Source organism: Rana temporaria, chromosome 13 (assembly GCF_905171775.1).
Source record: "Rana temporaria chromosome 13, aRanTem1.1, whole genome shotgun sequence".
Classification (NCBI taxonomy): Eukaryota; Metazoa; Chordata; class Amphibia; order Anura; family Ranidae; genus Rana; species Rana temporaria.
Window position 1 is genome coordinate 98,334,261 of NC_053501.1, and position 72,089 is coordinate 98,406,349.

The window sequence follows — 72,089 nt, forward strand, 5'->3', positions numbered from 1 at the left end:
CTGAACAAAGATATATTGAGACCCCGTCCGTAAGTAGTCAAAGAGAGTGGCTCGACAAACAGAAGGCCTATAAGATGGCCACCATGAGAAAGGCAGAGAACCATCGAATATTCCAGAAACAAGCCCAATTTGGGGAGGGGGAGAAGGTGGGGCGAGTTTTGTCTTTGCTGACTCGGGCCAATTCCCCCTCTTCAAATATCTCGGCAATTAGGGCCTCAACAGGCGATATCTCCACTGATAGTAGTGAGATAAGACAAATATTTCATGGCTTTTATAAATCCCTCTATAAGTCTAGGGGAGGAGATTCAGTAATGGAGGCCTTCTTTCAGGGAATTCCAGTTCCAACTCTCCCAGAAGTGGACAGGGAAAAACTGGAATCCCCACTTACATTGGAAGAACTACAGTCGGCAGTAGCGGGGATGCCCAGCCATAAATCACCTGGCCCGGACGGGCTCCCAATAGAGATCTACAAACGCTTTAGTGAAATCTTACTACCAGAACTGCTTCAGATTTTAAAAAGTGCTTTCTTGGAGGGGCAGCTCCCTTCCTCTATGATGGAGGCAACGATTGTTGTAATCCATAAGGAGGAAAAAGATAAACTAGACCCTACCTCTTATCGTCCAATATCATTGCTTTGTACAGACGCAAAAATTCTTGCTAAAGTACTGGCAAACTGACTAAAAGGGTGTATTGAGAGCCTTATCCACTCTGATCAATCGGGGTTCATTCCAAACAGGTCAACCAGCATAAACATCAGAAGGGCCTTCCTAAACATACAGATCCCCACTGACAACGAGGGCCCCAGAGCACTGTTGGCCTTAGATGCAGCTAAGGCCTTCGATAGCATTGAGTGGCCATACCTATGGAAGGTATTAGAAAGCTTTGGATTTGGCCCCTTGTTTATCAAGTGGGTTCAACTCTTATATAGCGAACCACGAGCAAAAATCAAAATTAACGGTGGAGTCTCAGACACATTTAAGCTCGAGAGAGGGACGAGACAGGGTTGCCCCCTTTCACCGCTCCTGTTCGCACTTGCCATGGAACCTCTTGCTATCAAAACTAGACTAAATAAAGACATACAGGGGTTTAGAAGGGGTTCAGAGGAAGACAAGATATCGCTCTTCGCGGACGATGTCCTGTTCTTTATAGGGAATGTGGATAGCTCGTTGACCACAGTGGTCCAAATGGTCGGGGAGTTTGGAAAGTTTTCAGGACTAGTGGTTAATTGGGATAAGTCGGCCCTACTCCCGATAGATCCGTTGGGGGACCAGACAATAGCCGAAATGCCCCAGCTGAAAATTACAACAAAATTGAAATACTTGGGGGTCTGGATCACTAGCGAGGTCAAGGAGTACACCAGTAACAACATTGCTCCACTATTGTTAAAATTGAAACTAAAAAAAGATATCTGGAGCCGCCTCCCCCTCTCGGTAGCCGGCAGATGCAATTTGATAAAAATGATCTGGCTTCCCCAGTTATTATATGCCCTTCACAACTCTCCAGTCTGGGTGAACCAAATATGGTTTAAACGAATTGAGACACTGTTTAGGGAGTTGTTGTGGAAGGGAGGTCAGGCCAGAATCAGACTTCAGACTATGCAACTGCCGGTGAAGGAGGGGGGGATGGCGGTCCCACACCCGAGAACATATTTCTTGGCATGCCAACTACAGCACATAGTGGGGTGTGGCTCTCAAAACCTGGGTAATAACAGTTTTAAATTAATGCTATCAAGGGCTCCACATACGATCCTAATAGAAGCCCTAGAGGCAAACTCATTTCACTATCAATGCCCAACTGTAAAGCTAATTAATAAAGTATGGCAGACTACGAAAGCTTTGTTGGGATATACTGGGGTAACTGAGTTTGCCCCCCTCTGGCATAATAAGAACCTAACAGAACTTAGGGACATAGAAATTCCTAAAATTTGGGAGACCCAGGGGATAACACGGCTATTACACATGTATGAGGGAAACCTTATTAAAACTTTCTCGGAATTGAGAGATGAATTTAACATACCAAATAAGACATTCTTTAATTATTTACAGGTTAGGCATGCTCTCCAGACTCAGTTTAAGACCTATCCGATGGTTAGGACTCATACCCCTGCACTTCTCAAAATGATCCAGACTAACATTACAAAAGTTAAAGAAGAAACAATATCAAGCAAGTGGACATTGATGGTCAGACTTTAAGGCCAAGGAAGTATAGTTTTGTAAAAATATATAATTTAATAGCGTATAAATAAATTGAACAGGATATACATAAAATAAATAAGTTCAAGAAAAATTATCACAAATTCATCAACAGTAAATGACCACTGTACATTCCTCCGAAGTCGCCAACGCACGTTTCGCCGTGGGGCTTCTTCAGGGCGAAGATGAGGAATATATAGTTAGCAGAGAGATAGAAACTTATATGGCTGGTGGTCCCTCGATGGGTGCGTCCACGGGGCATATAAGATGGAAATATACCAAGTCGGAAGGTAAGCTTTAGGCACAAGTTTCCATATATCGAAAATCTTAGGTGAGTCGAAAGAGTCAAGACTGCAAGTCCAAAAGGTGGAAGATATGTACCACAGGAAGAGTTAATACTCGGACTATTTTTATGAAGTCCTGAGCACACTGGGACAACAGATGGCAGTATAACAGCAATGTGGAGGGGCTTACATAGAGAAACCCTTTCTGTAGCAGCCTTTGTATGGGGCTTTTGTACAGGCCCTATAACTGATTGCAGCAGCAATGCGTCTGTGTCCCAGGGTGTACACACGGTGTCACCGTGTGTACACCCTGGGACACAGACGCATTGCTGCTGCAATCAGTTATAGGGCCTGTACAAAAGCCCCATACAAAGGCTGCTACAGAAAGGGTTTCTCTATGTAAGCCCCTCCACATTGCTGTTATACTGCCATCTGTTGTCCCAGTGTGCTCAGGACTTCATAAAAATAGTCCGAGTATTAACTCTTCCTGTGGTACATATCTTCCACCTTTTGGACTTGCAGTCTTGACTCTTTCGACTCACCTAAGATTTTCGATATATGGAAACTTGTGCCTAAAGCTTACCTTCCGACTTGGTATATTTCCATCTTATATGCCCCGTGGACGCACCCATCGAGGGACCACCAGCCATATAAGTTTCTATCTCTCTGCTAACTATATATTCCTCATCTTCGCCCTGAAGAAGCCCCACGGCGAAACGTGCGTTGGCGACTTCGGAGGAATGTACAGTGGTCATTTACTGTTGATGAATTTGTGATAATTTTTCTTGAACTTATTTATTTTATGTATATCCTGTTCAATTTATTTATACGCTATTAAATTATATATTTTTACAAAACTATACTTCCTTGGCCTTAAAGTCTGACCATCAATGTCCACTTGCTTGATATTGTTTCTTCTTTAATATTATTACAGATGTGGCCCATGTGAGTGCTATCCTTGTGTTTCCAACTTAATTTTCTCTTTTCTCTCCCTACGCCCTTTTCTCTCCTCCTCTCCCCTTCTTTTCTTCTTTCTTATTTCTCTTTTCTTCCCCCCCCTTTTTTTCTCTTCTCTCAACTTTTTCCCCAGGTTCTTTAACCAACCCCTCTCCTCCTTCAATCATTATAACATTACAAAAGGTCAAATCTCTGTACTATACGACAAATTGGGGGCCAAATCCATAAGTCAAATCGGGGTGGTTAAGAGCCGAGAAAAGTGGGAAAGAGACATTGGGCTATTGACCCCGGAGAAGTGGAATGAAATCTTATATAGAGGAACATTGGTGTCAATTGCCCCAGCTCAGAGATTGTCCCACTTATTTCTACTCCACCGGGTCTATAATACCCCTAAAAAAATGTTTGCACTAGGTTGGAAGCAAAGCGATGAATGCCCCAGGTGTAGGGCAACAGGGGACCTTATACATATGTTCTGGAGATGCCCCAAGCTCTTTAGATATTGGACAGCAGTGATAATCAGGATCAATAAAATCTTCAAGACCTCTTTAGAGCCGGAGGCTAGAACTTGCCTGCTGGGTGATATGGAAGACCATAGAATCCCCGCAGGAGCCATGGAAAGTGTGCTTAGGTGCCTATTCCAAGCTCGGAAGCTAATAGCACAGAGATGGCAAGCGCATGTACCTCCAACAGTTGAGAATTGGGTTGAAACAATCAATGCTCTGATTTGGTGCGAGAGGGTAGCCTTTATTAAACAAGGAAACTACAACAGATTTAGAAGAGTGTGGGAGCCTTGGCTGATAAAAATGGGAGTCCCCTTCGAGAGATAGCCTATGTATAGAGTCTGTAAATACCACTATCTCAGAGGCTGGTAAAGTTCTTTAACGACAAAGAGAAATTAAGGACATCTCTGCACTCTCTGCCTTCCGATCGACTGGATTCTCTTTTATATGTCTCTGGGATTCCACTTCTTCTTCTTGCCCTCTCTCCTTCAACCAACTAAGAACTAATTAGGATGAAGATACCTACTCCTATCTCTCTATAACATTGGCGGGGGGGGGGGGGAGGGGGGAGAAGAGAGGGAGGGGTGGGGGTAAATCAATGAATTTGAATTTAAATAATGCATGTTTGTTTATTTGAACTAATGTAACTAGATCAAGCAATTTTATACTACAGATATGTAAGCATATAAACCTGTATTTACGTATATATTTTTTTGAAAACAATAAAGAGAAATTAAGATAAAAAAAAAAAGTTAAACGCTCCACTGTATAATACGACAATAAATTATTTTGCCATCTTATTTGATAAAGATAATTTCATATAGAAAAAAGTCCACACAAGAAATCCGTGAAAAAAATATAAAAAATATAAATTGAACCAAAATAGTGATTCTTATGTAAAACAGTTCATAAGGAAATCCAAAAACAAAATTCTTCTATAAGTGATCATGCAAATAGTGTACAGATTATAATGCAGCCTTCACCATCCACTAGATTTCACCCGAAGTGCTTTTGATATAGATTGCGCTTACCACAATATATGGACCACTTTACTGAAAAAGTTGGTCTAATACGCTGAGCAGGTTTTAAGTGCCTGCACACTGTGCGTCTGAATCTGGAACTATCCTTCAGTAATGGCGTCCGTTAGATCCACCCACAGAAAAAAAAAGGGGGGTCTCATAGTGTAAAAATGTTTAATAAAAGCATAATTAAAAAACAGGCTGATTGGCCTCTTACTTGAGCAGGTGCCTACCCAGTACTGGGACTGCTAGCGTGTCACCCCTAGGGTAGTGGACGTATGGACGTTGCTCTGCTATGCTGGCACCAAGCAGTCGAGTGTCCTGGATCCTATATGCAATCGCATGTACCGGGATCAGCTGTTTGCGGGGTAGTCAGAACTGAGCCGCCGACATATGTTTCGTGGGAATCCACGTCATCAGGGGGGCATGTCTGACTGCAGAGAGTTCTGGTATATGTAGGAGAGGTGGGAGGAGACAATGAGAAGTGCCAATGGGCGTGGAATCGTAACGCCCGCAGTCGCAGTGCCGAGCAGCATTACAATTAACAAAGGCCATTCATTCACCATATACATACTAGTTTGTTTACTAGAATCTAACATGAGTGTATGGTACCAACTCTCCTGATACAGTTATAAAACATATCCGGGCTGATGGAATATATCATTGTCCGGGTATATCTGTGTGATGGTTACATTCCTCCTATATCACCTGTTGGCATCTAGGCAACATAATTGTATTGAAACAGCCATAGAAAAGTTTTATATAAAAATTGGCTTAAACCAAATAGATGTATATAAAATGGTTTTAAAGTTTAATTTAGTTTAAGAAATATATTATAATAGAGCTAATCTCTATGTGAGGATATTATGGTTCTCCTCACGTATCACTAATTTACTATCGGATATATCAGTTTGGATGTCACACCACTTCCTCAAACTCAACCTATCCAAAACGGAACTTATAATTTTTCCTCCCCCACGTGCCTCTTCCCCTGATCTCTCTGTCAAAATTAATGGTACAACTATCTGCCCATCCCCACATGTCAAGGTCCTAGGAGTAGTCCTGGACTCTGAACTCTCCTATAAGCCTCACGTTCAATCACTGTCCAAATCTTGCCGCCTCAACCTTCGCAACATCTCCAAAATACGCCCATTTTTAACCAATGACACCACAAAACTCTTAATTCACTCCCTGGTCATCTCTCGCCTCGATTACTGCAACTCCCTCCTCATTGGCTTACCGCTGCATACTCTATCCCCCCTTCAGTCTATCATGAATGCTGCTGCCAGACTAATCCACCTTACCAACCGCTCTGTCTCTGCTACTCCTCTCTGTCAATCCCTCCACTGGCTTCCGCTCATCCAACGAATTAAATTCAAAATACTAACAATTACCTACAAAGCCATCCACAACTCTGCCCCCAGCTACATCACTGACCTAGTTTCTAAATACCAACCTGTACGTTCTCTTCGTTCTTCTCAAGACCTCCTACTCTCTAGCTCTCTCATCACCTGCTCCCATGCTCGTCTCCAGGACTTTTCTAGAGCCTCTCCATGCCTATGGAACTCCTTACCCCAATCTATCCATCTATCTCCTTCTCTATCAGCTTTTAGAGGATCCCTGAAAACCCTTCTCTTCAGAGAAGCCTACCCTTCTCACACATAACTGTTTTTTCATTTGAGTCCATCTGATCATCCCCCACAGCTAACTACCCTTTGTTCCACTTGACCCTCCCTTCTAGATTGTAAGCTCTAACGAGCAGGGCCCTCTGATCCCTCCTGTATTGATTGTATTGTGACTGTACTGTCTTCCCTGATGTAAAGCGCTGCGCAAACTGTTGGCGCTATATAAATCCTGTATAATAATAATAATAATAAAGTTCAGCAAAAGGAATGGTGTGTAAACCATATTATGTGCTGCCATCTACTGGATAAAAATGTACATTACTTGAATTTAAAAGAACATGTAAGGAGACCTATTGGGTAATGTAAGGAATATACAACACTAGGCAGATGATAGTATACCCACAGGGTGAAATCTAGTGGATGGTGAAGGCTGCATTATCATCTGGACACTATTTGCATGATCTCTTATAGAAGAATTTTGTTTTTGGATTTCCTTATGAACTGTTTTACATAAGAATTACTATTTTGGTTCAATTTATATTTTTTATATTTTTTCACGGATTTCTTGTGTGGACTTTTTTCTATATGAAATTATCTTTATCAAAAAAGGTGGCAAAATAATTTATTGTCGTATTATACAGTGGAGCGTTTAACTTTAGTATTTATACTTTGATGTTTAGATTCACATAGCACGTGTATCTCTCATATCAGCATTTTTGTGTATTCACGCCAGGTGATTGACACAATAGCGCCCTCATGTGGTGAGAGGGCTGATGCCCAGAACTTTGTACTGCTTTTCACACACACCTAGACTGATTGCATAGTGTTGTTGGGACCAGTAGTTCCACAGAACAGTTCAGTTCAATAGAGTCACCTGTGCATAGGCCTCAAGCCTGATTTGACTATTTGGTGACTGCCGCTGGAGGTGCGTTTCTAGGAAGGAGTGCACTGATACTTTTCACAATTTAAGCTACTGTTCTATGTTGTTCTACATTGCTTTATTGATCAGAGAACCCTTTGGATTACAATCTTTGTCTCACAATAGCTAGCAGAAAACAGAAGAAAGAAGACCAGAGACTATACTGTATTCTTACCGCAAGGCCTTGCGGTGCTGTTACCACTTACTAGAGACTGTAGGGGGAATATTGAGTTAATTATGCTGTGATATATCATTCTTGCCGAATATTCTGTGCTGCATAGTGGGTTTCATAGTGTCTACATGGTGTGCTGGAAGTGGAAAGGTGCCCAGTGCTGAGGTTGTTGCCTGAGCATTAGTCCTACTTGGAGACACTCCTGCTGAAGCAATACAGGTGGCTCTCAGGCGATTGCCACCTACAATCTCTTGTCTCATTATTGTTAACATGGAACCACAATTGGTAAACGATAAAACCTGTTCTAGTAAATTTATCTTTTGTTTTAACACAATTTGTTGTGAGGCTTGTTAATTCTCTAAACAGGTGTAGCAGTGTATGCCCGGGTAACAACACAGGTAAAGTGAATATAATCTGTGTCTATTCACCTGTCTTTTATTATTGAGCTTCACACCAGCACTGCACCACAGCTGTGTCGAGGGGAGTGAGACCAAATTATTGGGGGTGTTAGAGCAGAGTACAGGCCCAATCAATTACCAGCGGCTCCTTCGGGGGTGAGCGCTACACATCCAAAAAGATGTGGGTGTAGCAGCCTGTTTGTTTGCATCAAAAGTCTCCCCTGCCATTTTGTCATAAGAATTCATGGCCACGGTGACTCCTCCCACCTCCTTCCTTCACTTTATACAATACACAAACTGTTAACTGATGCCAGGATCTTATCAATCCATTGATCAGTCACATAGACCTCTCCATTACCCAATCTACAATTTAAGTCTGGAAATCCTATTAAAACTCTCAACTTTGCAACCTTAAACAATCCAGAGAACTAACTGATACTGGTCCTAAATAGCTCAGTTGATGGGATGGGCCAATAACCATCTCTGCTAGACTGGTTAGCAGTTATAACTCTGGAACTTCACAGCATGTTTCATAACTCATTAAATAATAATTTCTTACTTTAATGTGTTTCTAAATGCAAGGATATATATATATATATATATATATACACACACACAATATATCCAAACAAGTTCTTAGCGCTTATTTAAAAACTTAGGCAGCATTTCCCAAGATCTATGAATTTATTGTGATATCTCTTTATAGGCTCTGGTAATCCTTAGGCCCCGTACACACGACCGAACATGTTTGCTGAAACTGGTCCGCGGACCAGTTTCAGCAGACATGTTCGGTCGTCTGTACAGCAGAGCGGACAGGATTCCAGCGTACATTTGCCCGCCAGACCGTTTTCGAGCGGGCAAATGTTTCTAAACTTGCTTAGAAACATGCCCGCTGGAATCCTGTCCGTCGGACATGTTCAGTCGTCTGTACAGACTTACCGTACATGTCCAAGCGGCCGCCATCCCTCGCATGCATCGAATGACTTTGACGCATGCGTGGAAGCATTGAACTGCCAGGGCAGCGCACGTCGCCGCGGCGATGGCACGGCCTCGTCGCCGCGTATCGTGTACGCACGGATTTCTGTATGATGGTGTGTACAGCCATCATACAGAAATCTCCGGGCGGGCATGTCCGCTGAAAACGGTCCGGCGGACCGTTTTCATCGTACATGTTTGCCCGTCTGTACGAGGCCTTAAGTTTACCTGTATGATGAGACAGGTAATAATAGATGTTTCCTAGTACCATGTATACATTCACAGATTTTACTTTAGCTAGTAGCTATTACAGGCATGTAATCGCGTTACATGTGACATGGCTATTATGATGGTAAGGTAACTGAGTTCATCTATTTTTTTATTTTTTTTAATGGCTTTGTGACTTCCCCATGTTATTATGTAACACTGTTAATATCTAGTTGCATTTTGTATGCAATAGAATTGTTTTTTTCACAGTTGACATTTAATTACATGTTTTTCAAGAAGGCTATGAATAACATCTCTAAGCTACAGGGCAAGAGAATAATTTTTTTTTTTAATGGAAATGGGAGTTAAAGAAAAGAACGACATGTAAATCTTTAATTACAGCGGAACTTCACTCTTTCAATCAGCATTGACTATTTTAAATTCTTATGCTGCCACCATTAATAAACAGAGAGGAAAGTATATTGTATGTATTTGTTTGGAACTTTATTTATTTTGAATTATTTTTTACATTTTTCATTTGCTTCCTGGATTCCAGGCCTAGGAAAATGGTGTCTTTAGAAGGGGAGGAGGGGTTTTCTCAGCTAAGCAGGCCCTCCTGCCTGCATGCCTGAGATAATGGCAGATAGATTCCAGAAAGAAAATGCTACATCAATGATGTTCCCTTACTCAAGATGACCATGGCCAGAAATGCTAGGGGGCTAGATGGGTGCTTTTCAAAGTGATTTCTAAGCAAAATAAAGCATGTATACATGGATGGATGGGTGAGTTTGCTTAGTGTCTTATTGGTGAATCCATTGGAGCATTCTGTACCTAAGGAACTCCATGGTCAGAATATAACCCAGGCCCAGAAAGCCTTAGTAAGCTCTCTGCCCAACATGGTCCATGCTGATTTAAAGTTGCCACTTCATGACGTACTATCCCTAGGTCCATGGTGGCTGTCATAAGGTTCCCAGTCATCCCCCTTACATCCTCATCTAGAAGAGGTGGTCTATGCATGAGTGGACTCATCCTGACAAAGTGTGTGTTCCACCAAAGAGGTTTGCATAGCTATACCCTATGAAGAAAAAATCCATTAAGAAATGAAGTATGCCTTCAGTGAATTCAACAATCTCGTATCTTAATAAGAGTCCTACCTGTACTGTGGATGATGTCCCAGTCTTTAAGGATCTAGCTGATAAAAAAATGGAAACGTTGTTTAAGGCATCTTTTGCTGTGGTATTGGATGCTATGCAGCCGCAAGTAACACTAATTGGCATCTACCAAAGCTTTAAGGGGGAATGTAGTGACTTTCTAGGAGAGCGTGATCTGAAAGAAGGTTTAGCCGACTTCATTTGGGGTCTTTGTTTTTTAAGGCAAACTTGAGAAAGAGAGAGACGTGCCCTTGAAACATGTTGTTGTGGCAGCCTGCCGAGCATGGCAGACCATTTTCAGATTATCTCGCCCTAGAAACAGGCATGGGATGTTGTTGTGTGCAGCCCTGTTTTCCCAGGTCTGCTGGTAACATTGAGGAGTAAAGACTTTCCAGGCATACCAACTGTGCTGTATTTTTGCCAAGACTGTGAAAGGTGAACTCCCCACTGGAGTTTTGTGAATGTAATTCTAATTTTGAATACTTTTTCTTTTTGTTTTCTTTGTTTTGCTGTGGGTGCTTTAACGATTCTATACAGCAAATTTCATGCTTAGGACTTTTGGCTAAAGTGCTGGTTTGCAGAATTCCACTCTAATGCCACGTACACACGATCGGATTTTCCGTCGGAAAAACCTTGGATGTTTTTTCAGAAGGAATTCCGCTCAAGCTTGGCTCGCATACACACGGTTCTCTGAATTTTCGACAGTCAAGAACGCGGTGACGTACAACACTACGACAAGCCGAGAAAATGAAGTTCAATGCTTCCGAGCATGCGTCGAATTGTTTCCGAGCATGCGTCGGATTTTGCGCGTCGGAATTGCTACAGACAAACGGAATTTGCGGTAGGAATTTTATCCGTTAGAAAATTTGAGAGCCAGCTCTCAATCTTTTGTTGGCGGAAATTCTGACAGCAAAAATCCGATGGAGCATACACACTGTCGGAATTTCAGACCAAAATTTCACACTGGACTTTTCTTGTCGGAAATTTCTGATCGTGTGTACCGGGGTATTAGAAGCTGTTGGCAGGCAGGTTTTTCCTTTCATAGGGAATATTTGTTTGGGCCAGGTTTGGTTTCGTATACATTATCCAAAAGATATCAGGAGGGAAGAGTTATCATTTACCTCTGTGTAAGAAGGGTAAGCATGCATCACAAGGGGCACCTATGCCTTCTACTTCTCCAGGAGACAGTCTTTTTGTCACTCACAGACTTTGTCCTCTGGGGGGAAAACTCTGGTTACATAAGAATTCCTGACTCCTGGGCCTCTAAGGCCGCGTACACACGGTTGGTCCATCCGATGAAGCTGACTGATGGTCTGATGTGCCTACACACCATCAGTTAAAAAAACGATCGAGTCCAACGTGGTGACGTAAAACACAACAACGTGCAGAGAAAAATGAAGTTCAATGCTTCCAAGCATGTGTCGACTTGATTCTGAGCATGCGCGGGTTTTTAACCAATGCTTTTGCATACTAACCATCGGTTTTGACCTATCGGTTAGGCGTCCATCGGTTCAATTTTAAAGCAAGTTCTAAAATTTTTGACCGAAGGATAACTGACCGATGGGACCCACACATGATCGGTTTGGACCGATGAAAAGGTCCTTCAGTCCGTTTTCATCGGTTTGGACTGACCGTGTGTACGCGGCCTAAAACAACAAAGTTGGATGACAAGTCTCTCTCGCAATGAAGGGTTGCCCCCACTTGTTTGGGCAATGGAGCATTTTCAGACATGTGTGGAAGTGTGGCAGGGGAAGAAACAAACATATGTGTCAATTGTATGCTTGCTCAGGTTTATAGAATAGAATTCTGAGAATTTCCCCTTCGCATTTTATGCTTTTAAATGTTTATATGCATGTACAAAGATTGTTGCAATTAGAATTAGAAAGGGAATGTATAGTATGTAAATCACTTCTTATATTAATGGTGCAATCAGATTTTAATATAATAGTGTCAGATTTCATATTAGAAGAATTATTGCTAGTTTACTATGGGTTTTTGTGTTTTGCAAAATATCAATGGTTGTGGCCCGTAGTGCTGAATAATAAAAAGGAAAATATTGCGCTTGTTAAGGTGAAAAAAAAAAAAAGAGCAGCGATCAAAAAGTGTTATACCACACAAACAACAATGCAAAAAAGGGAAGAGATCGCGCTAAATAAATGATGAGTGAACATAAATAGTGACAAAAGTTCAAATAAGTGGTCAGTCCCGCCACAAAGGCAAGTTAAATCAAATCTCCCAGGTGATGAACTCAATCCACAAAAGAAAGTGCTTGACAGAAAAGATCCTCCACCAACGATATAAAAGCCTCTTACCAGATGGAATTGATCTCCAGATTATAAGAGATCAGATGGCGCATGGTAAGAGACATGGATGGATACTATCCCATAAACAGCAACAGCGATGGAATCTTGGTAACTGTGTCTTTACAGGTATATGCTCTCGATATGTCATCCGGGGGTATATAAAGACAGAAAGGACTCACATAGCGTAAAACTGTCTTGTTTAATGGTAAATAAAAGCGAAAATGCACTTACATAGCACAGCAGGTAAGAAGCATGTAAAAGTAAGCCGACCAGCTCGATACACAGCCTGTATCCGGGTAGAAGATGCGCGGTGACGTCAGAACGCCGCCTCCTTACGTTTCGTCACGACAGGACTTGGTCACGGGATACAGGCGGCGCTCTGAATCACCGTGTAAGTACAGCGGACGTCGGATGCAGCCTCGATGTGGTGAAACATTCGAACGTCCATCGGACATCTTGACTAAGGGAAAACCTGATCTAAGTCAAAGGGAAAACCAACGCCAAGTAAGGGCAACCAAAACGGAAGAACCGGATTGGAGGAAAAAATAAACAAACATGAAAAAAGGTTTATATGAGCTGACTCTGAGTAAATGACAGTGCCTGCAATAATGTAGGTGATATTAATAGCACCACGGGGGTCGAAGAACCTGCTATGGTCTAAGACGTATAAAAACACATTCCAACAGTATTTAAGCACCGTGACAGCATGCACAGATGCTTTTAAAAAATAATAATAAACAAAACCAACAGGTTATTTGCAAAAATAAATAAAAAATTGCACAGGCAACCATAGTGAAGAGAATTAGTCCAATCGCATGAACCAAAACCCTCCACAGGCACCTAGCTGCTTACATTTGTACATGAACCATAAGGGCTGCACCAAAATGATCCAGCATCCAGTGCAAATAAATAATAAAAATAAAAATATAATGTAAAATTATTTTTCATTTCATAAAAAAATGATATATGACCCGTAAGGACTGCGCCATACTAGTCAGACATCAGTTGACATATAAAAGTTGACAAATATTAAAAGGGGAATTAAATAAAAAGAGTGTTAATTGAAATAGGGGGTAATTTAAATTGCAAGCTTTCCCGTAAGGACTACACCACACTGGTCAGGCATCAATTTAAATTAAGTCTCTTAGTGGGTGGTAAGCGTCAATAAATTATGTATAACCGCCCATAATAATGACCTAACTCATTAGACACCACATCGAGCTCACATTCCATCACTGTCCCCAACACTCAAATTAACTAAAATATTAACACTAAGTACAATAATCATACACATGACCTCCTGACATGCGCATGAAAGGCCGTTCAAAACATCAACATCTGAAGGCAACATAGTAAGGAATAAACAAAAGATGTACAAATTTACAAAAAACAGGATACATAAATGTATAATTAAATAATATAACAGAAATTAAGCATTGGCTATAAAACAAGTGACGTCCACCTCTATGTTTAAGCCAAAGGGAGTATAACATTTTAACTTATAGACCCAGGACATCTCCAACCTGGAGATGGATCTCACAAGATAGCTTCCTCTCCAATGGGGGCTATACTTATCTATCCCCAAAAAGATAGTATTTTTGGGGTTCCTATTGTGCGCCATTAAATAGTGCTTCGACACAGAATGTTTGGTGTAACCTAAACGTATATTGTTAATATGCTCGTTTAGACAAACCTGTAGGGGACGCTTGGTCCTACCCACGTACTGAAGCCCACATGGGCATTGGAGCATATATACTACTCCAGTTGTGGAGCACGTAATAAACGGTTTTATGGCGTAACTTTTTGATGTACAGGTAGAGTTAAAGGTAGTGGTTCTTCTAGAATTGCAGCCATTAAGAGAACAGACCTGACATTTACCACACTTATAGTAGCCTGTGAGGCCAGAAAAGAACTTTGAATCCATACTTGGTGGGTTCAAGATAGTCAGAGCACCTAATTACAACTAATTTACAACATATAAAGAAAATGATGTTGTTCACTACACAGGTGATTATGAAACAGGATATATTGTGCTCACACAAAACAGCTTTTTACCCCTAGGTAATAATGTAGATTCAGATGGTGGGACTTACCAGACCCCATTAGCGACCTATGGAGACATAGGTGTAAGTGGGGGACCCTATTCATTTGATGACATACAATTGGATGGCCAAGGGCAAGGACAATGGGGTTTTCCCCGTGTAGGACAAGGCCTAAAAAGGCTGGGAGAACTAAAAGAGGGACTAGAGGGGGGTGGCGAATACAGTCCCAAAAGACCGAGAATGTAGGGGGTGAGGGCATTTTCAATCTTAGTTCTCACTCTTTGACTGGCTCAGAACTAGCCGTATTGGACAAAGGACTTAAGTATGCCCCCCTCAAGAGTTTGAACAAATTCGCCACTTATATGGACATACATAAGTATGTCCGGAAGCTAAACGTTCAGCGCTACATAGCTTCCAACCCTTTTAAACCCTCTAGAACTCTCCTCCACAAATATGTCCATTCTGGCTTATCCAACGCTTCTACTTACAATCCACCAGGCCATTTGGCACCCTCTCTGAAGGTTTTCAGGGATCTTGTTTTGAAAGATTTGGAAGATATCCAAGTTAAAAATGTAAGGAATAAACAAATTATTGAATTGGGCATTGAGTCCCTCTGTGCTAATAAAAATGTCATTGTTCGCCCTGCGGACAAAGGGGGGGGATTGTGGTCCTCAACAAAGAGGACTACATGAAGGAGATGTACCGCATTCTAGCGGATACCGACACCTACACTCCTTTATCTTTGGATCCAGGTAACAAATATAAAAAAAGATTGGTTAAACTTGTCGATAAGGGTTCCAGTTTACATATTTTGAACACAAAAGAAAAGGCTTTTTTGGTTCCAGAGTCCCCCCGGACTCCAATTATATATTACCTGCCGAAGGTACATAAAAATCTTACTTGCCCCCCAGGACGGCCTATAGTCAGCGGAATACCTCCCGGGTGGGCAAGTACATAGATTTTTACTTACAACCCTTGGTGCGCAAAATGCCTTCTTACGTCAAAGATACGAGGCATATTATTATTCTGCTGAGGGATCTTACCCCTACTGCCAATCTGTGGATGGTAACAGCAGATGTTACCTCATTATACACTGTAATTCCCCATCAATTAGGTTTGAAAGCAGTTTCGCATTTTTTTAAAAGAGATTCAGGTTTGCCTAACAAACAGGTTATGTTCATTATAGAGTTGCTGGAATATGCGGCCTCTCATAACTATTTCTGGTTCAATGGCCAATTTTATAGGCAGGACAGAGGTGTCGCCATGGGGGCTAAATATGCCCCCAGTCTGGCGAACCTCTTTATGGCCAAATGGGAGGAGGATGTCGTCTGTGTCCAAACTAGGCCCCAGATTCTTCTGTGGGCCAGGTACATAGACGACATCCTCCTCCTATGGGAAGGTACCGAGATCGACTTAATACAATTTTTGGATGCCTTGAATATCAACAATTGAGGTATCCATTTGAGTTGTGAGGTAAGCCAGGAGAGGGTCAACTTTCTGGACCTGACCATTTCTGTCATTGATGGTGCTTTTGTTACTGCAACATTTTTTAAAGCCACCGACAGGAATGCATTCATTCCCAAAAGCAGTTGTCATCATACATCATGGCTCAAATCTGTGCCCAAAAGCCAGTACCTCAGATTAAAACGTAATTGTACTGAGGATACTACTTTCTTGGAACAGGCAGGGGTTCTTACCCAACGTTTTTTGGAAAAAGGTTAGTCAAGTGCCTTTCTGTCTGACACTATGGCCGTAGTGCAGGAAGTCGATAGATGTGACCTTCTGACTGTTAGAACGGTTAGAGAAAAAGATAATAGGTTTCGCAATCCCTTTATTACTAACTATTCTTGCCAACATGCGAATGTTAAAAATCTGGTTGTGAAACACTGGCATATTCTCAAAAATGACAAGATCCTAGGAGGTTTACTGCCAGATAGGCCACAGGTGGTGTTCAGAGGGGCCCCCTCACTTAAAGATAAACTGGCTCCAAATATCTTGAACCCACCAAGTATGGATTCGAAGTTCTTTTCTGGCCTCACAGGCTACTATAAGTGTGGTAAATGTCAGGTCTGTTCTCTTAATGGCTGCAATTCTAGAAGAACCACTACCTTTAACTCTACCTGTACATCAAAAAGTTACGCCATAAAACCGTTTATTACGTGCTCCACAACTGGAGTAGTATATATGCTCCAATGCCCATGTGGGCTTCAGTACGTGGGTAGGACCAAGCGTCCCCTACAGGTTCGTCTAAACGAGCATATTAACAATATACGTTTAGGTTACACCAAACATTCTGTGTCGAAGCACTATTTAATGGCGCACAATAGGAACCCCAAAAATACTATCTTTTTGGGGATAGATAAGTATAGCCCCCATTGGAGAGGAAGCCATCTTGTGAGATCCATCTCCAGGTTGGAGATGTCCTGGGTCGTTAAGTTAAAATGTTATACTCCCTTTGGCTTAAACATAGAGGTGGATGTCAATTGTTTTATAGCCAATGCTTAATTTCTGTTATATTATTTAATTATACATTTATGTATCCTGTTTTTTGTAAATTTGTACATCTTTTGTTTATTCCTTACTATGTTGCCTTCAGATGTTGATGTTTTGAACGGCCTTTCATGCGCATGTCAGGAGGTCATGTGTATGATTATTGTACTTAGTGTTAATATTTTAGTTAATTTGAGTGTTGGGGACAGTGATGGAATGTGAGCTCGATGTGGTGTCTAATGAGTTAGGTCATTATTATGGGCGGTTATACATAATTTATTGACGCTTACCACCCACTAAGAGACTTAATTTAAATTGATGCCTGACCAGTGTGGTGTAGTCCTTACGGGAAAGCTTGCAATTTAAATTACCCCCTATTTCAATTAACACTCTTTTTATTTAATTCCCCTTTTAATATTTGTCAACTTTTATATGTCAACTGATGTCTGACTAGTATGGCGCAGTCCTTACGGGTCATATATCATTTTTTTATGAAATGAAAAAAATTTTTACATTATATTTTTATTTTTATTATTTATTTGCACTGGATGCTGGATCATTTTGGTGCAGCCCTTATGGTTCATGTACAAATGTAAGCAGCTAGGTGCCTGTGGAGGGTTTTGGTTCATGCGATTGGACTAATTCTCTTCACTATGGTTGCCTGTGCAATTTTTTATTTATTTTTGCAAATAACCTGTTGGTTTTGTTTATTATTATTTTTTAAAAGCATCTGTGCATGCTGTCACGGTGCTTAAATACTGTTGGAATGTGTTTTTATACGTCTTAGACCATAGCAGGTTCTTCGACCCCCGTGGTGCTATTAATATCACCTACATTATTGCAGGCACTGTCATTTACTTAGAGTCAGCTCATATAAACCTTTTTTCATGTTTGTTTATTTTTTCCTCCAATCCGGTTCTTCCGTTTTGGTTGCCCTTACTTGGCGTTGGTTTTCCCTTTGACTTAGATCAGGTTTTCCCTTAGTCAAGATGTCCGACGGACATTCGAATGTTTCACCACATCGAGGCTGCATCCGACGTCCGCTGTACTTACGCGGTGATTCAGAGCGCCGCCTGTATCCTGTGACCAAGTCCTGTCGTGACGAAACGTAGGGAGGCGGCGTTCTGAGGTCACCGCGCATCTTCTACCCGGATACGGGCTGTGTATCGAGCTGGCCGGCTTACTTTTACATGCTTCTTACCTGCTGTGCTATGTAAGTGCATTTTCGCTTTTATTTACCATTAAACAAGACAGTTTTACGCTATGTGAGTCCTTTCTGTCTTTATATACCCCCGGATGACATATCGAGAGCATATACCTGTAAAGACACAGTTACCAAGATTCCATCGCTGTTGCTGTTTATGGGATAATATCCATCCATGTCTCTTACCATGCGCCATCTGATCTCTTATAATCTGGAGATCAATTCCATCTGGTAAGAGGCTTTTATATCGTTGGTGGAGGATCTTTTCTGTCAAGCACTTTCTTTTGTGGATTGAGTTCATCACCTGGGAGATTTGATTTAACTTGCCTTTGTGGCGGGACTGACCACTTATTTGAACTTTTGTCACTATTTATGTTCACTCATCATTTATTTAGCGCGATCTCTTCCCTTTTTTGCGTAGTGCTGAATAATCTCATAGAATGGGTATAACCATGAATACAAAAATAAATAAAAAATACATTGCCAGTCTCAATTCATTTAGATTTCAGCTGGAAAAAAAAGACAGTTGATGATATCACTTACAGATAAACGTGTCTATGTCATTATAGACAATGGTCAGGAGGTCATGACAATCATTTACAAGCTTGACAGCTGAACTTCAAAATAATAATGACCATAGTGTCACACATGAAATAATTATGCATTTCTAATTCCCATACACGTCCACTTAGGTCATTCTTGAGGTCGGCTTCCTTGTCGTATGATTGGTCAGATCTTTTCTGGTACCTGTATAAAAGGTGATAGAGAAGATGGGTGTCAAACCAAGCTTCAGAGAGAAGATATTTCGCATTACAGTGAAGGAGAATTCTGAACAAGATGAATGAAAAAGTCTTCCTCCTGCTTCTGGGCTGTGTGACGGGGCTGGTGACCAGTCTACCTCTATCTGCACAAATACAGGTGAGATGATGAGCTGATGTGAACAAGTCAAAACCATATTTAGGAATATGTTACTGACAGCTAGTAGTACAGTGTAAATCTAGCCAACATTTCCCCCCTTTAGTTTTGGATAAAGTAGCAGGGGTTTAGGAATCCTGTTAGATTTTAACACAGTCACTTTCTTATTATTGAGTCCCCTGTAGGAAGATTTGACCATTGTCATGGCCATTGCCATTAGGACAGAAAGGGAGGAGAAATCCAAAATGTTATAGTTGGGAACAGAACAGAGCATACGGTAAAATCTTCCAATGATGACTGTTGTGGTAACATTTGTCTAAAAGGATTTTACCTCACTTTTGAGAGATTCCCAGTAGGGCTGAGGAGGGCTCTGCCGTATGTAGAAGAGTTGGGGCCAAGACTTGTTATCTCTTCTTATTGTATTTCATTTGAAATAAGATATTGATAGAAAACATTTACTTTTCAGTACAATCTACTTGGAGTGAACAAAGATGGTAAGCTTTTTAACATTCTTATTTAAAAAAAAAATCTGTTGATTAGTCCTTCTTTTTATAACATTCCTAATCCTAAATCATAATTTCCAAGTCAATAATTGCTTGTACTGCTCCATTGGCCCTAATTAGCCTGGGCAGATAATCCATAAAAAGGTTTTTCTTTGTCCATCTAGATTTAGTCTCTAAGGAATATTATTCCACATTTTTATAGCTCTTATGGTAAACATCCCTTACCTTAAAGAGACCCTTTCACCAATTTAAAACATTGAAGATAAAGCCATCGAAAAATCTCCCTCCCTTCTTCTGGGAGTGTCAAATTACTGTCTGTGCTGGCCCAGCATCTCCGTCCCTCCCCTCACCTCCCCACATAATCTTTCGTTTAGCTGCTGGGGAGGAGTGAATAGGAATACTATAAAGTGTTACTTGAGCGAAAGCTCTGAGTCTGCAGGGGCTGATGACATCACATCCAAGATGACAGCAATCAGCAACAGTTTGGAGCTTTTGGCTGTTTAGGGGAGGTTTTCACAGTTAACCACTTACGGACCGTCGGAATATGCCGCTACTTTGAAGAGGAATACCGTTGTTATGGTAGCAGCTAGCTACCATAAACCCAGTACCCTCTTTCAAAAGCGGGCAGTCCGCTTTTAGATAAAAGTGGTCTCTGTGACGGATTCGCCGCAAGATCACTTTTATCGGTGGAAGGAGAGGGCCCCCCGCACTCTCTGGTGCCCTCTGCCGCTTACCGGAGGCGTCTGCAGCGGCGGAGGCAATCGGATGCTGTCCCTGGCTGGGTATGGAGACGAGTGAGGGGAAGATGGGCCGCCACCCAATCCTCATATCACTGCAGGGCGGAAGCAACATCAAATTGTCACTTCTGCCCAATGCTCTTAAAGGGACAATTTTTTTTTTTTAATGACAGAAAATGTATTATATTTTTTGATTGCATTTTAGTCTAAATATGAGATCTGAGGTCTTTTTGACCCCAGATCTCATTTAAGAGGTCCTGTCATGCTTTTTGTCTATTACAAGGGATGTATCGCCCCAATCGTTAGAGTGAGAGCAATAATTCTAGCCCTAGACCTCCTCTGTAACTCATAAAATGAAACCTGTAAAGCTACTCTTTTTTATTAATATATAATTACATTTTTGTAAAATGGATTCAATATTTACACACAATTACGGCACTTTCACTTTTTTGGTTGCAATTATTTGACTAAATGTGTCTAATGCCTATTTTGTATACACAGCCCCAAAAAGTGAAGACTCAGAAATACCAAAGGGGATCTTCGGCAAAATTATTCAAGCTAACAAAGGTAATTATTCTAAACCACAGTCTTTTTTACTGCATTATGAGGGTGCTAAATCAAGGCAAGGGAACAGACAATGGGGTTGATTTACTAAAGTTGAAAATGCTAAATATGGTGTAGCTCTGCATTAAAACCAATCAGCCTCCATGTTTTTTTTTTTATTCTCAACGCTTATTTAACCACTTCCATACAGGGCATTTTCACCCCCTTCCTGCCCAGACCAATTTTTAGTTTTCAGCGCTGTCGCACTTTCAATGACAATTGCGCGGTCGTGCGATGTGGCTCCCAAACAAAATTGATGCCCTTTTTTCCCACAAATAGAGCTTTCTTTTGGTGGTATTTGATCACCTCTGCGTTTTTTATTTTTTGTGCTATAAACAAAAGAAGAGCGACAATTTTGAAAAAAAACACAATATCTTTTACTTTTTGATTTAATAAATATCATATTTTTTTTTTAAAAAAAATGGTAAAATTGGTAAAAAAAAAACGCAATAAGCATATTTGATCGGTTTGTGCAAAAGTTCTAGCGTCTACAAAATAGGAAATAGAATTATGGCATTTTTTTTTTTTTACTAGTAATGGCGGCGATCTGCCACATTTATTGTGACCGTGACATTACGGCAGACATATCGGACACTTTTGACACATTTCTGGGACCATTCACATTTACACAGCGATTAGTGCTATAAAACTGCACTGATACTGTACAAATGTGACTGGCAGGGAAGGGGTTAACACTAGGGGGCGCATAAGGGGTTAAATATGTTCCCTAAAGTGTGTTCTAACTGTAGGGGGAGGGGGACTCACAAAGGGGAGGAGATCGATGTGTGTTCCTCTGTACTGGGAACACACATCAGTCTCCTCACCGCTGACAGGACATGGATCTGTGTGTTTACACACACAGATCCATGGTCCTGCTGTGATTGCGGGCAATCGCGGGTGCCCGTTCGGACATCACGGCCACCGGGCACGAGCACCGGGTCCCGAGCAATGTTGCGGGCCCCCTAGCTGCCGGAAAAGCAAGGACGTCATATGACGTCCAGTCTGAAAGACAAAAGGTTCCCTCCGACATCATTTTACTATGACTCAGTAGGGAAGAGGTTAAACAAGCTAAAGTTAGAAGCGTATTGGCAACAATGCACAGCTGCAAACGATTTTGCCCTCTCTAGTTTTAGTAAATCAACCCCAAAAAGAAATTATAATGAATAGGTTATGGGTTTCAGGATCCTTTAAATCATGGACTAGCCAATAGCATACGCTCTTCTCTTATGGTAATAGCTTTTCATGATTGCTGAATGATTCTTTAAAATCAGTATTCCATTTCTAAAAAAGGAGATTTCACTTTGCATGAGAATTTAGAAGAAAATCAGCATCAATATCTCTAGTAAAAGTGTGCATACTTTCTTTTGCAATTTCTATTTCTGGAGATACAATTAAAGCTGAACTCCAGGCAGATAGAAAATTTCAAAAATTGATGCAACTCTGTAGTCCTTACTGCATCATAATTGTACTCTTTTAAATGCAAGCGATGTAAGTACCTTAATTGGGGTAGGAGAAGTAGCACAAGTAGTATGTCAGCTGTACTGTAGTGAATGCTTCATTGTAATAGGAGGAGAGAGCAGAGTGACAGAGACATGAGATTATCAGACCTGTAATGCCTTGTACACATGATCGGATTTTCCGTCGGGATATGCTCCGACGTATTTTTCAAACGGAATTCCGTTCAAGCTGTCTTGCATACACACTGTCATACCAAATTCCGACAGTCAAGAACGCGGTACAACACTACGATGAGTCGAGAAAAATTAAGTTCAATGCTTCCAAGCATGCATCGACTTGATTCTGAGCATGCATGTTTTTTTCTCCGTCTGAGTTCCCTACAGACGAACGGAATTTCCAAAAATTCTTTTTTTCTGTCGGAAAAAAAGAGAACATGCTCTCTTTCTAAATTCCAAAGGAAAAAAGTCAGATGGGGCACACACACAGTCAGAATATCCGATGAAAAAAATCCGTCTGACTTCCGATCGTGTGTACAAGGCATAAGTGTTACTTCACTGCAGCAGAGCAAAATCAGGTCTCCTTCCCTGCCAAACAGGGCTGTGCTGGGTCACGGAACTGAGTAAAGCTGGGCCTGTGGACTGCATGAAAAATATCTAAAAGAATGTTCCAGATGGACAAATCTTCTGCTGTGCCTATTTTATTCTTCTGTATATCCCAACACTGTACTGTACTACATATGATTAGATTCAGCCGCTGTTAGTTCTAAAATTGTTTGTCTGGAACCGTCCATTTTTTTTCAATCAAAGGATTTCAGGTGAGAGAAGACTGAGGCCTCGTACACACGACCGAGTTTCTCGGCAAAAACCAGCAAGAAACTTGCTGGGAGATATTTTTTTGCTGAGGAAACTGGTCGTGTGTACATTTTCGTCGAGGAAACTGTCGAGAAACTCGACGAGCCAAAAAGAGAGCATGTTCTCTATTTCCTTGACGGGAATGGAGAAAATTGGCTTGTCGAGTTCCTCGACAGCCTAACAAGGAACTCGACGTGCAAAACGATGTGTTTTGCCCGTCGAGTTCCTCGGTCGTGTGTACAAGGCCTGACAATGGCACTCATATAGCAAACTTCAGCCAGTTCACAATGCCTGGGAAGAATACGTTTTAGTATATTAACTGTAACCATTTTCTGTATTTTCAGATAGCAAAACACCCATGTATGGAGGAGATATTCTGGTACAGAATGAGCGCAGTGCTATGAACTGTCCTTCTTGCCTTTGGCCTAAAAGTGATAGTGGTAGTGTTCTTGTTCCATACACCATAGATTCCCGCTACAGTGAGTTCCCTTTTTTTTTTTTCTTGTATTGAAGTATTTATTGCTATTTATTTGTAGAAACCCAACCTTCTATCTGTTTCTAGGTCCCAGTGACCTGAATAACATTGTGCTCGCCATGGCCGAGTTTGAGACATTGACTTGTGTGAGGTTTGTGCTTCGTACAACAGAAGACAGTTATCTTAACATCACACCTGATAATGGGTAAGGCTGTCTATTGTCCATTACAATTCTCTACATAAAGAGCATCTAAAACATAAACTCCTTAGACTTTACTGCACCTGTGTGTGACAGATTCTCTTTTTTATTTTCTCCAAAAAACAAACTATAGAACTGCTCTGTACATTTTCAAATATATGGGAAAGTCACAAGCCAACAACAAGGTTCTTCTTGGTTGTCTTTGTTTTCTGTGTACCTAGCAGAAACAGCACAGGGACTTTTATCCCAGTGCTGCTTACATTGAGTAGATGAATGGTAGTGACTGAAAGGGGGAGGGACTTGGTGTCAACAGACTCAAAGGATTCCAATGAATAAAATCCATATTTTACAATCAAAATAAAACCAAATATGTGTGTTCAAAGATGAGCAGTGGATCCAATGCTAGGAAGCCAGCACAACATTACTTAGCTTCCAAACTCCATACCTCTTATTAGAACTGGGCACATGCATAGGGCTACACCTGCCGATATGAGTTAAAAAGTTCAAAAGCTTAAGGCCCCGTACACACGAGAGGATCTATCCGCTGGGATTTATCCGCAGATCAGTTCCAGCGGATAGATCCTGTGGTGTGTACGGCCCAGCGGATATTTATCCGCGGATATTTTTCGGACCGATGGATTTCCAGCAGATAAAAATTTCTTAGCATCCTAAGAAATCTATCCGCTGGAATCCTGTCCAGCGGATTGATCCGGTGGTCTGTACAGACTCACCGGATCAATCCGTCCGATCCCCTCCCTCGCATGCGTCGTAATGATTCGACGCATGCATGGAAGTCTTTACCTTCCAGCGTCGCGCACGTCACCGCGTCATCATCGCGGCGTGGCCACGTCACCGCGGATGGATTACGCGCGGATTTCGATCTGATGGTTAGTACAACCATCAGATCAAAATCCGCCAGAGGATTTATCCGCGGGAACGCTCTGGAGGACCGTTTCCAGCGGATAATCCTCTTGTGTGTACGGGGCCTAACACAAACAGATATTTATTGTTTTCTTTCTGTAGCTCAGATTCGATCATTGTTTCTATTAAAACTGTTGTCTTTGGCTCTTAAATGGTATTAAAGCGTAACTCTTTTGAACTGTACATTTACATTTTCTAGCTGTTACTCATCTCTTGGAAGAACTGGTGGAAGCCAGACAGTTTCATTGGATGAAGGCTGCGTGTACATGGAGATTATACAACATGAACTAGAACATGCCCTGGGCTTCCACCATGAGCATATGAGGAGTGACCGTGACAATTATGTGGACATCAATTACCAGTATATCCCTGAAGGTACTGCAGACATTTATACAAAGAGAATTTTATCGCTCATTTAAAAATAGAGACATTACCACTGCTTTGGTCTTGTTACAGGACGCTGGGGAAATTTTGGTAAAGTGGACACTAATAACCTGGGCAGTCCATATGATTACGGTTCAGTGATGCATTATGATGCGTAAGTCATGACTTTAGTGCTAGCTGGCGAATTAATGATAAATGATAACATATTTTAATAGTAATATGTTAATTCATATCTCCATTTAACATATTCCAGTTATGCATTCAGCAACACTTCAAACAAACCCACAATCGTCCCCAAGCCTGACCCCAATGTGACTATTGGGCTGGCAGTTGGATTGAGCGTCTTGGATGTCACTAAAATTAACCGACTTTATCAATGCAGTAAGTTTCTTTACATTCCGTGTTACGTGTTAGAAGTTTGAAACATTAGAAATGATACTTAATAATTGTATTTTAAGTGGATTTCTACAGGTTGGAAAAACATTGTTTTGATAAAAAATAAAATGTGCACTTTTTTCTGGGCCCTACTATGGGTGTGCACAATATATAATGTACACATATGTGGTATCCCCAATGCATCTAAAATGCATTTTTGGTCATTTGTTGGTGGTGGGTCATTGTAATGATAACAAAGATACAGCTAAATTAAAAAATAAATATTTACTACCAAATAAAGGCTCGATTTGGCATGGTAAAATTTACCTTGATACACAACGTAGTTGCAAAGATATGTACCCTTTTAGTAACACATGCTAAAGTTGCAACGCTACATTTAGGCAATAAAGATTGCTTTTATCTTCGTCATAAAGGTGTTCATTTGATTTTAACCACTTCTCTCAGACTTATCTGTACATCCTCTGGTTAAAGTGGTGCTACCAGGGTCATGACTGACGCTGCGATCATGACCCTGGCATCTTTTTTTTTTTTTTTAACTAGCAATGCTGCATAATTTTAAAATTACAGAGCATCTAAATAGCCACTGAATCAGTTTTAAATGTAGCCCTCCCCCTTACCCTCTGCCTTCTGCTATCTTCCCTTCCTTCCCTGGCTCTCCCGTTCCACCGAGACGCTTGGGAATGAAGCCGGAGGTCCGCTGGCTGGCTATAGGGATGAGGGAGGAACGAAAGTTCCCGATCGTCTCTATGGTCTAGGAAACCGGAAGTAATGCCAATTGTGTCACTTCCAGTTTCGGTTCACATGCGCGTGAAAGCATCTGATCAAACCAATATCAATTTAATCAGATGCTTTTGAGGCCAGAGGAGAGATCTGGGGTCTAAAAAAACGAAGAAAGAGGTCCTGTCACTGTCCCAGCTATCACAAGGGATGTTGTCACTTGTGACAGCAATAAATTGATCAAAAATCAGTTTATGATTGATGTCCACCCATGCTCACGTGCAAGATCAAATGTGCACGTTGGTCCCACATACATATGTAAATGGAAGAGCAGTAATACTAGCACGAGAATACAAGCACCAGACTTCCTGTCTAACTGTAAACTGGTAACCTGAAAATACTATTAAAGCACCGCCTATGGAAATTTTTAAGTACAGTATCGTAGATTGTCACCAATTTCACGGGCGTGCCTAATTTAAAAGCATGACATGTTAGGTATGTATTTACTCGGTGTAACATCATCTTTTATATTTTACCAAAACAGTAGACATGTGCATTCGTCCGAAAGCATTTTCTTCCGAATTTCGTGAATTTTCGCATTCGTTTTAACAAACGATAACGAATGTGCAGAATCCGAAAGCCGAAAGATCCGACATAAAAAATGCTTTATTTTAGTTTTGTTGCAACAACAGTTCGATACAGATAGAAAATTCAACATGGCGATGACAATAGCGATCTGCATCTATCGAACCTGCCGTCGAATGTGCCTAACCTAACTCTATTAATCCAAGATTATTCGACATAGAGAGAAAAGATTCAACATTATAGAGACATGAAGAATCGAGGAATCTGCTAAAAACATACAATTGCTGTGAGCGGACATTTCCGGTCAAATGCTCCTCCCATAGGCTATAGAAGAATTCATATGTTGGCTCACTAGTAATAATAATTAATAAATATAATTATTACTAGTCATACAACATTAGAATTCTACTATAGCTTGTGGGCGGAGCATTTGACCGGAAATGTACGACTGCGGCGTCATACAGTTTCTTCCAATCTTCTTTTTTATTTGATTTTAAATAGCAAAGCAAAAATACACAGAACCCTAGGAGGCATTCCTCTGGTTTAAATCAGTCAACTCATATATAAGAGGGTTATATACCTGACAATTCAGACAATACAACAAAAGATAATAATTCACTTTTCACCCTGTCATTCCTGTCCTTCTCCATACATAACCGGGGATCGGGGAAAGAAAAAGAAAATCCGTAATACATTATATAATTCTCTCTTATGCTAATTCCCTTCCCCGTTACCCCAAATCTACTTCATTAATCCACTCCCCTAATACCATTTTGCCTCCGTACCCTTTTGCCCCCGTCCCAGCAGGAAATCCATGTCCCGTCGAGATTGGGGCAAGTACTCTGTCCCTCTCTGCCTTACCTCCCCTATATCCCCCCATCTGTAACGTAACCCAAAAAATAAAATCCCAGCAATTAGACGAACAAGACAAAACAAAACAAAACAAAACACCCAAAAAAAGAAAATAAATAAAAAAAATAAAAAAAAAAAAGGAAAAAAGACCCCCCCCCCCGGACCTCCCCACGTCCCCCCCTACCTCAATCCGCATCTATCAAGGTCTTTCCCTCCTCCGAGTATCTAAATATGTTCCACTCCGCCCACGTTTCCAAATATACCTTCCGTTTCTGCCTTGAGGTCCATACCAGGTCCTCCATTCTGTTCAGGTCTTCCACTCTATTGAGCCACATCCTAATAGTTGGAGGCCGTGTCTGCTTCCACATCCCTGGGATACATGCCCGGGCTGCATCTAAAAGGTGGCACACCATCGTTTTCCTATATCTCCTCACTGACATCTCCGTATCTTGCAACATAAAGAAGGACCACTCGTCTGGTAGTTGTTCCCCACTGAATCTTTGCGTTATTTCTCGGACCCTGCTCCAGTATCTTAAAATCTTGGGGCAGGCCCAGAAGATATGTATTAAAGTTCCTCCTCTCTTCCCGCACCTCCAACATCTGTCTATCATATCTGGGTAGCACTTATTCAGTACCTCCGGAGTCCGATACCATGTCATACAGTTTAGGTGCTTCGTCAAATTATTTATAGAACATTCAACGGACGCCATAAGCCTTCAATTGACAGATTCAACCTTAATTAATTCATATTTTCGGACGAATGCATTTTTTTATGAAATTAAATATATAAAAACAAATTTCGGGAGTAACTAAATAAATGTATTTTTTGGACGAAAACTAAACAAATATTGTGTGACATAAAAAATTGCAACTGACAATTTTTTTTTCTCCAGAGCCTTTTCTTTCAGAAAATGTATAATGTTTGGGGATTGTAAGTAATTCTCTAGTAAAAATATACTAATTTTCACATGCATATGGAAGTGTCAGAATAGGCTTGGTCAAGTGATTAGGTTTTAAGTTTTAAGGGCCTGATCCTCAAAAGGGATACGCTGGCGTATCTACTGATACGCCGTCGTATCCCTGTTTCTATCTATGGAACTGATCCACAGAATCAGTTTCACATAGATAGGCAGAAGATCCGACATGTGTAAGGGACTTACACTGTCGGATCTTAGGATGCAGTACCGCAGCCGCCGCTGGGGGCATTTCTCGTCGAAATGCCGCTTCGGGTATGCAAATTAGCACTTACGGAGATCCACAAAGCTTTTACGCTTCGTTTTTTCTCCGTAAGTATTAGTTTGCTGTCGCAAAATTAGGGCTGCTTTTACAAGGCCTAAACTGTTTACACCTTGTAAAAGTAGACCCTTCTACCCCGCGTCGCTGTCATTTTTTTTTTTTCCCGCCGCAACTCGTTTTTTTTTTACGCCCGTCGCGATTCTCAAAACCCGGCGCAACGTAAAACCGCACAAAGCACGCCGGGAAAATGACGTCGGGAGCATGTACGTCCGGCGCGGGAGCGCGCCTAATTTAAATGGGACTCGCCCCATTAAATTAGGAACACCTTGCGCCGGACAGATTTCAGTTACACCGCTCAAAATTTCTAGGTAAGTGCTTTGTGAATCGGGCACTTAGGTAGAGATTTTACGGCGGTGTAACTTAAATAGGAAAAATTACTTTCCGCCGGGTTTTTGTGGATCAGGCCCTAAGTTCCAGCAGTTTTAATCTACCGTATATACTCGAGTATAAGCCGACACGAATATAAGCCAAGGCACCCAATTTTACCACAAAAAACTGTGAAAACTTATTGACTTGAGTATAAGCCTAGGGTGTCCATCTGTGTGCCTCACTTTGCCTCACTGTGTCTATGTCCATGCCTCACTGTGTCTATGCCTCACTGTGCCCATGCCTCACTATGCCCATGCCTCACTGTGTCCATGACTAGACTGACGTTTAACATAGGAGTCTATGGAAGGGGTGCCCGGTTTGAAAAATCGGTGCTCCCCAGCAATAGGTTCCCCAGACAAAAAACTTTGCACACTTATAGCGGAGAAATGGGGCTATATGTGTGCCAAGTTCCAGGTCCAGGAGACCTACGACCGGCCGGTACCGGTTTCCCAAAGTCTGGGAGATCAGGCGCAAGAAGGTGACTCGGGTATAAGCCGAGGGGGGCATTTTCAGCACAAAAAATTTGCTTAAAAACGTGGCTAATACTCGAGTATATATTGTATACGGTAATAAAAATGTAATACCCCCTGCCCTGTTTCCCACCATTTAATTATGAATAGTATTATTAGTCTATTTATCCAGTCAGTAAATACAATTTATATTCCTATTTCTTACTTCTCAGGTGTCTGTTCTACTTTGCTAAATAATGAGACAGGAATTTTCACTTCTAAAAACTATCCCTCTGCTTATCCCAATAATGTGGACTGGGTTTGGCTGATCAGGGTTCCGTCAGGGCAGGTAAGGAAACAGAAATGTAGACAGGTAAAATGCAACCCTAAATGTCTAGCAACCTAGCTGTGAAAATTAACTGCCATCTATAGATTGTTTTGTAGACCACCTGAATTTTTTTTCATTAATTAAAAAAAAAATGACTTGACTAGTATGCTGCAGAGCCAAGAAATAGGCCCAAATACATCATACTTTTGTACATTGAAATTAACATAAGACTACAGCATCTTGTTTTGTCATATTTTGCCATGAAGAAAGGTTTTTAGAGATACAGAGCCATAGCAGTGGTTTGACTTCATGGCTGGGTCAGAGGTATAGAGAAGGCCTTTTAAGATGTAAATGCCTCTGAACCTCATACTCTGTTTCAACCACCAATTGCTCCATATGTTGGAATAATACTTCCCTTCATTATGGCCCACTTTATAGTCTTCAGACTATCATTACCACTTCATGGCTGGGTTCCTATTTTGGCAACTCTGATGTGCTACATTTTTTTTACCCCACATCTGGTGGTGAGGTCATTGTAGGAAAGGGGATTTTAGTACAAACAAAATGGGTCTTGGATTTATTTGTGGCTCTGCTTCTTCTAAAAAAAAAATGTTACCAATAGTAATGGTTTTGCAATACCCACGGAAACAGGTTTCTTTGATATTTTCAATAAAGCATTTAACTAAAAACTTTTCTTAAAAGTTTCTTTCCCCCAAATATGTCTTGTTTAAGCTTATTTGTCGCATCGAAGATACTACAAGCTACGAATCAGGAGGGAGCAGAAGAGTTCTGTCAACTGGAAAATCAATGGCAAATGCACACATGTTTCAAGAGACATCTTAGCTAGAAATATCTATAGCTGTGAGATCTTTTTATAGAAATTAGAACCCTAACATTTCTTGTGTTTTTGTTTTTTCTGAAGGACTGTCTATGCATTTCCTCGGTTGTATTATATTGCAACTACATAAAAACTCAGTTTGTTGTTACAAATATGTGAAGTTTGGGGTTAGATAGATAAGATAATACATGTTCCTTGTGTCACTTTTTAGGCTTCACTAAATTTCAATAGGTTTAAGATCCAATCCACTCCTAACTGCAAATCTGACTACATGAGGATCTATGACGGTCCCTCTAAGAGCTCTCCTGTGTTATTGGATAAAATGTGCGGCAGTAAAAACATCCCTCCAATCATCGCTTCCACAACCCAGATGCTGGTCCAGTTCGTCAGTGATGGGGCTGTTGCTGGGGTCGGCTTCCAAGCTACGTATAGCTCAGGTATGCTGATTTATTTTAGGTTCAATAAAAGTTTTATTAGAAATTTTTGACAGAAATCAAAGAAAACGGGCACCGGTCCCCCCACATCGGGTGGGCCGGACTACCCCGAAATAGACAGACACTTTCCACAATATTAAATATAACATAACATAACATGAATCTCCTCGCAAGACCTGAGAGACATTTACACATACAGCCCAATTGAGTATTCCTATGTATACTGCTGTTGCTTACCCCCGCTCGGGTGCCCCACTGGGAACCTGCTGCACCCTAGGCCAGGAGAGAGCGATAGGATAACTTATACTCGTCAGGGGTACTATCCTATGAAAGGTAGCAGGAAGAACATGCCTCTGAGTCTGCAAGGTAAAAGCCAAGGAGGCTATACTGAACAAGAGGAGAATAAACAATAACCTTGGCCCGACCTGGCATGTTGATGAAAGGCCGAGTGATTAACAAGAAAGGTAAGAAAGTAAGAGGTCAGATAGAGAGAAAGGAGAAGAGAGAGAGAGAGGGGGAGGAAGGGAAGATGAGGGTGGGGGGAGAATGGGGGGGGGTGTGTGTGGTGTGCCCGACCCCTTGGGGCTCTGGACCTATTCCACTTATGTAGCTCCGCTCAGGTCTATCATGGCGGAGGAGAGCTCGAGTCAGGTGAAAGTAGTGTTTTAAACGCATCGGAGGAAGAGTAATGCCTCCATATTCCCCATGTAAAGGAGAACTTGGCGTGTGTTTCCAGGGCTTTAGCTTGGAGTTCTTCCATCAGCATGACTCCGTTCATTTCATTAACCCATTCCGCTAGGGACGGGGGTAGGGGGCATTTCCAGTGTCTGGAGATCAGTTGCCGAGAGGTACTGAGACAGAATCTAAGGAGGGTATGTTTCTGAAATTTAAAGGTCCCCGGGAGGATGGACAGCAGGGCAACTGTAGGGGAGGGAGAGAGGGGTTTATCATACATGTTAGAGTAGATCTGAAATATCTGGGTCCAAAATGGACGGATAACCTCACAGTCCCACCAAATATGGATATACGTACCGGTAGCCGAGTTGCATCTCCAGCATGAGTCAGATGCCGAGGGAAACATGATCCTGAGGGTAGACGGCACTCTATACCACCGTGACATGACTTTGTAGTTCTTTTCTCGAACGTAACTCGAGATGGAGGATTTATGTGTGTAGTAAAAGGCTTTTTGCCAGGCAGCCTCATTGATGTCTGTCCCCAGCTCCCTCGACCAGGCCGCAGTGAATTTGGGAAGAGAGGTACTCAAATGCTCTAGGATCATTTTGTATAACAGGGAGAGAGTATGACGTGGGGTTTCTGGGAGTAAGCATAATTGTTCAAATTCCGTCGGGGGCCTATGTATCTGTCTCGAGTCATAAAGTTGCCTACAATAGGTAGTCAAGTGTATGCGCGTGAGCCAGGTCACCCTCGGTAGGGAGGAGGACTCGTCTGCTACAAACGAGCCCGTGCCTGCGTTGACAAATTGTCGGGCGGTGGGCCATTGGTCCCTCCTGTATCCATTGAACGTGTGGGCAAGCTTGCCTTCTGGGAGTGTTGGGTTGTCAAACATGGGAGTCAATGGACTTGGGTCAGTGGTAAGAGCGAAGGCCGCCCTCCGTCGGTACCATACCACCAGAGCGTCCCTGGTCAGCGGTGACAGACCTGCGAAAGTTTTGTGTGTTCCTTCGTGGCCCCAAAGGAGGGCCCGAAGGTCTATGGGAGACAACTCTTGTTCAATCAGGGTGGCCAGTTTGCTCAGTGGCCTAGGGAACCACTCCAAGATCCTCGAACAGACCACCGCTGCGTGATACCGTTCGAAGTCTGGAAGACCTGCCCCTCCCCTAGTGATGGGAGAGCAGAGAAGCTTGTGTTTCAATCTCGGTCGGCTGTCCCTCCATACAAATCGTATTGACATTGATCTTAATGCCCGAAAGAACGTAGAGGGAAGGGCTATCGGTAGGGCCTGGAACATGTATAGCAACTTGGGCAAAATGTCCATTTTCAGGGTATTCATACGCCCGAACCAGGACACCGGGAGATTCAAGCGATCCTCAGTGAGGCGTTTGAGTCTATGCAGAAGAGGGCCATGGTTAAGGGAGTATATTTCTGAGAGGTCAGCTGGTATCTCCGTCCCCAGATAGGTGACAGATTTAGTTCTCCATTGGAAAGAAAAATTGGATTTCAGGGCCGCCAGGACGGGTTGTGATAGTGAGAGATTCAGGGCTTCTGTCTTGGATAAGTTAAGTTTATAGTTACTCAGAGCACCAAACCGATTGATCTCAGCCAGAATAGAGGGAATGGTAATATGTGGATGAGTTACGTATAGCAAGAGATCATCTGCATATAGGGAAAGCTTGCAATGAGACGAGGGGGTTGGAATGCCCCGTATGCTAGGGTTTGCCCTTAGTGCCTGTGCTAGATGCTCTATAACAAGGGCGAAAAGGAGGGGAGAAAGGGGACACCCCTGCCTGGTGCCATTGCTTATTGAAAACTGTTCCGAGACGACGCCATTAACTAAAACCGACGCAGTAGGGTTGCTATATAGGGACATGACACGTGCCAACATCTTGGGGCCCAGGCCTATTTGGGCAAGGGTGGCTCTCAGAAAGGGCCAGCTGACCCTATCGAAGGCCTTTTCGGCGTCACATGAAAGAAGACAGGTCGGGATGCGGTGGCGTTTCGCATATGCCATGAGGTGGATTGTTTTGGTGGTATTGTCACGAGCCTCTCGGCCCGGGACAAACCCCACCTGGTCGCCGTGTATAATTTTAGGGAGTAGGGGGGAGAGGCGTTCCGATAGAATTTTAGTGAATAATTTCAGGTCAATATTTAACAAAGATATCGGCCTATAGTTGGGGCAAATTGACTGGTCCTTTCCGGGTTTTGGGATGACAACTATTTGGGCGTGTAAAAGGCCTGGGGATGGACATAGAGTCTCATCAATAGCATTAAAGGCCTTCGCGAGCAAAGGAGATAGCTGGGGTGCGAAAATTTTATAAAACCGGGGGGTGAACCCATCAGGACCGGGACTCTTCCCATTTTTCAGATTCTTAATGGCTAGGAGAAAGTCTGCTTCTGTCAGAGGTGTCTCAAGCTCCTCTACTTCTGCAGGTGGAATAGGTGGGAGGGCAGTGTCCTGTACATAAGAGGACACAGCCTCCAGGGAGTTGGATCCTTTGGATGGGGACTCTGTCACCTGTGATGGGAGATTGTATAGGCCTGCATAGAAACGTCGAAATTCTTCCGCGATCGCCGAGTTACTGTGTGCCTTCCTTCCGTTGGTTAAGGCAATGAAGGGGATATGCTTCCTTGCCTGCCGTGGTTGGAGCGTGTTTGCTAAGAGTCTACCACAGTTATTAGCTTGGGCATAATGTATAAACCGTCCCTTATCTCTGGCCACTAATGATCTGTCCGCAAAGATTTGTAACAGGTCTCGCCGGGCGTTAGCCAAGTCTACTAGTGTAGAGGGTTCCGGGGAGCGCTTGTGTGAGTCTTCTAGAGTAGTAATGGTACCTAGGAGGCGATTAACGTCCATGGTTCGGGCTTTCTTCAGCCTAGACCCATGCTGAATGAATTTGCCTCTAAGAACACACTTCAAGGCTTCCCACTTCGTCAAGGGGTTAGTCCCGTCTTGGGCGTGGTCAGAATTAAAGTGTGCTATTGTCTGAATGATATCCGCTGTACAGGCCAAGTCTGAAAGCAGATTATCATTAAGTCTCCATGACGTCCTTGGTTTGAAGGAAGGGATCTTCCCTAAGGTGAGGTGGACAGGGGCGTGATCGGACCATAACTTGACACCGATAGATGCCGTCGGTGACAGGTCAAGTAGAGCCTGCGAGACCAAGATATAGTCCAATCTACTGTACGAGGCATGTGCTGGGGAATAGTAGGTATAGTCCCTGTCCGAGGGATGCAGGACCCTCCATACATCTGTCAGGGAAAGGTCTGAAAGGAGGGAGCGCAGCCTGGTCAAGGCAGCCAGGGAGAGCGAGGACTTACCGGTAGATGTGTCCAGCCGGGGTATCAGAGCAGCATTAAAGTCGCCCCCCAGGATCATGTTTACCGTACAAAACTTCTTCAGGCGGGTGATCACGGAGGAGAGAAACTGCGGCTGGTCCTGGTTGGGAGAGTAAATGTTAGTGATAGTATAGATCATGTTTTTATATGACAGTTTAAGCATTATATATCGTCCTGAGGGATCAACATAGTTGTCTAAAACATCCGGTGTAAAGGAGGAATGGAAGGCTATCGAGACCCCCTTAGATTTAGCTAAGGGATTGGTACTGTGAAACCAGGTGGGATAATGTTTACTAGCAATTTCAGGGAGCGAGTCTGATCTAAAATGGGTCTCCTGAAGAAGGAGAACCTGGGTACGCTGTTTATGAAAATGGTATAAAATCTGTCTCCTTTTCTCCGGTACGTTGAGGCCCCGGCAATTCAGGGAGGAAACCTTCAAGGCGGTAGGGACAGCCATAAGAAGCACAAGGGGGGGAACCTAAGAGCTACAGGGAGAGGCCGGCACACCACGGGGGGGGATTGGGAGGGGGGGGGGGAGGAAGGGGCAGGGGGCCCAGAAATAGAAAATAAGAGAGACAGAGAGAGGGAGAGAGAAAGAAAGAGAGAGACCACACAGAAAAATCTTGGCCCCGAGGGCCGCACTAAACTTGTTGCTTGCAACATTCCAGCTGGTGCCATCATGGCCTGCTGAATATCCTAGGTGGGAAAACGCGGTCAGCACACGGCAAGATGCCCGCACACACCGCTAGTATAGATTTAAGTAAACAATTCAAAATAACGACAATTTGAGGTTTACTGGGACCCCCCGGGCGGCAGAGAGAGCATAGGGCCCCAGAAAATCTGGGGTGCTGAGACACCAGCTCGTGCACTCGTGTTCCTGCCGCCGGGGGGGCCCCAGGCGAAACATATATACACACCAAATGCAGCCCTAGTATGAAACCAAGGCCTATTCTAGGCAGGGGAGGGGGTGGGGAGGGGGAGGGAAGGGGATGAGAACGGGCTGAGGGAGCCCTCTTTATTCTCGGGGGTCAGGGCTGGACCCGGGGTTGAGAGGTCAGAGCAACCCTAAGGAGAGGAGGAGCCACGGGAGGGGTAGGCTGTCCTGGGTAACATATAGTAACAAAAAAAAAAACATTGCTATCAAAAAGGCACTTCAGGGACAGTCAATGGTTCAGTGCTCCGACCTGTTTCAAACCAAGATAACTATCGGAAAACAGTCCAGCCGACCTATGCCCCAAATAAGGGGGAGCTGAAAAAATAAAGGATAAATTTAGACCGAGGGCTCCTTCCCTCAATCAATTGGCGGTGGGGGGGCCTCCGCCCTGGAGCGTCTGGGTTTCTTAGACTGTCTCTTCCATCCGGAGGAGGGCTGGAATCCGGGGGTTGCGGCTTTCAGGGGCCAGTCCGGCAGGGGTATCTGCGGCAGTTCAAAGGTACCCAAAAACTTGGGGAGATCTCCAAGGGTTCGGAAGAAGGCTGATTTCCCATCGTGGGAAGCAGATAGTTGAAAAGGGAAGCTCCACCGGTATTTAATTTGTTTAGCCTGCAACGCCCCGGTCAGGGGTTTCAGTGCTCTGCGGAGGTCTAAAGTCAGCTTAGACACGTCTGGTAGAAGGCGAATGCGAGTTTCGTTGAAATAAACAGATTCCTGTGTGCGAGCAGCCTGCATTATGGCATCCTTAATGGCGTAGAAATGAACTCTGCAAATCACATCCCTGGGATAGTCTGGGTTGGGATTCTTAGGCCCCAGCGCTCTGTGGATCCGATCCAGCTCTATTGGGTCTTCTTTATCTTTCTGCAACAGTTCATTAAAGATACCAATGACTACTGGGGCCAGATCTTTGATTTCAACTGTTTCAGGGAGGCCGCGGATGCGTATGTTATTGCGCCTGGCCCTATTTTCCTGTTCGTCTTGGGACAGCATAAGCTGCTGGATCTGGGCTGTGTGTTCATTTAGGATCACCTCATGAGCCTGCAGCGTGGTAACTGTTTCTTCCACACTTTGTTCCACCTCCTCCAGCCTGTGTGTGACATCCCTTCTAAGCTCAGCCATCTCCTGCTTATATGAGCGCTCTAGCCTTTGCACACAGGCCTCAAAGTCATGCCTGGTTGGTAAGGCCTTTATGTAGGCCTCAAGATCCCAGCCCCCATATGAGCGGTGTGATTCTGGGGAATGGCAGGCTGATCGGGTCGAGCCCGCATCCGATTCAGGGGGTGAGATGGCCCGCTGTCTGGTTCTCATAGTCGAGGAGGACTTATGGGAAGAGGAGCCCTGGGAGGCCGAGTGTGTCCCTGCAGAACGGGCCGTCGCCATCTTGGATGGAGGGGGGTCACGCTGCTCCGGGCGGATTTTGTGGAAAAAGCGATCAATATCGCCGTCCCTTCCCGGATCGGGGGTATGGTGAGTGTCTCCCCCTCCCTTCCTGCCCATTACCGACCTGAGATGTGGTGTGTAATCGGTCGTAAAGCCGTTCCTGAGCGCGGTGTGTGCGGGAGCTCACAGATCAGCTTCTTACTCCGCCATGCGCCAGGCCACGCCCCCCCTGATTTATTTTAATGGTAGAGAAAGTGTTCAGAGAAAGACATTGATCAATCATAAGAACAAAAAACAACTGAGTCGGTATAGAAACCGCATTAGTGATATAGGACTGTCGTGTCAGGGGTAGGTGAGCCAATGATAACAGGTATAACATTTGTATAGAAAAATATCAAAATGTATTTAAATACATAAAAGAAAACATTTAGAATGCAATGATAAAATCATTGGTTGCCCTGTTACAGACGAGATGCACATGAAAGTTAGATGAGTTAGATGCTAGTCGCCAACATGTTTCGCAAAAGGGAGCGTCTTCTGGGCGCCGCATTCATCTACAATACATTCTCATCTGATAATATGTGAAACAAGAAAACAAATTAATCACATATAATGTTTAACGGGCATAGGATACATTTATTCTTATATTAATACAAAGCAGTAAAAAGTAATAATAATAATAATCATAATAATAGATGTATGCTCACCAACAATTGTGGAATAACAAACCATGTCAGCGAAGACAAATGGGATACAACAAGGGGGGGGGAGGAGATAGAAATGGTCACAAGGTGGAAGCTTGTCCGAGCTGCAGCTTAACCCCCTGCGGGAGTCAGAACCGCAGGGTTTATAGTGAAGTCGTTCCCCTGGTGATTTTGGCAGGTAGGTATAGCAAAGAAATCTATAAGAGTAACAATGGTGACAGCTAGTAAAGGTCATATGTGTATGAGTCTACGAAATCATACATATTAATGTATAAATGCATGGCAATAGTTTGCTAGTGTTAAATAGCATACCTATAAATACTGATCATAGTCACCATATAAATATATATAGAGTTTCTCCCATTAATAATGCATAGCAAAGAAAAGAAAAAGCCGCATCAAAGCAAAAAGTTAGAAAAACAAATCTTACATACCTGCTATTGCACTTAAAACCACCTAGATAATCATAGGGGCAGGTAATGGACACAGATTTCTGGGGAGACCAGTCCCCTAGGGGGCTATGATAGATAGGTCAGTATGTTGAAGGTAGTCCCAGAACCTGTATAATTCATATAGTTATGACTGCTGTCTTAAAAACAGAAATGATAATACTGCATTTAATAAACCTGTATATGTGGGGCTGGTCAGCACAGAAGTGTGGATCCTGGATATATAATGCTCTTGAAAATGCCGGCTGTCATTTAATCAGCAATGATGTATACTTATAATAGCATTTCCCAATTATTAAAGAGGGGGTAGGAGGGAAAAAACGCTTGGCCAAATAAGGAGGAGTTTCCTAAACAATAAAATAATATAAAGTAGTATGAATAGCACAGGACAACAGAGCAAGGCAATTAATCCAGGCTCCAAATCACACTTCAAGAAGTCCAGTGCTCAGGCGCCACATAGAGAGGATAAAAGAGAAGAAAAGACAGGTCCTGGTTCCTACCTTGGTGAGTGTAAGCTTTAGGAGTCCTCCCCTGGATGTCTGTATGTCTCTGTATCCCCGGCGTGTTTGAATACTCTCCACACGCTGGTGGTTAAATGACCAGGGCGACCCGGAAGTGAAGGGTCACAATGACCCCTGACATCACTTCCATCGGATCCAGACTGGCCAGCGCATGTGCAGATGGGCCAAAAACGGCCACACTGCACATGCACTGCGATCTATATGGATGGGAAAACCCATCCTCAGCAGCAGGATCAACAACTTCACTGCCTGGAAAGCTGACGCTCTGACAGCGCCACCTAGTGGTTCCCCACCCAAATTGCTGGATCCACACATGTCTGCCGACAAGGAATGAAAGTACACATTTGGTATTCTACATAGAAAATATATAAAGTATAACGTAGTGATATAATACATGGCAGTGTGCATCATCAAGTCATCCATTATTAAATATAAACAGCGATTCAATGAATGCACCAGTCCTCCAGAGGGAGGATTATCAATTTAGACAGATTAACATAAAACCTGATAGACTGTCACTTTACCAATTTGCAGATAAAAATATACCAGAAAATATACCAGAAAATAGCCACTAGATGGCAGAATTGGGCTTGGATTCATACTGATTCTGAATGTAAAAATAAAAATAACAATAAATATAAAAATCAGTCATTAATCCTGAAGACATTTCCATAACTCATCTATAAAAATAGTTTAAAGGATAAAGCTGAATTTAAGCCTGGCGTATAGGTGGCTCTTTGATTGAAAATCCAGCGGGTTTCCTGCTGTAATATTTTCTCTTTCTGAGGGGGAGATAACCTCTAACACAAAAAATGAAATCACAGCAGGGTCAAAACTGTGTTGCAATCCTACATGATTACAGATCGGTGTATATAATAGGCCTGCTTCCAAATAGTACAGATGGTCCTGAATACGTTTGGCGAATGGTCTTTTTGTCTTACCTATGTAGAACGCACCACAGGTACAGGTTGCTAAATACACAACCCCCACCGTGGTGCAGTCCGCATAGGTCTTCGATTTATGGTAGCCTCCCCTTGGCAGGGGGCAACCCCTCCCCTCTTTTACCCAGGGACATCGATCACATTGACCGCATCTGAAGGTCCCTTTCTGTTCCACTGTATTGGCAGATATTGTGCCTACACTTAGGTGGCTATGTACTAAGTTGTCTCTGATGGATCTTGGTCGTCTGTAGACGATTTCTGGTTGTGTTGCCACATATTTCGAGACCACAGGGTCTTCCGCAAGGAAATGCCAATTATTGGCTATAATCCGGCGAAAGACATCTTGATTGTCACTGAACGTAGTGATGTACTTAGTTGTGGAATTGGTTTCCTTTCTTTTAGACTCAAAAATTTAAGTTTCTCTGGTTTTCAATTTAGCCCTCTGATAGGCTTGTCTCAATACCTTCTTGCTATAGCCTCTCAAAAGCAATCTCTCATAAAGAGCTTTTGATTCTATCTCAAAGTCTGCCTCTTTGGTACAATTTCTCCTGATCCTTAAATATTGTCCGAAAGGAATACTTCTTACCAGCGGGCGGGGATGGGCACTTGAGTAGTGCAAGATTGTATTCCCTGCCGTTTCTTTCCGATAGAGATTACTATGTATGAGACCATTCGGATCAATAATTAGCTTCAGATCTAAAAAGGGAATACTCGTGGGGCTTGATTGAATCGTAAATTTCAAGTTAAAGCTGTTATGAGAGATGTATTGCATAAAGTTTGCTAATTGATCGGCTGAGCCCGCCCAGACGACTAGGACATCGTCGATGTACCTCAAGGATGTGGCAGAGGTACATCGCGGTGCCGTCATCTGCGAACAGCTCCCTTTCCCACCCCCCCAGGTACAGGTTGGCATATGATGGGGCACACGAAGTCCCCATCGCAACCCCCTGTACCTGGAGGTAAGTGGAGCCATTAAAGAGAAACTCATTTGTGGTAAGAATGTGTTCCAGTAATGACGTGACAAATCTACAGAGTTTCCAGTTGTGTCTGTCCTGCTCTTGTAGGAAACTTGCAATAATTTCAACACCTTTGGAGTGAGGGATACTAGAGTATAAAGCCTCTATATCAATGGCTGCTAGGATAGTACCAGCTGGGACATTCATACCCTCAACAGTTTTTAAAAGATCCAATGTGTCTTTAAGGTAAGAGGGCAAGCCCATAACATGTGGGCGGAGCTGGCAGTCTATGTATTTACTTGCCGTTTCTGTGTGGCAACCAATGCCAGACACAATTGGTCGTCCAGGGGGATTTTTGATGTTTTTATGTACCTTGGGCATAGAGTAAAAGGTAGGGGTAACTGGCCATTTCACATTAAGATATTCGAAAAGATCCTTGTCTATTAATGAGTGCTCAAAAGCATCTGCTAGAATAGATTGGTATTGATTTATAAATTCTACTATGCTTTCATTTGGGATCTGCCTGTACCATTCACTATTGTCAAGGATTTTATTACACATGGCAACGTAGTTGCACTTGTCCATTACAACCACGTTGCCACCTTTGTCCGATGGTTTTACTACGATTTCATTGTTCTTAGCTATTTTATGGAGAGCTTCCTGATGTTCTATTGATAGGTTTGATTTCCTGCTTGCTTTAGAAAAAGGGAAATTCTCGATCTGCTTTTTAGTCTGTTTGAGGAACGCCCAAATAGCGGGGCTAGTTTGAAGGTTTGGGAATTTTTCAGACTTCGCCCTAAATTTATTAGGTTCGACAGTCTTATCAGTTAATTGTTCATTCTCCTCTGTTGCTATGTCATCAGGGTCCCCCGTTCTCTCGTTCTCATCCAATAATTGTATGAGAATTTTGAGTGCTCTAAAGTCTTGTACTTTAAATCCTTTGTACATATCCTCCTCTCGGCCAATTATTTTTCCTCGGTCATTATCAAAGATAAACTTATAAGTTAAATTCCGAGCGAACAAATGCAGATCTTTTGCTAGTGTAAATTTGTCAATTGGCTGAGCGGGACAGAAACTTAGTCCTAATCGTAGGACTTCCGTTTCAGAATTTGATAGGTTGTAAGATTATAGGTTGATGACATCTAAGCCTACTACTTCAGAGGGTGATTGGGCATTTATTGTTTGATCATAAAAGTGTCTATTTTCCCCATTTTCATTTGAGATATTGGGGTTAGGGCTGTATGGATAGTTCCCAAAGGGATCGGACCAGGGTTCATTTTGGTCTGAGTGTTTTTAGGGGTGGCTCCTAGTTCTCTAGGTGGGGGTCCTTCCCCGGTTGCATTAGGCTCTGTAAACATAGTCAGAGATTGAGTTCCCACCACCAGGTCACCTTAAATGTCCTTACAGACTTCAGAAGTGTTGTTACCCCCCTGACGTGTCTGAGATTGAGTTCCCACCACCAGGACTGGTGCAGTACTGTCTGTGTTGGAAACCAACCATAAAAACCTTTTCAAATATTGATCAATCATAGTTACAGAGCCAAGGAGGGACCGGTGACACAACAGTTTGATGTCCTCTAACCTCTGTTTGCAACCTTTGAGGTAACCCATGAAGCCGATTACATAAATATAAAATCAGAATTACCATTCACACTATAAAGTTGTTGATAGATTGTTCAATGTGTATATTTGTATACATTAGGAGTGTTAACACTTACCTCTTTGGCTTATTTTGGATCACATACTGTAAAAATGAATCTCCTTTGCTGTATATGCCTGCTCTCTGCCCTACTGCAAAACCAAGAGGTTGGCAAATTCCCATGGATTTCTATGAGGTTGACAATGTCACCCAAATTTCTCCAGGGTAGATTGCAGGAACCAGACTCTCTTTTCCCAGCCAGCACTGCATGGATTAAATGTTTGCTTACTTAGGGCAGTTTGGAATAAAATAAGTACAAAAACTTACCCTGGTAGTCAGTACTCTTCTATTCTCCCCAATGTCCTGGTATGTGGGTGAGCACTCAACATGTTAACGTACAATCATGACTGATGATCCTGTGTTATATTTGATGACATCTGAGAGCCTGTAGCAAAAGGAAGCAGCTTCAAGGACCAGTAGTACAGCATTAAAGAAGTCTATGGGAGGGCGAAATAAGGTAAGCATTTTAACATAATTATCACCTTGTAGACTAAAGAAACATCAAACCCAAGCAGTGCAGTGGGGGGAGAGCAAGGTGGATACAGCAGCCTGAATTTGTGTTTTGTACTTACATCATTTAGGACAAAATAATAGGTTTGTATGGTAGCCCACCCACCTCAACTACAGTAAGTTATTATCACCACACTCCTCTTTTCTCACAAGTTCCCTGTGAAATGCTTCTGGCAGATCATATGACTCTCTCCCCTTCCTGCCCTGAAGCAGCATTTGGTGCCTGAGTGGCCGATCTCTAGGTCTGCATCCTGCTATGAGGGTTGGAGAGTGGGGTCCTAGCCTAAGACCAACCTGGAACTCCAAAAGGGAGGATGAACTATGTATATACAGTATACACATAAACATAAAATGATGCTATACATCATTATAAATCTCCTTGCTTTATTGACTATATCTATATTCTCACAGTTCAGTGTGGAGGAACCTTCTTTAACTCTCAAGGCAACTTTACATCTCCGGGATACCCAGATCACTACAATCCAGACATAAATTGTAACTTCACCATCACAGCTCCTGTTGGATATAAGGTAAAACAAGATACCTCAATGACTTTCCCTAATTATTGGACTTTAAAGTGTCAAACAAGCAAAATGTTATGGAAGACAGACACATTACAATCTGAATGTATAACCCCCTTCAAATTCACCAGTGTTCACCAGGGCCTGCCTGAAATAATTGAAACTAAATGTATTGTTTAGGGTATTACACTGTTAGCAAATCTAAAAATCTGGAAAAGAAAATTGCATGGCGTCACAGAGACACTCTGCCCTAAGTGTAATGGTGGCCCAGATAACCTAATCCACATGTTGTGGGAATGCCCCAAACTCCATCAATACTGAAAAGTAGTTCTAACTATTATAAACAGGGTTATACAAGTAACCTTGGCAGAAGATCCAGGCTTGTATCCATTAAATAGTTAAATAGTTACATACTTAGTCGAGTTAGTTGAGAAAAGACATAAGTCCATCTAGTTCAACCATAAAAATAAATAAATAAAAAATTATATCATACAATCCCATATACACAATCCTATACCCACAGTTGATCCAGAGGAAGGGGGAAAACCCCAGCAAAGCATGATCCAATTTGCTACAGGATGGGGAAAAATGTCCTGCCTGATCCCCTGAGAAGCAATCGGATTTTCCCTGAATCAACTTTACCTATTAATATTAGTACCCAGTTATATATTATGTACATTTAGAAAAGAATCCAGGCCTTTCTTAAAGCAATCTACTGAGCTGGCCAGAGCCACCTCTGGAGGGAGTCTGTTCAACATTTTCACAACTCTTACTGTGAAGAAATAGTTCCATATTTGGAGGTGAAATCTCTTTTCTCGTAGGTGTAAATAGTGCCCCTTGTCCTCTGTGATGACCGTAAAGTGAATAACTCAACACCAATTTCACTATATGGACCCCTTATATATTTGTACATGTTAATCATATTCCCCCGTAATCTCCTCTTCTCAAGAGAGAATAAGTTCAGTTCCTCTAATCTTTCCTCATAACTGAGCTCCTCCATGCCTCTTATCAGTTTGGTTGCCCTTCTCTGCACTTTCTCCAGTTCACCAATATCCTTTTTGAGTATGATAGAGGAGACTGCCTTACCAGAGGACACATACATTCCTATCATCAGGGTACTATTTTAGGCTCATAAACAAATTGCCCAGAAATGGTTGTCCCCAAAAACTCCAACTTTGGAGGAATTGAACACTGAAACTAACAACACCCTATCTAGAGAGAAACTAATCTTTCAACACAGACACTGCCCTATGAAATTTGAAAGGTTATGGGACATGTAGCTCCCTATCCCAGGCCTGGCCCCAACATTACTCATTCTACATCGATTATTTTCATGAGTGGGAGAGAACTGATTAGCATGCCTTGCTTATCATGGAAACAGTAAACTGTGTACCCCCAAAGGCTTGATTATTCATGAGATCCTCATTTGTTGTTTGCAATAATCACACAAGTCGTGTGGCATGGTAAATGTGATACTTTATTGTCCCAAAAGTTAAAATACATATTGTACACTGTTGAAATTGTGTTACACAACAGTTTTTTATGATACAGTATGTGCAGGTCTTGACAATAGGAAATACACATACAGTATCTCTCAAAAGTGACCACACTCCTCACATTTTTGTAAATATGTTTGTAGCATCCTCTACCTTAGGTAGGTAGGTACTAGAGTAGTGTGTTTTTGTTACAGCCAGTGCAGGTAAATTTAGACAGGCCTAGCTGTGAGCGTGTATCTGGAAGCCCTGACCAATCCCCAACTAGGATTAGCAGGGGCCAGGCCTCCGATATATACTCATGGTCAGCCTGCTAGAGGAGGAGTTTTCGGTTAGAAGAACTGAATGATGGAGTGTTAGACCGTTGTGGCCCTTGAGGGAACCCCCTTTCTGGGGAGGTGAATTTGGGTCTGGAGCTCGGGACGTGGGAGGGAGCCTCTCTCTACACGGTCATTGAAAGATGTCCTGGAACAGGAGCAGGAGGAGGACAGTTGGGAGCACTGCCGGGCAAGTCATTCAGGAGGGATCCGAGCTGGGCTTGGTGAGTGAGAAGCACAGTGAAAATCTCTGGGAGAGACATGCCTGGATTGGATGTGAAGCCAGAGGGAGAGACTGTGGTGTTGTTGAAGTCAAGTTGCTGCAGCCAGGCAGGATTGGCACTGGACTTGCTGGAATCAGTAATCCACCAAGTATCAGTTAGCACAACTATTATTTTCATCTAAAATGGTTGCTACCACAGAAGGGACTGCAAATGGCTACTAGGAAAATGTAAAGACTTATTCAGAGTAAGGCGTAACAATGTGCTAATGGTGACAGGATCTAGAATTGGACAGTAGAGGAAAGCAAGTGATCTCAAGTAGTGTGCTGGTGGAGATGTGAAGTAGGATTGATTGTCAATTTAGATTGAACTACCTTAATTTCAACTAAGAAAGATTCATCATTTGGGCATCCCATGTCCCTTTTCCCCATCCAAGTTTAATCCCCTAATAAAAACAACAAAAACAAGTAAAACACTGTTCATTGACTGGAGAAAGTGTGCCTGAAATGGATGTTTGACCAAGCAGGGTGATGTGTGGAGCTGAAACATGCAGCGACCCCATGGGGGCACCACTACATTTTATTATATCTTTTCATGTGACAACACTGAAGAAATTACACTTTGCTACAATGTAAAGTAGTGAGTGTACAGCTTGTATAACAGTGTCAATTTGCTGTCCCCTCAAAATAACTAAAAACACAGGCATTAATGTCTAAACCACTGGCAACAAAAGTGAGTACACCCCTAAGCGAAAATGTCCAAATTGGGCCCAATTAGCCATTTTTGATCCCCGGTGTCTTGTGATTTGTTAGTGTTACAAGGTCTCAGGTGTGAATGGGGAGCAGGTGTGTTAAATTTTGTATTATCGCTCTCACTCATACTGGTCACTGGAAGTTCAACATGGCACCTAATGGCAAAGATCTTTCTGAGGATATGAAAAAACAAATGGTTACTCTACATAAAGATGGCCTACTCTATAAGAAAATTGCCAAGACCCTGAAACGTATTGAATAATAAGCAACAATATACTCACTTGCTTTTATACCATAAAAAATGATGTGTTTGTTTATTGCATGAACACACCACTGTAATGTTAGTCATCATTTTATTTATTTTTCAGATTGCTCTGACCATAAGTGACTTCCATTTAGAGTCTTCTGGATTATGTGAATACGACTATGTAAAACTCTTCATGGATGGTAAACAAACGGGTCCTTTCTGTGGGGATCGCACCATCCCTGTGTTTAACTCCAAAGGCAATTCTATGGTTCTCGAGTTCCACAGTGATGATTCTACCGTGGCAAAGGGCTTCCAAGTCTCTTACACCTTCTGTGAGTAACTCAGTTCTATCTGCTTATATCTAATAACAGAAATGGACGTTATAAGATAATAGAAGTCTCATTTTTTTTTAAATAAAATTTATCTTGAATTATATTGCCTTGATAGTTTTACACTACCAAAAGTATTGTGATGCCTGCCTTTACGCGCACATGAATTTTAATGTCATCCCAGTCTTAGTCCGTGAGTTGGCCCACCCTTTGCAGCTATAAAAGCTTCAACTCTTCTGGGAAGGCTATCCACAAGGTTTAGGAGGGTGTCTATGGGAATGTTTGAACATTCCTCCAGAAGCGCATTTGTGAGGGATAGCCCCTTTCTGTTCCAACATTGTGCGTACCAGTGCATAAACAGGGTCCATAAAAACATGGATGAGCAAGTTTGGTCTGGAGGAACCTAACTGGCCTGCAAAGAGTCTTAACCCCAACTCAATAGAACACCTTTGGGATGAATTAGAGTGACTGTGAGCCAGGCCTTCTTATCCACATCAGTGCCTGACCTCACAAATGCACTTCTGGAAGAATGGTCAAACATTCCCATAGACACACTCCTAGGCCTTGTAGACAGCCTTCCCAGAAGAGTTGAAGCTGTTATAGCTGCAAATGGTGGGCCAACTCAATATTGATCCCTACTAACTAAGACTGGGATGCCATTAAAAATCGTGTGCATGTCAAGGCAGGGGTCCCAATACCTTTGGTAATATAATGTACCGTATATACCCACATATGATAAGCTTACTATAATTATTTGTATTAGGTCGGCCACAGTGTTGCCAACCTACCAGATTGAAATTTACTGGCATGACACCCGAAATTTATTGGAGCAGCCACGTTTTTACTGCCATTTCACAAAAGTTACTAAATTACATTTTTAGGTGCAAATTTCAGTATTTAGGCTACAAACAAATACGCTAGGCAAATAGCATTGTGATTTGAGGTAGATATTAAGGTCAAAAACATATTTTTGTTATTTTCGATATAATAAGGGCAAATTATTTAGTCACATCACCCCCTGCCTCCATCTCCCTCTGCCACCAACACCCCCTGCCTTCACCCCCCTCTACGGTGCCACAATCTCCCTCTGCCTCCAATCTCCCCCAGGCCCCCTGCCTCCATCGTCCCCTGCCTCCATCCCCTCTGCCGTGCCACCAACATCCCCTCTCTCCATCCCCCACCCTCTGCGGTGCCACCAACACCCCCTGCCTCCAATCACCCCCTGCCACTAACACCCCCCCGCCTCCAAACTCCCCCTGCCTCCATCCCCCTCTGCGGTGCCACTGCAGCCATAATCACCCCCTGCCTCCAATCTCAATGCGCAGTTCCAAGCCGGACCCATCTCGGCAATTTTTACTGGCACATTCCCACAACCACAGACATTTACGAAAGGGAGAAAAAAGTGCCCTTTTTTACGAACTGTCCATAAAAATACAGACGGTTGGCAACACTGGTCGGCCACACACGGTGCAAATTTCTTTCCTGCAACCACGGGTTGACAGGGGAATCAGCAATTGTCTTTTCCTGGTGGGGGGCCCTACCGGGAGAAAAACATTCAGCCTGCCCATTAATGGTTTAAATCTTGGTCGGTACAGCAAGAACTGTTTATGGCTGGCAGAAGTATGTGGTACAGTTTTAGAAATCTTGTATGTTTTAATCATGTTTAACTATATGTTTAACAATGTGTACATAAGGGGGAGACATTTTTGCCCATCACAGTTGTAGATTGTACTTCCAGGTTTCTTATGCTACACAGTCAGTGTGATTGACCGCTGCTCTCTAACCTTGCAGGTCTATGGTCAGGGCTGACTACATGAAAACTACTGACTGTTAATAAGGTTGCCTGTGCTTATAGTTATTTATTATAATCATGAGCAAAAAAAAATAATAATGCTCATTTCTTTCAACCTTCCTAATAAAAAAAATCATATTGCATAAAAAATGTAATATTGTTTTTAATAGCAGGATCTCAGGTTACACACACAGCTGAATGATCTTCCATTATAATTTACAAGTGCAGAACTGGTGCTAGGCTTTCCTATTAGAGAATCCAGCAAGCAGAGAACACACTGATAATTAAAAACAGCATACAGTATAATAAATGTATATATGTAAAATAAAGATTTCATACAATTAAAATAATAGCAATATAAAAGAAATTGAAATGCAATTCACCAAAACCCATTATAGTCCACATTTAAGCAGACATGATATTCACATGACCTCTAGTGAAATTAAAATCTGTTAATGAATTACAGCGTATCAAAAAAAAGACCAACAAGCAAGCAAAGATAACAACGCAATGTGCAAATAATCATAATTTTACCCTTTTTTATTTTTAGTAGATATATTTAAAAGTTTACTTATGGGCAGATACCTGTTGAGTATGCATCATTAATACAGAATATATGAATTCATGTAAATCTATTTGGTTTCTTTTTGTTATCGATCAATGAGAAAGCATAAAACAAAAAGGTCTAGGTATTATTTAAATATGGTTTTAATATTTCCAGAAATTAACCTCTCTTTGATTACAGTTAAATAGATGAGCAACAGATGGGACAACGAGAAAATCTACCGGTTCTGGAAGGAAGCCAGCATCACTACAGGACACAATGTGAATTTGAAGGAGCACGAATATAAAAGTTCATACATTTTTAAATGCCTATATAATGGTTAAATGCACATCGGATCATGTTAGTGTTTACAATCACATTTAAGAATACAAAAAAAATATATAATAATTGTTTTATAAATTGATACCTATTGATTGGTATCTTGATTGGCTTGGTTAGGATCAGGGGAGCTTATTTTGGCGTCCAATGGTGTCAGTTTGATTACATTTATTCCATAGTAATAATTTTTATTTCTTTATGTTCCCCTTTCCTACTCATTATTTTGAGGGAGTGGTTGGCCATTTCCTTTGTGCTATATATGACAGTCTGATCTGATGTTTCCATATCCTTATTAAAAATAAAATATATTAAGGCATTAATCCATTGGTGTTCTTATTTTTGAGTGGCATAGTCCCTGATTCCTCAATGTGACCTAAAGTGGTATTATAGGTTCATTTTTTTGTTTTTGTTTTTTTAAACAAACATGTCATACTAAAGCCTCATACACACGATCAGACTTCAAACAAACTTTTCCCTGGATTTTTGTTTGAAGGGAGTTGGCCGTGCACACCCATAGCATACACACGGCAGAACGTTTCTGCAAACTTTCTGCAAACTTTCCCAACATCATGTGGTTTTTCTGCTCTGTTCTGCTCTTTACTGCCACCCTTTGGTCAACTTTTGCTATTCTTGGCATGCATGTTTGTACTTCGGACAAAAGTCCGATGGATTTCTGTACACACGATAGGACTTTGCATCGTAGGACTTTTGTTGCCGAAAAGTTTGTCCGTTCGCAGAGCGAACTTTTGTTCGTACACACAGTAGAATTTTTTTGAAAACTTGCTCATTTTGAAGTTTGTTGTCAAAAAGTCCTACCATGTACGGGGCTTTACTGTCAGAGATCAGCGTCTAAGGTGACCAGACACGTAGCTACACAAGGGAACTGAGACCAAACAAAGTATATAAAGTGATATTTATTTACAGTGAGAAATAGCAAACAATGAACACAGAAAACAGAACCAAAAACCCCACTAACAAGAGCTGTTGAACCTGAAAAACAAAATACATATAAATACAGACCAAGCTAGGGACAAGGGTTGCAAGGATGGGGGGATCACGGCTGGGGACAAAACAGAGGGAGGCAGGAGCAAGGCACAAGGGTGCAGACTGGACAGAATATGCAGCAAGGCAGGGACCAAAACCGTGACGCACCGGGGAAGGGAGGAGAAGTCTTAAATAGCCCCTAGGCAGCTGGACACTAATTAGCCTGATTACAATAGCCTGCTGGGTCCTGGGAGACATCTGCTGGTGGACACTGGAACTGCAGAAAACAACCCAGAGCAGGATAGTGCCACCAGCAGATGAACCTAATCCTAACACTTACCTCCACTGTGCAGTTCTCTTCTGGGGTCCCACGGTGGCTCTCGCGGCTCCTATCTGCAAGAGCTAACCCCCTCTGTGAAGCTCTCTCCTGAGGAGGTTACCTTGAGGGCGTGCTCCTGTGTGATACAGTTGGCGGCCATAGCGCCGAGTGTATAACTCGGGCCCGCCCCCCGGCACGCTGCGTCATTGGCCTGATTGACCGCAGCGGAAGCCAATGGCTGTGCAGCTATCAATCTAACAAATGAAGAGCCGACAAGCCGTTTGGAAAACGACACAGGATCGCGTCCACAGAAGTTCGGGGCTCAGGTGAGTAAAACGGGGGCTCGGCGGGGCAGGAGAGTGCATAGGATGCCTTAAGGTGAAAAAACAGGAACGTTTACAACCCCTTTAAAGTGGACATGGCAGTGAAATATGAAGTCCATTTATTAGTTTCAGCCCCTTCCCCTGTGAAATGCACTGCCTAATAGTAGTTAAAAAATGGACCTGTAAAGAAAAAAGGTAGAGCAGCCAAAATCTGTGTCAAGTCTGGAGTGTCTTCTTTGGAAGATTTGGTGTACTTATCACTCCCAAGAAATCTCACAAGAAGGATGGGGATGTCATACCATGCAAAGTGGAGCACAGAGATGAGGAAAGCATTTAATCTGCACAACTGTGGCAGGGCCAATTGGTTGGTACCCAAGGTGGAGAAAAGGGATTTATGTCAGTTGATTGAATTTAATGGTCAGACGTCTTTTCTCAACCCTGAAAACAAGTGTGCTACACAACACAAATTTGTAATAACCTAATTAGTGCTACTTGGACAGTTGCTGCCACAAGATGCCCAAGCAAACTGATAAATTATCAATATAGAAAATACAGTGCTATTCATCCAAACTATGCGGGAGAAAGAAAATCTCCTACAAGCAGCATCTTTGGAGCGGTGAGAGGAGGGGTGTGTATATCGCTCCTTCACCGCTCCTTTCCATTGAAAACAATGGGACACCACGGTAATACCCCCGGCAATGCGCCTCTGCAGAGGCGCACTGCCGGCGGTATTAACCCTTTTTCGGCCGCTAGCGGGGTTAATACCACATCTCTAGCGGCCAAATACCGCCACAATTCCGTGGCAATTCCAACGGTATAGCGCCGCTAAAAATATTGGCACTATACCGCCACCGCACATACTGCCCCAGTGTGAAAGGGGCCTAACATGAGAGTCTGACATTCGTCTGGTAATCCCTAAGGCCCCGTACACACGACCGAACATGTCCGATGAAACTAGTCCGCGGACCAGTTTCATCGGACATGTTCGGTCGTGTGTACGGCCTATCGGACCGTTATCCAGCGGACAAAAGTTTCTTAGCATGCTTAGAAACTTGTCCGCTGGAAACCTGTCCGTCGGACATGTCCGCTGGTTAGTACGTCTAACCAGTGGACCGAAAGCCCGCGCAAGCGTCAAATTGATTCGACGCATGCGTGGAAGCATTGAACTTCCTGGTTTGCTCACGTCGCCGCGTCACCGTCACCGCGTTCTCTGTCCGCGGAGATTTTGGTCTGATGCTGTGTACACACATCAGACCAAAATATCCCAGGAGACATGTCCGATGAAAACGGTCCGCGGACCATTTCATCGGACATGTCTCCTCGTGTGTACAGGGCCTAAGAATGGCTGGTTTGAGTTTCTCAATCCTGTCATGATAAAACTTTCTCAATCCTGTCCCGATATTATAGCAGAAGGATTTGGGCTAATAACAAGGGTTTCCTTCCCTATTTCTCTGTGCCTACCATGTCCCCCTTGCTTAATATATGAACAAATGGAGTCTTATGTCACAGTGCTGGAGAACATTGGAACCAGAAATCCCTGGGGATTACCAGACTTTCTTGGTAGTGCAAGGAGTCATATACTTCTGGTGAATGTGGGAAAAGTTAGGGGGGAGGGGATGTCACAAAGTGTGAGCACTGAACCACAAAATACAGAGTATACCACAAGAAATCATTACATTTTTTGCTATTGGTTTGTACTAATGGGGAACAGCATGCAAAACTGAACACTTAATGTATGGACTAATATTATAAAGATGTTGAGTTTGTATGTATCCCATTTTGTATTTCTTATTTAAGTAGGCTTTAAAGTGGTTGTAAAACCCCCAAAAACATAAAAAAAAAATGCAAGACAAAGGCATAATGAGCTAGTATGAGTAGCATACTAGCTCATTATGAATTACTTACCTTAAATCGAAGCCCCCGCAGCGACCCTCGTTCATCTCCTCCACCGCCGCCATGATACCCAAAGTGACTTCCCGGGTATCACCGCTCCGGCGTTGTTACTGGCCAGAGTGGCGATGACGTCACTCCCGCGCATGCGCGCGTGACCGGCACAATCCCCACGCATGATCGCTTTTCCGGCACTATCCCATTCAAGAACCAGTACGCTCAGTGCGCCTGCTCTGTTGTCTACGGCGCGCATGGGCCGTAGACATTGGTGCTCGGTTTTCTGCAAATATCTCCTTAACCGTGTAGGTTAGGGGGATAGTGCAAGCACCTACAGGTAAGGCTTAATGTAGGCTTACATGTAGGTGCAAGTAGTATCAGAGGGTTTGCAACCACTTCAAGTGAGCATAGTTTGGGTGGCTAGCACTGTATTTTCTGTATTGTTAATTGTAACCACTATTGTGTAAAGACAACTAAAATATCACCCATTCCTATTACTATAACATGCTCCTTGTAGACTCTAGCTGTTTGAGATTCACCAAATGAGGATACTAATAGCTTAGAGAAAAGATTTGGGACTTAACATGAAGTATGCGGCCGAATTGGCAATGTGAACATGAAGTGGCTGGCAAATATCAAATACACCTAATAACATTATGTCATCTTGTATATATAATGGCATAACGTAAACACATTATATAAAATTGTAATTGAGTTTATTGAATAAACATCATATAATAGCATAATAGCAGATAGCATAAGTAGCATGTAAATTAATAAAAATCACACAATGATGGTATTGGAACCACCGGACACAAAAATCCATTGTCATGAATATGCAATAAAGTCTGGCAGCTTACCTGTCTCCATGTGTTCATTAGAGGCCTGACTCTTTTCCTGGCTGTCTTTTGTCACCTTCCTCCCTGTATGGCTCCACCCCTGGCCATCCCAGGAAGACTATATTAACCACTGCACTGCTAGTCTGCTTTGCTGTTCAACCTTTGTTTGTAGCTTGAGTTCCTGTCTGCTGTGTGCTAAGTTTACATTTCTGTGTACCGATTTTGGCTCGTATCTGACCACTTCTGCTTGCCGGTTTCCCTGACCTTTTGCCTGTCCCTCGGTTACCCTTGTCTGCCTGTTGCCCTGACCTCGGCTTACCCATCACTATAGTTTTTCCTGGTTGCTGCTTCCCCTCTCTCCCTGCGGAGCGTGACCTAGGGGACCCCAGGGGTCGCGACCTGGATCCAGCTGCAGCGAAGGCCATCCTCACCACCAGAGGCTCTGGTGAACACCAAGCTGGGTCTTAGACTCCGGTCCTGGGGTATCTTGGGCTCACGTTTCCTCTCTGTTCGCAGCAGTCGGCTATAGGGTTCACTACCCTGTGGTTTATCCCTGACCATAACGGGGTGCACTTGTCATCTGGCCACAGGTGACCTGACATCCATGTACACATACATATAGCAAAATCATAGCATATTGGTCTACGCCAGTTTAGCATAATGTAATAATATGTTGATAACACTCTTGATTTAATGATCATAAAAGGCATGTATATATCTTGACGCGTTTCATGGATACCTCCAATCTTCAGGATGCAGATGCAGTATCACTGTCTATGAAAGATATGTAGAATAATTTAGGGGCTAGCCAGAGGTTAGGCAGAGGAAGATAAAAATAATAAATCTTGGACTAAGGACGGTAGCCATAAAATATCCATTATTACTTACAAAGGACCTGTATGTGCAGGTGACGGACACCAAAGGCAAAAATCATTAAAGGGGTTGTAAAGGTAAAAAAAAAATCCCTAAATAGCTTCCTTTACCGTAGCAGAGTCATCCTTCACTTACCTTATCCTTGGATTTTGCTTTTAAATGTCCATATTTCTATTGAGAAATCCTCACTTCCTGTTCTTCTGTCTGTAACTCCACACAGTAATGTGACACATTCTTGCTGGTGTAGAGAAAGCCTCTTGAGGGGGAGGGGGCATATTGCATATTGCGATTTTCCAAAAATGCCCTGTAATGAAGCGTTTAAACACTCATGATGAGGCTTGAAAAGTATGTTCGGTGTATATGATAAGAGGGGCTGCTTACCAGAAAAGGTGGATCTTAGATTATAGAGATCAAACTCGCTCAGCAAAAGGTCATCCAGCCTGTGAATACTCCTCCTGGGACTCCTCCAAATCCGGTATCCCTCCTGATACAGTGAACTGCTGTGCTCATACGATATTCCTTATGAATGTGATGGCAGATCCTTCTGCATGGTCTCCCACATTGGAATATGTTTACAAGGTAAGAAAGAAGAAGAGGCTTCATGGTGCAGTATCTCCATTTAGAAGATTTATTACAGGCTTCACAGGCACTGACTTCCAAAAGCATTGAAAGGATTTCAAACTGCCGTGGCTAAAGCCAGCCAGCTGATGCGTGGTGACGTCAAAGTCTGGTGCTCCATCCAACGCGTTTTATCATACAAGGGATTGACTGGGAACAGAGGCTAGGTCTAGGCATCATAAACGATGCTCTAAATACACCTACTGCAGGAGAGACACCGTAAATGTCTTTACAGTCTGATCCTGTTTGGTGTCATCTATACCAATGGATTCAATATGTGTTTTATATATTAAAAACCATAGTAAATTTGCATTCAAAGCATATACTATAACATATTATTGGTACAATTAATTATCAACTTTATACGTAAAAACATTGTTATATTATAAAAAAAATACTTTTAAAAATCAGTTCATTTAAACCACATTTAGTATCAGTACATCCCCACTGTTATACCGGCATTGCCTCCTGGGTTGTACTTGACAAGTAAAATAAAAAATGCTAATTAGAAGACCTTATTCAAAGGAGACATGCTATTTACTGTATCAGAAATATTAGCCATGTCTCTTATACCCTACGACCAGCACATTAACCCTTCAATTCCATAATGGATGGCCCATCCCGCAAGGAATTTTTCTGGGAGGGGAGGGGTGAGAGGAATAAGATAAAAGCCAGGGGCTATCGATTGTCTATATAGAAATTGATATCATGATGTCAAATGTCCATCTGGTTTCCCTATGTGAGATGTGTCTTTTGAGGTTATTTCCTCTCCAATGTGGGGCATACCTCTCTATAGCAATAACCTAAAGGAGAAAAGGATCCCTCTAATGGTGAAGGCGGAAATGTTTAGAAACACTATGCCCAATAAACCCCCTCCTTATGTTGGCTAAATGTTCCCCTATTCTTATGTTACGTGCCCTAGTGGTCCACACATATTGGAGGCTACAAGGACACTTCAGGAGATAAATAACCCCTACAGTTCTGCAATCAGTTCCGAAATCAGTAATATTGTACACCTTTGAAGTAACTTGTATGAGGAGGGATACCGGCTTTGGAGGATTCCCAGGAGGAGTATTCACAGGCTGAATGACCCTTTTGCTGAGTGAGTTTGATCTCTATAATCTGAGATTTACCTCATCTGGTAATCTGCCCCTATTATCATATACACCAAACAGAAGTTTTAAGCCTCATCCTGAGTGGTAAACATCACACATTTTTTAATTAAGCACTATATGGATTTGAATACATACACCATTTAATTTGTATTCGTTTTTTATTGTATTTGGTTGCGCAATTTGACTTCTTTCCATACATTTATGAGCTGAATATTCAGGCTATTTAAGTTGCCGCACCTAACACATAGTCACATATGTTTTTTGTATTCTAATTATTATTTTTCACTATCCCTATACATTAATATATTTATTGCAAGACCTGGGACAGCGCATATTTTCCACTTTACAGTATTTATTTATTCACTTACTGGCTTCTTAGGGTTAGGTGAAGGTTGTAGCATGAGACAGACTATAAGAAACATTAAAAATGCTTCTGGTAGGTATAAACTCTCAGATGTATTTCATCTGGGTATTTAACTGTTTACCTGCAGTTCAGCTTCAACCCCTTCCCACCCACCCTGGCATCCTCATTAAAAGTTCTTAAAGCCCAGGGGGTGGAAAGGATAGTCGATCTTATGGCCAATGTGATTGGATGTCACAGAGGTCACATGATCGGAAGCCCGTCTTGCCAGCTACTGATGTCTTCTCAGGACCAACACTCATATTTGGCAGCTTGGTCTTTGTGCTGGGAGCACACTCCCAGCACATAGACATTACCTGTCCAGAAACACATATGTGCAGCATTGGAGTGTTAAAGCCCAGCTTTTTATCATTGCACATATGAGTTATTGCGGCATAAGGGGGTTAAAAAATATATTATATTATATTCTGTCATTGGCTCTCCATCTTCTAGAGCAAATTCTGCTAAACCCTTGGTCACTGAAGGCCACTGGTGGTTCAGATCAGATTGGTCATGCACCCTGCCTGCTGCATCCTCCACATTAGAGGGGAAGGGCACTCGTGTTGGGGTCTGGGCTTCATCCTCCTCCATCCCTTCTGGTTCCTCCAGGAGAACATCAGGATTGTGAGATTGAAGAAGAAGTCATTTTGACCGTCATCTGCAGGAACAAATGGTTAGTGGTAGGCCAGGGGTGGCAAACTCAAATTCATCGGGGGCCGCATTAGACGTATGGTTGCCCTCAAAGGGCCGGTTGTATCTTTAAGACTACGTGTCCACTATTATCATAAATAATTGTCACTGCATTTGTTTATTACTGGTTTTATGGAGCGCAGGATTTAGGAGTTTGCTGCGTACGAAATGCAAGATACAGGAGTATGCTATGGACCGTGTGCAATATCTGACCTCTGCACCCTCCACTCTCCTTCCGTCCACCCTGGGATGGGATGGGATAGAGTGGGATGAGATGGGATGGGGTGGGGTGGAATGGGGTAGGATGGGATGGGGGTGGATGGGATGGGGTGGGGGGGTGCCATAGGATGGGGATGGGATGGGGTGGTATAGGATGACATGGGGTGGGGGTGGAGTGGAATGGGATGGGGTAGGATGGGATGGGGGTGGGGTAGGATGAGATGGGATGGGGTATGGTGGGGTGGGATAGGATGGGATGGGCTACCTGACATACATGGACCTACCTGACATACACAATGACTTCACCTACCTGACATACACTGACCTCACCTACCTGACATACATGGACCTACCTGACATACATGGACCTACCTGACATACACTGACCTCACCTACCTGACATAAATGTACTTACCTGACATACATGGACCTACCTGACATACACAATGACTTCACCTACCTGACATCATGTGTCACAGCATCCAGCCAGCCAGCCAGAAAGGAGGGGAGGAGAGGAGAGCCACCCGCCCATGCACTAGTGTTGTCATATTCTGCTCCCTAGTGCATGGTGTGGAGGAGGCTTGTAATTGCCGCCTTCTGGAGTCTGCGGCGCCTATGATGGACGTCACACGTCCCGCGGTCCTGTGATTGGATCTCCAGGATGTCCATCATAGGAGCCGGGTGTACCAAGATGGCCGACCGCTCCGGAGCTAGGCCGAAGCCGCGGCATTTCCTAAGGCCGAGGCAGCGGTGCGCTCCGCGGATCGGTCACGATCCGTTGCATCACTAGTGGCAACGAACGGCCGTTTCGCGGGCCACATGGCAAGGTCTCGCAGGCCGGATTTGGCCCGCGGGCCTTGTGTTTGCCACCCCTGTGGTAGGCTATAGAAAGCCAACCTACTCATGAGCTGACATGCTGACAGAAGAAAGAAGAATAAAAAAAGAGAAAGAAAGAGGGAGGATGGAAGAAGAAGGAAAGAAAAAGAAAGAAGGAAAAAGGAAAGAGGGAGAAAGAAGGTGGAAAGAAGAAGACAGAGGGAGGAAGGAAGAAGAAACAAGGAAGGACGAAGGAAGGAGGAAGAAGAAAACGGAGGAAGGAGGAAGAAAGAGGGACAAAGGAAGAAGAAAGAGGGAGGAAGCGCAGCGATCGGTGGTGTGTCACTCTGACACACCACAACTCAGATTGTGGTAAAGGGCCTATAAAGTAGGCTTTTTACCACGTGATCAGCTGTGACCAACCACAGCTGGACACAGCATGTAACCAGGAAGTGCCAGTAAACGTCTTTCCTCATTTCACGTGCTAGTCAGTGCCAAAGATGCCAATTAGTGCCCATCAGTAATGACTGTCAGTGCCCTTCACAGATGCCAAACAGTGCACATCAGTAATGACTGTCAGTACCTCATCATCAGTGCTGCCCATCGATGCCATCTATTTTTGCCCATCAGTGCCACCTGTCAGTGTCCATCAGTGCCACCTATTAGTGTCCATCAGTTCCGCCTTTCAGTGCCCATCAGTGCTGCATATCAGTTCCCATCAATTCTATATATTAGTGCCTCCTCATCAGTGCCACCTTATTAGTGTCAACTAATCAGCCCTTTTTTCATCAGTGCCCATCAGTGCAGCCTCATCAGTGCCCGCCAGTGAAAGAGAAAACAAAATATTAAAACATTTTTGAAAAACATTTTTTTTTTATTTCTGTCAGTCTTTTTTAGTTTGTTTAGCAAAAAATAAAAACCCCAGTGGTGATCAAATACCACCAAAAGAAAGCTCTATGTCTGAGAAGAAACTGTAATAGTCATAAAACTACTACTCTAGTCTACGCAAACTGAGAAACTTTATATGACAGATAGATATGGTTAATTGAGCTTATTGTATCAACTTTCAGAAGAGACACTGAGCACTCCCCTCCAGGATACACATGCAGGACAAAAGATCCAATGAAACATGAAACCATTGAAAAGAAAACAAAAAGTGAAAGTAGCATAAAAAAAAAATTTCACATAAATATTACAACAATAACTCTGTAACAACCGAAAAGCACAAAAATCTTTAAAATTACTTAAATACACTACACCTAAATATGAATGTAGCCTCAAGGGTACTTGGTGCATAAAACTTAAACCAAAACAGTAAGTTATGTGTATAATTTACCTGCTGAGAGATCATCGATATTGCTTCTGATGGCAACAGTATCCTGTAGCACCGAACTGAAAGACCAAGAAAAATGACAATATGTCAAGACATAATATCACTGATTTATTACTTATTTATTATAAGTATCTGTATTCAATTTTATTTTTAAAACAGATCACATCCTAGATATCTCCATCGACGTCTAAAAGCATTGCTGGTATGATTAGAGACCCTGGGCCGAGTAGCTGAAGCGATCATTTTATATTGCCGAATATTCGCAATGCGAATATTCGGCAAAAGCAATATTGCGCGATTATTTTCTCCGCCCTTCTTTTGCATCAGAGCCAATCAGAGTTCTCCTACCACACTTGTCAGAGGTTAGCAACCTCCACAGCAACCAATAGGAACCTGCCTGCACGACCATTATATAAGATCACTCCCAGCAGTATTTCAGTGCAGATTCACAAGGTGGCTAGAGAGAGTGGAGTGTTTCTGTGTGATCTTACAGCATCAGCATTGTGCTTCCTTGCTATACTGATTTCAGTTCATATTCTCCTGATTCTAAACTGCTTTTTTCAAAGCAAAAGACCCAACAGCTTTTTTAAAAACTAGTATTTGTGTTGTTTTGTCCAGCTTAGTGTAGCTTAGTGTTAGATAGATTTCTGTGTAGTTAGTGTAAGTGTACATTGTGTACGTGTACATTTCTTTAAGGTAGCTTAGTTTAGTGTGTGTTTAGTGTCTGTGTTTTGTGTAAAAAAAAAAAAAAAATGTAGCTTTAGTTTATAGTCATATAAATTTGTGTAAGTAGTTAGTGTTTGTTTAGTGCATATTTTTTTTTATTTTTTTAGTCCTTGTCTTTGTCCTTGTCAGTTAGTTAGTGTAAAAAAAAAAAAAAAATGTAGGTGTACTAGTTTTATTATAGTTTAGTAGCTGTCTGTCTACGTCTTTGTCTGCGTGCCTGTCTTTTTAAAAAAAAAAAAACTCCTTCCTCACATTTCCCCCCCAATAAAATTTACCCCCCCCCCACATCAGCAAGTATGAGCAGCATACGTGGCCGTGGCAGCAGGGGTAGGGGAGTTACTCCCAGTGCTGGGTCGCTGCCAGCACGGGGTACCTCTCGCGCCCCTACTAGTGGTAGAGGATCAGGTGGAAGGGGAGTCCGCCTCATCCGTGAGTTTTTTCCATCGGGCAGCCGCCCGATATTGCCTTCTCAGGCTCCAGTAGTGGTGGACTATATGGGGCACAGCAGTGCCACTGAGTCGTCAGTCCCGACTCCCAGTAGCACCACCAGTACACCGGTGCCTTTAGTATCCTGCAATCCTCGCTGTTCAGTGATATTTGCTAGAGATTTCAGAACACATTTTGCTGAGCTTTCTAAAAGAGCTTTTCTAAAAGCTAAGTTTTGTTCATCTTGTGTTACTGTTAGATCTTGCAGGTTCGCTGTTCAGTGATATTTGCTAGGCATTCTCAGTTCACATTTTGTTTAGTTTTTCCTAAAGAGCTTTTCTAAAAGCTAAGTTTTGTGTTCAGTTTAGTTAAATTTTGTGTAGTAAGTGTACACACTGTTAGTGTACATTTATTTCATCTAGCTTAGCTTAGTGTGTGTTTAGTGTCTGTGTTTTGTGTTTAAAAAAAAAAAAAAAAAAAAAAAAAAAAAGTTAGTGTTTGTTTAGTGCTTTTTTTTTTTCTTTAATTTTGTAGTCCTTGTCTTTGGTGTACTACTTTTCTTATAGTTTAGTAGCTGTCTGTGTACGTCTTTGTCTGCGTGCCTGTCTTGTAAAAAATACACAAAAACACATTTTGTTCACATTTCCCCCCCCCAATAAAGTTTACCCCCCCCACACACATATCAGCAATAATGAGCGGCATCCGTGGCCGTGGCAGCAGGGGTAGGGGAGTTACTCCCAGTGCTGGATCGCTGCCAGCACGGGGTACCTCTCGTGCCCCTACTAGTGGTAGAGGATCGGGTGCAAGGGGAGTACGCCTGATCCGGGAGTTCTTCCCATCGGGCAGCCGCCCGATATTGCCATCTCAGGCTGAAGTAGTGGTGGACTACATGGGGCACAGCAGTGCCACTGAGTCGTCGGTCCCGACTCAAAGTAGTACCACCATTACTCCGGTGCCTGTAGTACGCCCCCCCAGCCCCCAAGAGTCCAGCATCTTACTGTTCGACAGCGACAGTGAGAGGGATCTCTTGGGGGAGGCCATGCATCAGGCAGACCTCCAGCTCTGTCCTGATGGTCAGGACCTTTTTGAAGGGATGGATGAGGAGGATGGGATACCTGCTGGCAGTATCCCAGAGACATCCCTTCAAACTGGTGCTGCTGTTTTGGTGCAGGAAACAGCAGCACCTAGTCAGACCCAGGCGTGGGTGAGGGGACAGCGGAGCCAGGCTAGAGGCTCCATGTCAGTTGGTTCCCTCAGACCAACACATTTCAGCCCTTGGTCTGACATCTCTGGGGGCGAAGAGGGTGACCCATCATGGTTGCCATCTGACGCGTCGGCTCACTACGTCAGTGATGACGGGGAAGGTAGGCACCCTGGTGAAACGGTGCGCCAGGTCACCACCAGGGAGACCATCGTCAGGGTCTCCACTGGTGATGGCAGCAGGAGGTGTCAGGAGGAGGAGCAGCAGCAGCAGCAGCAGCAGCAGGCAGCTCCACCTGTGCGCACCGAGTCCCAGCAGGTGCAAGTAAGCGTCACCCCATCTGACAGGAGGGCGGTGCTGAAGTCACCTGTCTGGAATTACTTTACCCTGGTGGCAGACAACCCTACCGTGGCCATCTGCCGGATTTGTAAAGTGAGGGTGAAGAGAGGGAAGTGTTTGGCTCGGGTGGGTACCACAGCCCTGAACCAGCACCTGAGGATAAACCACTGGGCGGTGTATGACGAGATGAAGCGTGGTGGTGGTAGCAGCGCCACCACCACAAGTGAGCAGGGTACAGCAGCCCCTGCCACATCTTCATCTCTTTCCAGCAGGTCATGCCCCCCCGCTCCCTCTAGTAGAGGTACTGGTACCGGCAGCCAGACCTCTACTTCCACAGCACCCTCCACGTCTGTGTCCCGCACTGCCGTCCGGCGCCAGGCGTCGATTTCAGACGCCTTTGACCGCACCACTCCCTTCCCCCCTGGAGACCGACGTGTGCGTTCCCTCAATGGGCTCCTGGCAAGGGTTATTGCCCAACATCTGCTGCCCTTCAACATAGTTGACAGCAACCCCTTCAGGCAGATGTTGGAGCAGGCCCAACCCCAATGGCGTGTCCCCAGCCGCCATTTCTTTGCCAGGACTGGTGTCCCTGCCCTACACCAGCACATTGTGCAGAATGTAACCCTGTCGCTGGATCACGCTGTCAGCGACAGGGTTCATCTGACAATGGATGGCTGGACCAGCAGGCATGGGCAGGGACGCTACATCAGCTTCACGGCCCATTGGGTGTCCCTCCGAGGCGTCGGTGAGGGATCGGCGGCAACCGATCTTGTGGTGCCGCCCCGGGGTGTCCAGGGGAGAACTGCTGGTCTCCCTCAAGCCACTGTCTCCGCAGCTGCTGAGCCTCCCAGCAAGCGCCCCCGTAGCTACTCAAGTGTGGGGCACGTGCGCTGTCAGGCCGTGCTCCAGCTTGTTAGTTTAGGGGACCGGAGACACACTGGAGAAGAAGTGCTGAAAGCACTTCAGGCTCAGGTCCAGAAGTGGCTGACACCCCGAAGGCTCCAGGCAGGTATGGTTGTCTGCGATAACGGCAGCAACCTACTCGCCGCCCTTAGTGCTGGCAGTCTGACCCACGTGCCCTGTCTGGCACATGTCCTCAACCTGGTGGTGCAGAAGTTCCTGCGCACTTATCCAGGGTTGAGTGACATTGTGGCAAAGGCGCGTAGGATTGCCAGCCACTTCAGGCGCTCCCCAACCGCTACCGCGTCCCTGTCCAAGTTGCAGCGGGAGTACAATCTGCCCCTTCACAGGCTGATTGTGGACAGTGTGACGCGGTGGAACTCCACCCTCCACATGCTGAAGAGGTTGTGGGAGCAGCAAAGGGCGGTGAGGGAGTACCTGATGGAACTAGGCACTGAGAGGACTTCACCACAACTCCCTTTCATCGCCTGTGCGGAGTGGGGGCAGATAAACCAGGTCTGCCAAGTGTTGTCCTCCTTCGAGCAGGCGACCAAGATGGTCAGCAGTGAGCAAATCGGCCTCAATAGCGTGCTGCCAATAGTGTTCATGCTGGAGAGGACACTAGATCGCCTGCTCGAGGCTGGGGAGAGTGCCTTGGTGGAGCAGGAGGAGTCAGGGCCTGGTCAGGAGGGAGAGCTGGTGTTGGGGGCACCGATAGTCCGGGGGTTGGGCATGTCTGAGTTTGACCAGCAGCGCCTCAGGGATGAAGAGTCGCACCTCATTCACCTAGCCAGCATTGAGGAGTCACAGCGGGCTGTGCTCTTCCCCATGGCTGCCCACATGCTGAGATGCCTCAGGAGGGACCCCCGGGTTAAGACCATCAAGACGAGGGATGATTTCTGGATGGCCACCCTTTTGGATCCCAGGTGCAAGGGGAAACTGGAGCAGTTCATCCCAGCCAGCCGGAGGCAGCACCGGATGGAGGAACTGCAGGCAGCCATTGTCAGACGGTTGGAGCAGGCAACTCCCCGGCCTCCAGTTGTCCCCCCTCATCTCACCCAGCAGGTGGCCGCACCCAGCTGCAGCCGAGCAGGGGACCTAATGGAAGAGATGAGGATGTTCTTCCAAACCGAGCGACCCAGTACCAGCACCAGCAGCAGCAGCAGTAGTCACCACCAGCGGCTGGCCCACATGGTGGCAGACTACATGGTGTCCGTCGGTGCTTCTGACAGTATGAGCACCGACGACCCCATGGAGTACTGGGTTGCCAGATTGGACACCTGCCGCGAGCTCGCTCAGTATGCGCTGGAGTTATTGTCTTGCCCCCCCTCCAGCGTACTATCTGAGCGGACATTCAGCGCGGCAGGTGGGGTGGTCACGGACAAGAGGACCCGTCTGTCCACAGACTCCGTGGACAGACTCACATTCATAAAGATGAATGAGTCCTGGATCGGCAGTGACTTTCTGGCACCCGTCGTCGGTTCAGGGCGCTGAAGGGTCCCTTGTCATGCATTCCCTGATAAAGCCCCGGACCTGATGTATTTACAGTGCTGAATATAACTATTTTAACATCAGAGAAAATCAATGTTAATATTTGGTACAGTAGGCTTTCTTTGCAATTACAGCGGTCAAACCTTTCTTGTAGTTTTACACCAGCTTTGCACACACTGGAGGAGGGATTTTGGCCCACTCCTCCACACAGATCTTCTCTACATCAGTCATGTTTCTGGGCTCTCGCTGAGAAACACGGAGTTTGAGCTCCCTCCAAAGATTCTCTATTGGGTTTAGGTCTGGAGACTGGCTAGGCCACGCCAGAACCTTGATATGCTCCTTACAGAGCCAATCCTTGGTTATCCTGGCTGTGTGTCATGTTGGAAGACCCAGCCTCGACCCATCTTCAAAGCTCTAACTCAGGGAAGGAGGTTGTTGCCCAAAATCTCGCAATACATGGCCACGGTCATCCTCTCCTTAATACAGTGCAGTCACCCTGTCCCATGTGCAGAAAAACACCACCAAAGCATGATGCTACCACCCCCATGCTTCACATTAGGGATGGCGTTCTTGGCATGGTACTCATCATTATTCTTCCTCCGAACACGGTTAGTGAAATTATGATCAAAAAGTTATATTATAGTCTCATCTGACCACAAGACTCCTCTGGATCAGTCAAGACACCTATGTCAGCAGTTATTTCACACCCTATATACTCTTATTAATACTGCTGTTCATCATGGCACCTCCTGCCCATGTGATATGACTATGTATCAACTACTACTGTTAATACTACTACTGCTGCTTCTGCTGCTGCCCAGTCAAGACACCTATGTCAGCAGTTATTTGACACTCTATATACTCCTATTCCTACTGCTGTTCATCATGGCACCTCCTGCCCATGTGATATGACTCTGTATCAACTACTACTGTTAATACTACTACTGCTGCTGCTGCTGCCCAGTCAAGACACCTATGTCAGCAGTTATTTCACACCCTATATACTCTTATTAATACTGCTGTTCATCATGGCACCTCCTGCCCATGTGATATGACTATGTATCAACTACTACTGTTAATACTACTACTGCTGCTTCTGCTGCTGCTGCTGCCCAGTCAAGACACCTATGTCAGCAGTTATTTGACACTCTATATACTCCTATTCCTACTGCTGTTCATCATGGCACCTCCTGCCCATGTGATATGACTATGTATCAACTACTACTGTTAATACTACTACTGCTGCTTCTGCTGCTGCTGCTGCTGCCCAGTCAAGACACCTATGTCAGCAGTTATTTGACACTCTATATACTCCTATTCCTACTGCTGTTCATCATGGCACCTCCTGCCCATGTGATATGACTATGTATCAACTACTACTGTTAATACTACTACTGCTGCTTCTGCTGCTGCTGCTGCCCAGTCAAGACACCTATGTCAGCAGTTATTTGACACTCTATATACTCCTATTCCTACTGCTGTTCATCATGGCACCTCCTGCCCATGTGATATGACTCTGTATCAACTACTACTGTTAATACTACTACTGCTGCTTCTGCTGCTGCTGCTGCCCAGTCAAGACACCTATGTCAGCAGTTATTTGACACTCTATATACTCCTATTCCTACTGCTGTTCATCATGGCACCTCCTGCCCATGTGATATGACTCTGTATCAACTACTACTGTTAATACTACTACTGCTGCTGCTGCTGCCCAGTCAAGACACCTATGTCAGCAGTTATTTGACACTCTATATACTCCTATTCCTACTGCTGTTCATGATGGCACCTCCTGCCCATGTGATATGACTCTGTATCAACTACTACTGTTAATACTACTACTGCTGCTTCTGCTGCCCAGTCAAGACACCTATGTCAGCAGTTATTTGACACTCTATATACTCCTATTCCTACTACTGTTCATCATGGCACCTCCTGCCCATGTGATATGACTCTGTATCAACTACTACTGTTAATACTACTACTGCTGCTGCTGCTGCCCAGTCAAGACACCTATGTCAGCAGTTATTTGACACTCTATATACTCCTATTCCTACTGCTGTTCATCATGGCACCTCCTGCCCATGTGATATGACTCTGTATCAACTACTACTGTTAATACTACTACTGCTGCTTCTGCTGCCCAGTCAAGACACCTATGTCAGCAGTTATTTCACACCCTATATACTCTTATTAAGACTGCTGTTCATCATGGCACCTCTTGCCCGAGTGATTTGACACTGTATTGTCAATGTCTACTACTACTATTACAGCTCAGTCAAGACACCTGTGTCCCAATTTTTTGGTACACTATTGACTACTATGACCACTAATGATGCTGTAAAGTATTCCCCAAGTGTTTTTATGCTATGTATTACTATTACCACTACTGCTTGTAAATCATGCCTGTGTGATACTTAGTGGGAATGCTTTAATAAGCATTCCCAGTATGGATACCCGTAAATGTATTAATCTTAATTAGTGTGAATGCTTTAATAAACATTTCCAGTATTGATATCCGTAAATTTAGTAATCTTATTATTCCTTACGTTTTTTGGTTCTGCGTAACTTCGGCATACTTTCAGCTATTGAGACCATTCAACTGTAAAAATGTTCGTCTCGTTCAGCTAATGATGGGACTTCTTCAAGTTTTTTTCTACTTTTTACACTTTTATAAATTTTAAGCTTTTAGACCCTTTTTTTTAACATTGAAGTCAATGAGAACATCCTTTTCCCCTTTGAATTCACATGCCATGCCAAAAGTTTCAGCTACTTCATACTTTCACTTACAGACACTGAAAAAACTTTAAAGCGGTCACAAAATATTTAGCTATCCGGCTATGACTTTTCAGATCGTTATCGTTTACAATTTTTTGGTGAAAACGCAATTTACGTTTTGCGAATTTTTCACAAAAATGCAATAGGTTATAATGTAATCCTATGGAGGGGATTTAGAGTCTGTCATGTGACCTTAACATTGGAGATCTTTGTAATTAAAAATATCTTTACAAAAAGGGGAAACAAATTGGTCTCACGCCCACAAGATCTACTTTTCATACACAATTTTTATATCAAAACGTAGCTATGCTTGTCTGGTTTATGGCAATGTGACCAATTCTGCGATACGTATTTTAGTTTTAGTTATTGGAGCAACAGCCAGAAATTATGTCTCATAGACTCTCATGTGAAATTATCTAAAAAATGTTGCTGCAGAACTCACAAAGACGCTCTTTTCTAAATCGCAGACATGGCCACATTTTTAAGTTTATCTACATAAATTTCATATCGATGCGTTTACAAGGGCCGTGTATTTCAAACGGTGTAGTCGTTGTATCAATTGCATGTACGTTTGAGGATTTATTAAGCTTTGTTTGGAGGCTTAAATCATGTATTAGATCTGTGAATTAAAAGCGTTTGTAATGTTATTTCTTTCCATAAATAACTTTCCTGACCTCAGTGCAATATTCCTCCTCACTGACCTGGGGGGGAGGGGAAACCTATTGAGGGGGGAGGGGCGACCAGGAAGTCAGCATACTCTATACTTTGCAGATAGAGAAAGAAGCTGTGTGTCCTAAAGATAGTGTAGTGGTTATGGTGAATGTCTTTGGCAAGGGGCTCACCAATTAAGCTATTCAGCATTCCCACTCGCATTTTCCTCAGGAAATGCATTGTCTAGTTATATTATATTTTAATACTCCTGCTGCTGCCTCCATGCTGAGTAAAGCTTCATGACCTCTCTGGCACAGCGGATCCACCAACAGCCTCCGCTACAAGCTACCAGACCGGACTACCAGACCGGATCTAAACAGCAAGTGTAACTATAACAATGAACCTTATGTTAAACCCTGTTTTGCGGCATTTATACTGCAACCATTGGGCTGTCTGCAAGAGCTCATCTGCATTCTCTCTCTTTCTTGCTCTCCCTCTCTCTCTCTTTGTATATATATATATATTGTTGCTTTTGTTATGTTCATTTTTCAACAGTTTATTTTGTGTTCGTCGTGTCTGTGTCGTGTGCTTTAGTTTGTCCTAGGTTAATGTTAAATAAAATAATAGTATAAAATGTTTTTGCTTATTATGAAGTTAAATGTGTTGATGTTGATTTGTTTGATGTGAAGTTAGAAGTGTTGAAAAACCTACAACTCTATCTCAAAAAGAAGTGAAACATTTCCAAAAAATAAGTTTTTTTAATACAAAAATAAATTTAAATATAGCTCTCAATGCGTTTCTGAATGCGGTGCATTTCCGCAATCTGACCCGATAGCTGCTGCTCTAGCAGAGCATTTTGTTGGGTGAGGTAGCTCATCTTCCGCTGGTTTTGCAGGATCCTCTGGTGGGTCTTTTCGATGAGTCTGTTCTGCCTCCTCATATCTCTTGATGCTTTTAGGATATAATAAAAAAACATTTGGATTTCAAATAACGTTACCAAATAAATAAATATTTTTTTTGCTTATTAATCAATCATTATCATGTGTATACACTTGTTATGTGTCTAACACATCCCGGGAGTGCAGAATTATTAGGCAAATGAGTATTTGGACCACATCATCCTCTTTATGCATGTTGTCTTACTCCAAGCTGTATAGGCTCGAAAGCCTACTACAGATTAGGCATATTAGGTAATGTACATCTCTGTAATGAGAAGGTGTGTGGTCTAATGACATCAACACTCTATATCAGGTGTGCATAATTATTAGTCAATTTCCTTTTCTTTGGCAAAATGGGCCAAAAGAAGGATTTGCCAGACTCTGAAAAGTCCAAAATAGAGAGATATCTAGCAGAGGGATGCAGCACTCTTAAAGCTGCAAAGCTTCTGAAGCGTGATCATCAAACAAAAGAAGCGTGTGGAAAAACAAAGGTGCAAAATAACTGCCCATGAACTGAGAAAAGTTAAGCGTGCAGCTGCCAAGATGCCACTTGCCACAAGATTGGCCATATTTCAGAGCTGCAACATCACTGGGGTGCCCAAAAGCACAAGGTGTGCAATACCCAGAGACATGGCCAAGGTAAGAAAGGCTGAAAGACGATGACCACTGAACAAGACACACAAGCTGCAACGTCAAGACTGTGCCAATAAATATCTCCAGAAAGATTTTTCTAAGGTTTTATGGACTGCTGAAATGAGAGTGAGTCTTGATGGGCCAGATGGAAGAGCCCGTGGCTGGATTGGTAAAGGGCAGGGAGCTCCAGTCCAACTCAGACGCCAGCAAGGTGGTGGTGGAGTACTGGTTTGGGCTGGTATCATCAAAGATGAGCTTGTGGGGCCTTTTCGGATTGAGGATGGAGTCAAGCTCAACTCCCAGTCCTACTGCCAGATTATGGAAGAGACCTTCTTCAAGCAGTGGTACAGGAAAAAGTCACCATCCTTCAAGAAAAACATGATTTTCATGCAGGACAATGCTCCATCACACGTGTCAAAGTACTCCACAGCGTGGCTGGCAAGAAAGGGTATTAAATAAAAAAAAGTAATGACATGGCCTCCTTGTTCACCTGATCTGAACCCCATTGAGAACCTGTGGTCCATCATCAAATGTGGGATTTACAAGGAGGGAAAACAGTACACCTCTCTGAACAGTGTCTGGGAGGCTGTGGTTACTGCTGCACGCAATGTTGATGGTGAACAGATCAAAACACTGACAGAATCCATGGATGTCAGGCTTTTGAGTGTCCTTGCAAAGAAAGGTGGCTATATTGGTCACTGATTTGTTTTTGTTTTGTTTTTAAATGTCAGAAATGTGTATTTGTGAATGTTGAGATGTTATATTGGTTTCACTGTTAAAAATAAATCATTGAAATGGCTATCTATTTATTTTTTGGTTAAGTTGCCTAATAATTCTGCACAGTAATAGTAGTCACCTGCACACACAGATATCCCCCGAAAATAACTAACACTAAAAACAAACTAAAAACTACTTCCAAAAAAATTCAGCTTTGATATTAATGAGTTTTTGGGGTTCATTGAGAACATGGTTGTTGTTCAATAATAAAATGAATCCGCAAAAAATACAACTTGCCTAATAATTATGCACTACCTGTATACTTCTAGCATCAATACCATATTATGGTTCTACAATCTGACAGGTGCGCTTTATATGTTGTCCATTTTTATATCTACATTTTGTTGTTGAAATGTTATTAATCATTGTGCACATATTTACCTTCCTGAATGAGGCTCACAGG

General features: G+C 43.1%; 1 protein-coding gene and 1 long non-coding RNA gene across 2 annotated transcripts; one reads left to right on the top strand and one right to left on the bottom strand.

Annotated features, from left to right (window-relative positions):
* Positions 1-19,237: 19,237 nt before the first annotated feature.
* On the top strand, positions 19,238-50,460 carry LOC120920088 (astacin-like metalloendopeptidase). Its single transcript, XM_040332002.1, has 14 exons — positions 19,238-19,356; positions 19,820-19,847; positions 21,095-21,160; positions 23,850-23,984; positions 24,068-24,185; positions 25,300-25,475; positions 25,557-25,638; positions 25,738-25,865; positions 30,382-30,497; positions 31,526-31,751; positions 44,267-44,545; positions 45,913-45,926; positions 47,528-47,738; positions 50,273-50,460. Exons 1-14 carry the CDS (start codon positions 19,276-19,278, stop codon positions 50,278-50,280), a joined length of 1,668 nt encoding a protein of 555 aa, XP_040187936.1. The 5' UTR covers positions 19,238-19,275; the 3' UTR covers positions 50,281-50,460.
* LOC120920206 lies at positions 38,459-39,886 on the bottom strand. Its single transcript, XR_005744695.1, has 4 exons — positions 39,730-39,886; positions 39,215-39,339; positions 38,784-38,977; positions 38,459-38,647 (listed from the first exon to the last, which is right to left on the bottom strand). It is a non-coding gene; the product is annotated as an uncharacterized LOC120920206 (long non-coding RNA).
* Positions 50,461-72,089: the final 21,629 nt, after the last annotated feature.

What these genes read in the sequence shown, in the direction of transcription:
- LOC120920088 (XM_040332002.1), top strand. Translation starts at nt 19,276, where the DNA reads ATGAATGAAAAAGTCTTCCTCCTGCTTCTGGGCTGTGTGACGGGGCTG. An exon ending in ACTTGGAGTGAACAAAGATG is followed by an intron (nt 19,848 to 21,094) that starts GTAAGCTTTTTA and finishes TTGTATACACAG; the next exon opens with CCCCAAAAAGTGAAGACTCA. An exon ending in TCAGTGATGCATTATGATGC is followed by an intron (nt 25,639 to 25,737) that starts GTAAGTCATGAC and finishes AACATATTCCAG; the next exon opens with TTATGCATTCAGCAACACTT.